The 72,089-nt window shown below is 39.6% G+C and overlaps 3 protein-coding genes across 3 annotated transcripts; 1 reads left to right on the plus strand and 2 right to left on the minus strand.

The window, feature by feature from the left end:
- Positions 1-221: 221 nt before the first annotated feature.
- Positions 222-40,948, minus strand: LOC139743115 (MAM and LDL-receptor class A domain-containing protein 2-like). The gene is made up of 46 exons (XM_071653623.1): positions 40,804-40,948; positions 39,417-39,560; positions 38,724-39,001; positions 37,911-38,136; positions 36,697-36,843; positions 36,125-36,219; positions 35,319-35,483; positions 34,146-34,269; positions 33,369-33,485; positions 31,795-31,935; positions 30,485-30,753; positions 29,981-30,203; positions 29,448-29,600; positions 28,130-28,227; positions 27,355-27,519; positions 26,688-26,805; positions 25,787-25,918; positions 24,717-24,863; positions 23,933-24,198; positions 23,187-23,397; positions 21,936-22,091; positions 21,156-21,253; positions 20,841-21,014; positions 20,403-20,490; positions 19,832-19,943; positions 19,238-19,308; positions 18,419-18,595; positions 17,403-17,656; positions 16,790-16,874; positions 16,117-16,239; positions 15,431-15,580; positions 14,830-14,927; positions 14,068-14,247; positions 13,175-13,421; positions 12,608-12,751; positions 11,750-11,940; positions 8,517-8,688; positions 7,659-7,784; positions 6,225-6,365; positions 5,721-5,863; positions 4,292-4,490; positions 3,587-3,733; positions 2,845-2,865; positions 2,144-2,255; positions 1,040-1,094; positions 222-290 (listed from the first exon to the last, which is right to left on the minus strand). The coding sequence occupies exons 1-46, from the start codon at positions 40,946-40,948 to the stop codon at positions 222-224; spliced, it is 6,897 nt and encodes a 2,298-aa protein (XP_071509724.1).
- A 10,350-nt stretch (positions 40,949-51,298) lies between these two features.
- LOC139743122 (neuropeptide Y receptor type 6-like) lies at positions 51,299-52,399 on the plus strand. Its single transcript, XM_071653634.1, has one exon. The coding sequence runs from the start codon at positions 51,299-51,301 to the stop codon at positions 52,397-52,399; it is 1,101 nt and encodes a 366-aa protein (XP_071509735.1).
- A 2,706-nt stretch (positions 52,400-55,105) lies between these two features.
- On the minus strand, positions 55,106-70,497 carry LOC139743133 (uncharacterized). The gene is made up of 13 exons (XM_071653646.1): positions 70,339-70,497; positions 67,732-67,884; positions 65,722-65,959; positions 64,295-64,602; positions 63,777-63,908; positions 62,488-63,170; positions 61,654-61,825; positions 61,075-61,191; positions 60,375-60,800; positions 57,568-59,577; positions 56,585-56,772; positions 55,957-56,248; positions 55,106-55,374 (listed from the first exon to the last, which is right to left on the minus strand). Exons 2-13 carry the CDS (start codon positions 67,853-67,855, stop codon positions 55,106-55,108), a joined length of 4,959 nt encoding a protein of 1,652 aa, XP_071509747.1. The 5' UTR covers positions 67,856-67,884; positions 70,339-70,497.
- Between the last annotated feature and the right edge of the window lie 1,592 nt (positions 70,498-72,089).

The following is a 72,089-nucleotide window of genomic DNA, read 5'->3' on the forward strand; positions in this document are numbered from 1 at the left end:
GATGTTCAAAGGGAAAAAAACATGGTCTGAGCGTGCGCAGTAGCTTGACGTGCGCTACTGCGCACGCTCAGACCATGTTTTTTTCACTTTGAACGTCCGCGCGTCTAAAATCTAAAGCTCCCTATTATTCCGGACGACAACAATTTCTCCAGTCTTTGCGTGGAGCTGATGATGAGAAAGGAAGAAAGTGTCATGTGTTCTCATATAAAAGACATCCCTCCTCAAACTTCGCTTCTGTCCACGTTGAAGGCTACCTCATTTCCACTGAACTGAATACCAGGATTTTTGTCCTGCAGTGGAAAAAAAAATTCATACGATTATATGAAAACGAGATACACCTCTTGATATGTGTGTGTATCTATTTATTATTATATCTATCTAATCTATATCTATCTATCTACAAGTATCTATTGGTATGAATGAATATAGACAAATACATTCTTTACCAGCTAGAAGACGGCAACAATACTTGAAAATATGACTATCGGAGAATATGACCATTTTTTTTTTTGGGGGGGGGGGGGGGGGGGGGGCAGACCGCATATTTCTGAACTTGCCATTTGTAAACGGAAGTGTCCACAAGTGAAACTATCGCACAGTTCTCTACTCTACATCCCCACCATACACAATGTCAAACTCTATATATATACGTAATTCAACTTGTCACTCAAAAGCTATTCACATAATTCTTAACATTATTTATTTTACCTCATATAAGTCCAAGTTCCAATTAAAAAATGGCACGCAGTGGTACTGCAAAGCCACCCCGCGTCCGTTGCAGATGTATTGCCATCAACGTGATATGATAAAATCTCGAGTGAGCTAAAACGTTTTTATTTTGTATTACCAATAAAAACAGCGTTGCACATAATTTTAGTCAACCGTTTACCCGTTTTCTGTTCATGCATTCTGTTCAAATATTACTCATTAATTTTGTTCAAGTAACTTTGTGTTACATTTTTGCATGAAAACAAGAAATGCAGAAATCAAATGAAACGAAATAAAAGATAATAAGATAATGACACATTCGCATCCTCACCGAAGCGTAAACCGGATTGTCCATACCGGCTGATGATATATCGGCATCGTATGTCCTGCGTGTAAAGACGTAGAAACATGCTGGTTGAATCAAGAGCAGTAAATGTATTCCAAGTATTTGGACACACTTAAAAATGTTATTTCGGGACCTCCACTTGTTATTCAAGCTCTGACTGCTCATCTTTGAACAAGATGTCAAACCTTTCATTTGAAATGGGTGATATTACTGTAAAATGCCCATGTGTATTAGCTTTGACGTCTTTATGTGTGCATAGTATGTGTGGGCACGTGGAATTTATAACAATTTGTGTCAAGACAATCACATTATTACTCTTCAATATGCCACTAACTTCATCAAGCACTATCGGCATTATAATATCATTTTTGGTCAAAGAACCGTTCTTACTTCCTCTCTTGTAACTGCTCTAATTGAAGTCATAACTACAGTCATTTATCATGGGTTTGAAATTTCGATGAATCAAGTAGTACTGTATTGAGACTTAACAAAAGAAAATTCGTGACCGATCAATACAAACGTCTAGCATGTCTAGAAAGTCCCTCTTTGTAACTCTGCGGTACTTTTTGCAACTTAACGTGAGAAAAAACAAAGTGAAGAGTCGCCACAAAAATGGAATTTGAGATGATGACCCGCCATCGAAAGCAGATAACAACCACCAGGCATCCTTTGAGTTCTACCTTTTTAGGCGCGTGATCACACCTCCATGTGTTGAATTTAGGGACAGACTGGTATTTCGGAACTGACATCAAATAAGCTAATAATCAAATAATTGAGGGCGATGTTAAATTGTATCCATTGCCAGAGAAATAGAAGATGATTATATGCCTTACATCCAACATCGATTTTCAAACTTGGGATTTGATAAAAATGTATTCCATCAACCACGCAGATTTTGATTTCATTTCGATTCCAATTGCGGGTTTGTAAAAAGTGCTAACGAAGAGACTATCACATGATATGTGATAGTATCACGCCATGGATGTTTGGAGAAAACCATCTCTCGGTCACGTGTTCCAAAATAAAGTAATCCCATTGGTCAAACGTACTTATGTGGGATATGATATAATCTATCGTTAGGATACTCACAAATCTGGGGTTTTCTTTGACTGCTTCCTAGAGGCGAAGATAACGGAAACTACCGCAGCCGCCAAAAAGATGGCGCCAAATACGACGCCAATGGCAATATAAATAGAAGTGCCTGAAAAAGAAAAAGAATTATGTTATGAAAGCATGGCGAAAGCTAGTGTGAAATACAACCGTGATATAAACTCCGCTGCTCTCCGTATGCTTCATTAGTTCTTTTGGTTTATATCAAAGTTACATTTTAGGCAATCTATACATATCTGTGAATGGCAACTTCGAAGCTTGCCCCACCTATTGCTCTATAATCATGGAATGCGCCAGTTGCCACTAGCGTCTAATTTACACGCATTTCACGAGGAATTGTTAATTAATTAATGAATACATAAGGTCATATTTCATTCAGCACTTTAAAAGTGTGTATGTTGAAATAGATAGCAATAGTACAGATTTGCATAATAACACAGATTAAGCACCCGATCTTATACACGGAGAGTAAGAGCTATAGTAAATAGAAAACCTTAATTTATATCTACACTTCGAACATAACTAATAATTCTCTTCGTTTATTCATAGGTAACACTGGCCAAACTACATGGTCCGAAAGAATACTAGTAAATGTGATCTGTACTATGATCAGTACCGTAGATATAGATAGCATCAAGGTATACTGACTTAATGTTCACGGACATAAAATGCGAACTTACTTGAACCAGTGTTCGGTTCAGCTGAAATGGAAAAAAAGAAGAAGAAGAAGAAGAAAAGAAGAAGAAATCAAGAAAGTAATTAGGTTTTGTATAATATGTTCTGAATAACATGTACACATCTAACGCAGATTCGAAACTATCACGTGCGTATCATATCATTGAATGATTCTATCACTGTTGACTGTCTTGATAGAATATCATCAAACGTGTAGAAATTGTCCTCATTATACAGATTGACGTCTATTCACATGTCCAGACGTAACATTTCGAATCACACAAATCATTCTATACACATTAATAGCTTACAATGTAGGCTTTTTCACGAAATATCTCTCCTGTTTTCAATATAAATGTTACGTCACAAAATTAGCGTCGGAGAGAGAAAAATAAAAAGCATGCCATTCTGAAGAGCATGAGGTACTATGTTTCTTTAACTTAAGTGCTTTGTAAGTGTATAAGCTTTGTGATTGCACAAATTCATTTAATTATTCACGAAATTCCTTCATTTACAGTCAATATATTATGTATTGTATTATGATGAGAGAGATCGGCAAGAGAAAGAAACAACACCACTGGGAGGGGAACAGAGAGACAGACAGACAGACAGACAAACAGAGGGGGGGGGGGGGTTGGGAGAGAAAGAGAGGTGAGTTTGTACTGCAGTATGCAGTGGTATTAACATAGAATAAAATATGCTTTAATAGCTGGACTCAAGGCCTACACACCGTGGCCTACAACTCACCGCAGGCAAACTCGTCCGACCCGTCGTCGCAGTCCGCCATGCCGTCGCACACCCAGCTGTCGTGGATACACACTCCGTACCGTGACTGGCAGTAGTGCGACCCCACCGGACACACTTCGACAGGTGGAAAGGTCACCGTGGGACCATCTAGTAAGGAAAAGGTGGGAAAAAGATGCGATTACTACCTTATGATTCCCTTTCTTCGCCTAAATATCTCGGGTAGTAGCCCTATTACTGCAGACGGCATGCAATCCTCAGCCTTGAGAACAGACCTATGAACACCTATAAAAAGTATCTTTAAAGGTACTTTTAAGTATCATAGTATTTCATTCATTGCAATGATTTATGAGGGTAAAATTTTACTTAGCCAATTTTTATCTACGACCATAAGGCGAGAAGTGGCTCGGTTTCAAGTAAAAACCAAAATCAAAACCGCAATACATGCCATGTCATATGCATCTTTGTTGAACTATTGCTTCCACGACCATAGCCGTAACTAACATGACTAATATAATAATTTACGTCTAAAATGAATCTATCGCCTATGTAACGCGTTTACGGGTCCTGACACTTTATAAGCAGATTTCAGAAACCTGAAGTAAATGTATGTAAAGTAATGTATTCATAATAGCAGTAATGATGTTGAACCATTGCACAATAACTTGAGCTTTAGTTCGACTACACGCACTTTCATTTTGTACTCACTACAACCCGACGTGAAGGAGACGTCGTCGATGGCGATATCGCCCTGGAATTCGTTCGTGATCAGTCCCTCAAACACGATTTTGTGTGCGTTATTGGAAGAGGTGTAGATGGTGGCGTACCGCCACTCGTCATCCGTACCGCCAATTTTCGACCACAGCAGAAACATGGCCCCGTTGTCGTCCGTAGACTGAGTGTAGACCTGTAAGACCGGGTAGAGAACATTTATCAGACAATAGAAAGAGTTGTGAAAGGCCGACAGACATTCTAATCTTTGTTTGCATACTTACAGCGACCTACCACACATGGACATTCATTGATCGTTAATCAATTCATGCACCTGTTTCTGTCAAAAGCGTCACAATAAAAATTTTAAACATGTTTTAATCTCATCATCACCTCCGACATCCAGCCTGGATAAAAGCAAGACGGCGCTTTGAGAAATCTAAAAACTTACATGTGCAGAAGATGATAACTTTCTTTGTTATAAAAAAAAAAAATGCATGTGCAGTTGCAGTGTACATTGGAGAATCATCGCTCAAGCAATTTCATTTGCGAAATTCACGTACTTCACAAGAAAGAGAAAATATTTTGCAGGTTGAATATGATTTCAAATCTAATTTATAATTTTCGCACATTGTTTCAGAGTAAACATGGGCCGCAGACAACATGTCTGCATGTTTTACCATTAGACAACGTTAAATGCGTGTCCACTAGTGTCCACTTCAGTAATTAGCAACTTTGTGACAAAAAAAAGAAAGAAAAGATAAAAAAGCCCCCTCAGCCAAATAAGACCGAGATGAGGGAAACGGTTCCTTTGTCAGTGACGATGCACGATTACACAATCGTCATTGTCCAAACATCTGAATGCACTCACTACGATGCACATAATCATTTGGCGGCGTCGATGATGGATCGAGGAAAGACATTTGTTCATAGTCCATGAATATATGGTAGTAAGTTTATAATATAAGTACATAATTCTTAACATCATAATCCTAATTGATACTGTAGCAGAGTTTCTTTCTGTTCCATAGGATTCGAAGATTTTCTTTTAATTCACAGAATCAGTTCTAGAACCCAGTAAGTTGTTACAGTGTTTCGAAATGTTGAAACCCTAACGAGCAGAGGTCGGAAGGAGAAGTTGGTGTACTTTTGAGCTGCGTTTTTAAATAGACTCATCAATAAAACGTTGTGTGAATTATATTTGTCTATATCTGTGATGATTTTTATTGAAAAAAAAAATATTAATCAGCGTTTGCCTGCAATTATTTGCCTGTTTTGGCAACCAATTCATGGCAGTGGTAGGGTGACGTATGGGGAAAAAATGACGATCAGTACATACGATTTTGTTCCGCAATTAGCTCGCCTAACTGCTTCATCGCAGTTTGGATTTCAGTGAGACGACACGTATCCCCGAAGTGACACTTACCCTCAGAACTCCATGGGCTGGTTCTTTCAGGAAATACCAGAAGCGAACCTGGCACTGGCCGTCGCCCGCCGGGAAGGCCCCCGTCGCCATCCGTGCGGAGTACCCGTCCGACTGCTCTTTCGCGCTCACGAAAGCGTACTGACCTGGAGAGAAGTAATGCAGAATGCAGGCATAAAGTTTAAATGTTTCATGTATAGTTATGATATCAAAGGAATATTTCTCTTTTTGATGGATAAATGCATGTCTTTTGGTACTTTGGGAAATTGCTGTTGAGATTTTCACTCAGTGTGGAATCTAAAACCTATATCCAATTTCCTTAATATCTTGGTGAGTTGATTCTTCAAGTTCATTGATTTGTTGTTGTTGTTGTTGTTGCTCATTTTGGATCGATGTGATTGTGTAATCGAATGATATATTGATTGACTGACTAACGCTGAAATTGCTGAAATTGCTGAGATTGAAATCCTCGGGTCTGGAACAAAGACTGCAGAACGAGACTCGTACCATTCTGGCCATTGTGATCGTTGGACGGTCCCGTGATCGTTGACGTCCCGACGGCCCAGTCAAGCTCGTCGTTGGTCAGCTGCGTCCATCCACACGACTCCGTCAGATCGCCATCGAACGTGCAGTCGTAGGCGTGATAGGCTGCGAGGGGAAAACATTGGAACCGGATGAAATAAGCAAGATTTTTATTCCTTTTGCTTGAATAATAACAAAAAAAAAACTCTCTTTTTGGGTGCTATAAAATGTGCTGTGCAACAATCTAGCACTATATGTATTATGGTGCGGCATACATAATGCTCAACTCATTGTGTGTTTTCAGTTGTGGTGACACAGCAAACAGCCATTAATTGCAGATCTGAAAAAAAAAACAATACTCAGTATCCTATGATAAAACAACATGTAGGACAAATCTAAAGTATTGCTACTGATTGACAAATTGCCCTACATCGACGTAAATAAGCACTGAATTGATCAGTGTTTTAGTAGAAGCCATGACAAAAAATCATGGGCGTACATACTCGAGCAGGATTCGAACCTATATACGACCTCCTGATCTCCGGACAGGCGTCATCTCCACTAGACCACCGAGCTTCCGCCTGACAGCAAGTGTTGGTTCTAATCCTAATCAAGTACCCGCTGCATGCTATAACGATTAGAACCAACACTTATAGCATGCAGCGGGTAGTGGATTAGGATTAGAACCAACACTTGCTGTCGGGCGGAAGCTCGGTGGTCTAGTGGAGATGACGCCTGTCCGGAGATCAGGAGGTCGTAGGTTCGAATCCTGCTCGAGTACGTACGCCCATGATTTTTTTTTTTTTGTCATGGCTACTACTAAAACACTGATCAATTCAGTGCTTATTTACGTCGATGTAGGGCAATTTGTCAATCAGTTGCAATGAAAACATCTCGACGGAAGAATTTCATGAAGTTGAATAAATCTGTATTAGTTGAGAATTTAAATGGATGCAATAGCACTGTTTATGGTTATAGTATGATCGAAATCCACAGTAGCAACCGTTTGGAAACGTCATTTCGTTTCTACATAAAAAAATGTAACCTTTCTGTAGGTGTTCATAATCTTTAAAATCACTACCGACCGAGTAAGATCTATTCACGCTTAGACGTGATCTCTGATCTCGATTGACCTTTGTAGTTATGACTTGTTGATGATCATAATAACCCAAGAATAAGGAAATCAATGTACAAAACAATAAAGATGTCCATCCTACAATGTAATGTTCACGCTTTTAAGATTAATACCCTACATTCTGCCGTATACGTTTCTCGCAGATCATAAGATTGGGAAGACAAAGCGAAACAATCAGTCAAACAAAATAAACAGCAACAAACTAGTACAGAAAACATTGCAAGACGCAAAATCAAGCGAAAACAAAAAGAGATCTGAATGGTTTTATTGGTGGTGAGACGTACGACAATCAGACTCGTCGCTGCCGTCATCGCAGTCGGGTTGGAAGTTGCAGACGTACTGCATGTCGAGACAGGTATTGTCAGACAAACAGGTGAACTCACTCGGTAGACATGACCTTGGCGTGTCCGCTGAGGCAGGCAAGGAAAAGGAGAGACATATAGAACAGCAATTGTAAGAGTGTCTGTAAAATGTCTCTATCTAAACCAGTCCAAACATCTACTTAGGTTCCGTAATCATCTGGTAATGATCAATGATTATTAGTCACAGTCATGTAGCTGTGCGTTATAGATGAAGTTGTGAAAGATACTTCTCTGAAAGTTGCCTTGCGTCAATTTCCAATCTCTAGGAAATGTCTGGAATACAAAGCGGACATGCATTTCCTCAGAGAAGAGCGATTCAATGGGGTAGGGAAAACACAAGTTCTGGCTGTTAGAGGTATTGTGAGTTATCTCATTTCTTTCAGAAGAGTTATTTTGTGATGGGGCCCAAATAAAGGAAATCGGTCCTGCAGAATATCTTGCGATATCTTGGAATGAACTAGTCTGGGCTGAGTACCTCCGATTTGCATAGTGGTGTTGGGAAGACAAACAGGTACTGTATCAAAGGAGGTGTGTGGCACCTCCTTGCTGTATATACATTCGAATTGTACGAGAACGTTGTAGAATCCGGAAAGTACTGCGTACAGTTTGATGTTGATACGGGCCTAATACATGATTTGATTTCTTCATGGTCTTCAAAGTACACTAACTGATTATTGTCAGTGTGTATTGTCAACTGGCGCAGCACGTCCCTGAGATTGTCTTGGCATTAAAGATGTTATGTACAACTAAAATATCTGCCCGACTTTAAAGATGACTCACTATCCTGACAGCCGGAGAGGACGATGTCGTCTATGGCGATATCTCCCGTGACCGTGACTCCCCGCACGGCCTCGATGACGATCACGAAGCTGTCCTGGTGGCCGATCATGATGTCGCCTGTGTTCTGCCAGGCGTCGCCCTGGTCGCCGGACAAGCTCCACAACTCGTCAGCCTGAGAGATCGGAGGAATATCCGAAATATCGAATGGTTTTCTTACCAGAATCATTGTATATTTGATGAATTTACAGTGGCTTGCACGTCGAGCGAATTTCTTGTTGTTCAATTGAAAATAATCTTTCTTGCGACTAACACTTTGAATGGATTCTTTAACACTACAGGTACAGTACATTCTATCTACAGTGAACGTATTTCTCTGCAATGTCTCGCACATTTTGAAAAAAAAACTTTGCTTTTTAATTTACGTAGAATATATTTAGCAATATCGGTTTTTCTACATCTCTATGTAGTAATCAGAACGTTAATTATAAGGCTTTCCCGTAGGATGTTTTATACAGAAGCTTTTCAAAATGCTACTGGAAATATGTCAGCCACTTGGAAAGTTATTAATAATGTTATTGGTAAGCAAAAGAATATGTCAACATTTCAAATTATGCGTGACGGTCAAACACTCTGTAACCCTAGGGATGTAGCATGTTGTTTCAATGAGTATTTTGTTGCTATAGGACCAAGTCAAGCTTCAAAAATAGATCCCACACAAACTGATTTTTCGCAGTATTTAGGTGCGTCAAATGATAATTCACTATTTTTTAAACCAACAGATTATGGTGAGATTCTTGACATTGTTCACTCATAAAAATTAAGTTATGCAACTGGTCATGATGAAATGAGTACGTATTTTTTAAAACAGATTATTGGTAGTATACTGACACCCTTAGTGTACATTTGTAATTTGTCACTCTCAACTGGCATATTTCCGAATGCATGTAAAATTGCTAAAGTTATTCCAATATATAAAAAAGATGACTCTTCTTTTGTATCAAATTATCGTCCTATTTCTATTCTTCCTAGTATATCTAAGGTAATAGAAAGGCTTGTATATAACAGATTGTATTATTTTTTGACACAATATGATATATTTAACCAAGACCAGTATGGTTTCAGGAAATTTCATTCAACAGATATGGCACTAGCCGAATTATACGATAGAGTGTCGACTGCCTTAGCTGAACAAAAACATGTCATCGGTGTTTTCATGGACCTAAGCAAGGCATTCGACACTCTTGACCACACTATCCTCATACGTAAATTGCAGTCTTATGGTGTTCGTGGCATTCCACTTGAATGGTTTAAAGACTACTTGTTAAATAGAAAGCAATATGTGTAACTATGAATCTGTTAACTCTGAAGTATTACCTATACAATGTGGAGTCCCACAAGGATCCATATTGGGACCGTTATTATTTTTAGTGTATGTAAATGATATTTCAAACTCATCTAAGTCACTGCAATATATTATGTTTGCTGATGACACCAATGTATTTTGTTCCAATTCTGATTTTCATTCGCTACTAAGAACTCTTAACACTGAATTACCGAAATTATCTATGTGGTTTAAGAGTAATAGATTATCACTTAATCTGAAAAAGACAAATTTTATGTATTTCTATAACAAGAAGCACAACAATGAAATTCAACATTTAAATATTATAGTGGATGGTGTATTATTGGAACAAAAACAGAGTATTAAATTCCTCGGAATATATATAAATGAAAATATGAAATGGAATGTTCATGTACAATATATCTCTGATAAAGTATCTCGTAATGTTGGTATACTTCAAAAGTTAAAGTATTATGTCCCTCAGAATATTTTATTTATGTTATATAATTCACTGATATTATCGCATATTTCTTATTGCAACATTGTATGGGCAACATCAAAAAGCCACATTGATAGTATATTACTTTTGCAAAAGAAAGCAATACGTATATGCACCAACTCAGGTTATCGAGACCATTCAGATCCTTTATTCGCAGAATTAAGAACACTTAAGGTAAATGACATTAACTTTTTGCAAAACTCACTCTTTATGTTTCGCTTACATAATGGTCAGTTGCCATCTTCTTTTTACTCATTATTTCAATTAAATAAGGAAATACATTCTTATCCAACAAGACAATCTGATAAGTTTCACTTGTACAATCCCAAAACAGTGATGGCTCTGAAATCTGTCAGACATACCGGACCCTATGTTTGGAATTCTCTTCCTTCTGAAATTCGAAGTTTAAAGTCCACGTATTCTTTTAGGAAGGCTGTAAAAACGATGTTGTTATCTGAATATCAGTAATTCCATTGTCATTGTTATATACACGAAATTCTTTCGTACAAATATCGACACAATTAATCTATTATGTAATAATGATTATGTAACCGACCATGACCTGTATCAACTGTCCACCTGTACCTCGTTGAAGAATTATTTTGTCATGTCTTGCTAAATCAGTGATATAGGTGATTTTATTTTGTATAAACCTTTAGTGAAAGCAGACAAGCCTCTCCCTTCCTTTTCTCCTTTCAACTATCCTATCTCTATGCAAGTCATCCCTCCATCCTATTCTCCTTCCGATGTAAATTATATATTATGTTATGCTACGGGGGCTGCACGCAAATCAAGCTACGCTTATGCTGTAGCCCCTCTGTATTATTCATTGTAGTATGTTTTGTTGTACTTTTGCTGTACATTGTACACAGGCAATGAACAAGAAAATACTTATATATATTGTGATATTTATGTTTGTACATGAATGTGTATATGTACAATGATGATACAGAAACCAATAAATCAAATCAAATCAAATCAAAATTAATAAGTCTGAAGTTACATGTAATATCATTGAATGCCTCTATTGTGTAATACATAATTTATGGTACCTCTGTAGGGGCTTGCATATCGATTGGCATTTGCTGACTGTGCTTAGCACATTGTAAGACTATGTCTGTAACGACCCGCACTTTGAATTAATTTCTCCAGTGTCTAGTCCATTGGATGGATTGCTGTCTTAAACTGTGCAATGAAAGAATTTCTCTATAGTATCTAGCACATTACTGATGAGTTGCATCTATATAGTTCCTTTAACAGTGACTTAATCCTTCTTAAAGAGTAGGTAGGAAGTATTGTGAAGGAGGCAGAGCTCGATGGATAGAAAAAAAAACATGGTGACACTGATGGGAGAAAATTCAGTGAGAAAATGAATGGCTCGCAGACCGGTACCTGCCCACTGCTGCTCTTCAGGTAGACGGACAGAGTGCCAATCGTGCTCCCTTTCATGTGATACCAGAGGGAGATGATGCACATTGCCGAGGAGTGGCTGTAGACCAAGGTCTGCATGTGAGCCCTCTGCTCCGTGTCGCTGCCAATCGCTGAGGGGTCCAGCACACTGGTGTCGATGTACATGTAGTAACCTATGATCGGTTGGTTTAAAACACGCCGTTCAACAGGTGTCAAGATCAAGGAGGCCTTTCTAGCTACATCACTGACATATGTAAAATACTCTGTCAGTTCAAAGACGCCTAACATACTACAAACCGTAGGCCTATGTCAAATCACCTCAACCATTCCGAATAACTTATACACCTACGGTAACACCTTCTACAACAACACCATTGAAGTCTCATATTGTGACGTTTACCTTTGATACGGTATTCAAAATACAATATGCAGATCAACTTCCATAATTTGGAAATTATGAAATAATGTTAGATTCGTCTGGCATTGACTTTATATCAAGACATCGAATACATTGAGTGAAATGACGTTTGGCAAAGACGCCCTGAGAACATATCCTTTAGAAGATTGCAATACTATACTGTATTACTATAATAGTGCTGATTTTACCGATGCTTACCATTGCCCGTTCTATGGCAGCAAGCTCCTTCCCATTCATCTCAAAACGATGCGTATCCTGTCGCTTAAATTGCGATATCCTTGCACTTACGGTGTATTAATTGAAATTTCATCATTTTCACTGTTTCCTTCATAAAGTTATACATGGGAAGAGTAGGAGGACTGCCGATGCCAAGCGCTATATACAAAGCGATACTAGATTTGGCTAAACTCGCCGAGGCTTACCTAGGTCGGTTCCAAGAGTGTGGTCCGAAGATGGCCCAGTGTTGAGATTCTCGGTTTGATCGCCGTTACCCTTTGTCCAGTCAAGACTGTCCTTTTCAGAGTTCGACCAGCCACACGTACCGTCCTCAAATGTACAAGATGTACCTGGATTAGAAAACAGAATATTTGGAAAATGCTTAAATGTATGTGCGCTGTGAAAATACTTAATGCTATCGATTTAGTGCTTCTTTAGTAGGCCGAAGGATGGCAATAACAATTTTATTTGATAGTCACGAAAATGATAATAAGGATAACTGTGTTCTTTACGACATATCTGTTCTTCTTTCTTCTTCTTCTTCTTCTTCTTCTTCTTCTTCTTCTCCCTCTCACTATTATAATTGTTGTCGTTATTATTATCATTGTTGTTGTTGTTGCTTTAGTTGTTGTTGTTATCATTATCGTCATTATCATCCATGTTATAATTTTCAATATCATTAACAAGAAAACTGTCATCGTCGTCGTCATCATCGTCATCATCGTCATCATCCATTTTCATCGATCAACCTGCTGGCTGCGACCCAAACTTACCGCAGACGCTTTCGTCGGACCCGTCGCTGCAGTCCTGAATGAAGTCGCAGTGCCTGGTGGCCGGGTAGCACTCCGAGGTCGTGGCGCACTTGAGCTGCACGCCGTCGTAACACATCTCCTGGGTGTAGTTGGTGCGGTCCGGTGCGCCGGGCACGCTGCCTCCCGGCACGCAGGATACGGCGAAGGAGAGATCGTCGAGCGCGATCTCCGACTTGCGTCCGTCTCCGTTGATGGCCTCGAGCACGATCTTGGTGGAACGAGTATATAGATATAGGAATAATGAATAAGAGATTCAATGGACGCAGTGCTTAATGAACAGATACATATATAATAATAGATAACTATGGAGAACTAATTTTGTTCAATCAACGTAAATGAAGAATAAGAAATAGATATTAACTTGATGAATACATCAATGAATGTCTAAGTAAAAAGAAGAAAAATTTATACGAACATAATATAGACATTTCAGTAACAACCATGCAACTATGTCAGAATTAAACACTATTAATATTTATCTTTTCTAACTCACTTTACCTCCCCTTTCCCATCTTTTCCCATTAATTATCTATATGCGCCAAAACATTTCTCCCTCTTTTCCTTCCCTTCTCCCTTCACCTACTCCTACCTCCTTCTTTACATTAGTTTACCTTCCCTCTCCCCCATGCTTCCACCTACCGCTATCCCAAAACCTTTGCTTCTTCCTCCACCCAATCCTTCTCTCCCCCTTAACCAGTGCACCACTCTCCTCCTCCTCCTCCTCCTCCTCCTCCTCATCATCATCATCATCATCATCATCATCATCCTCATCCTTATTCTCTTCCATCTCATCCTCTCCTTGATTACAAAGTAAGTTCTAATCCAACACCTCTGAAGAACGTATATGATCCTACCTCGAAGTCCTGGTCGGATTCTCTGGTAGCGATCTCGCGGAGCTGCCAGGAAGGACCCTGCTCGGACACGATGGTGTCGAGGAGCTGCAGTCCTTCCGACGGGGAGGCCGTGTACGACGTCCGCTGGTAGATGTTCAGTGTCCCGATGTCCATCCCATCCATAAAGTACCACATGCGGAACTAAGGATTACCGCAGAGTGTCGCAGAATTAGGGAGAAGGGGGAAAATTAGAAAATTCATTCAAAAACAAACTTTCACTTCACTTTTATGTGCAGATGAATACTTACAATAAAGAAGATCTGCTTCAAATCTTTGAAAATTGGGACGCTCTGAAGTGTTTGGTGTGACTATCATTTCACAGAGTGCAAGCACCAACTCATACTAACTGCTTTGAACTGTAATTTATGCATCGCTTAGTTTCATTGCTTTTTTGTAATGTTATTCACTCACACAAACCTCCAGTGAATGACTGAAATGGTCATTATTTCAACATACGTAATTTTAAGATATGAAGTATTTCGACACAATTAGAATGCGACTGACCAGTCACGCAGCCCCTTTTCGAGTGGAAGGGCTTTTAATGCATATAGAGGAAAATATTGCTGTGGGAGAATCCGCAGAAAAGAGCATGGTAGGGCTGTTCGAATAATACATTCTGTAATTATGACTGCTTTTCTGACATTTATGGACATTGTTTATCTGACATTACGATATCAGTCATTCAATGTAACCAGCATATTATATTCCTTCTCTACAGAGTACCTGGCACCCCTGACTGATTCCCTTCATGGCGGGCGAGATGAAGCGAGCGAGGGCGCCCGGAGCCCGAGGGTACCCGACCTCAGTGTAGATGTAGCCACCTGTTGCAATAAGAGGCATGATTGAACTGTCATAAGTCTCCTCATTCTTCATTCTTCTTGCTCACCTGTTGCTTTACTTCTTTGCCATGATCATATCGACATTTATCAAGATGGATGTTGACGATTTGGGGGAATCTTTAATCCTCTGGCCAAACATTGACCCCATTTAGCATGTTTAGGCATCGTTTGATTACTTGGTTTATTTGTTTTCATTCTGTAAGGATATATACGACATCACTCGATTACTAGAGAATTAGATACTGCACTGGGTTTTCAAACTACTGAAATAAACGTGAGCGTATAGATCCATCTCCTTTCACTATTGATATTAACGTGCCGATAATTATGGAGACGTAACTTTGATAACAGCAGCGATGCACACGATGCAACATATTCAGATATTCTATGCACAAGAAAACGTATGTCTACCATGTATCAAACAGATTACAAAAACGGAATCACAGACAGGGCTTATGATATAGATATGATATAAATCCACCCACCCTCGTTGGAGCGGAGGGTGTGGTCACTGTAAGGTCCCGTTCCCGTGATGGGCGTGGCGTGCGATCGAAGCGTCCAATCAAAATCGTCCGTAGAATCTTGGTGATATTCGCAGATGTCGAGTTCAAAGTTGCAGCGACCAGGGTAGTTATCTAGGGCATAATGGATCAACATGAGACAATAAAAGCGTTCTCAGATGAATTAATGACTTAGTTCGGCAAAATGAAACACTGTAAAACCATCCAAATCGTAGCTACAAATGTGTGTTTAGTTTTGATTTCTGTAAATTTTATTGAAATGCAAAGTCTTGAACGGAGCTGCTCACCCTGTTGAGATTTAGCAAATCAAATGTTTCATAGAATTGTTCTGATGCTTACGTACATATCAATTTTGCTCACCAATGCGTAACAGCACTTTTGCAATTCGCTTCGTTTATTCACGCATAGAATCTCCTAAGACCAATACACGACGTCATATTTTCACAATGCCCATCAAACACTACAGTGTTAACCAAGATCAACCACATTTCTGCCTTGGTGAGTACGGCCAGCTTTAATCAAGAAATAACTCGTAACAGTTATCATTCCCTTCTATACTTTGTTTTTTCTTTAAAGAAAATATATGTACAATCACATCTAAATTTTGGTATGAACAAAGGCTTTCAACAACTTTTGTTTGCAACACCCACCACAGTTCGCCTCGTCGGAGTTGTCACCGCAGTCATCGCCGAAGTCGCAGACACGTGCAGCGTCAATACAGTATGTGTTGCTGCAAGTGAACTGGTCGCTACTACACGGCTCTCCCGTGATGACTTTACAGCAATTAGGGAACAAGTGTGCCAAAGAAAGCAAGAAGAATAAGAAAAAAACATTATCCAAAAGTATCTTTCACATCTGTAAACTGGATTTCATCGTAACTTGGACAGTTGAAAATGTATGATAACAAAATCATAAATTATAAGCATGTGAACTAATTGCATAAAATGGTACATATCTTTAACCAGCAGATATGATTTCCAACAAAAAAAAAATGTCAGTTACAACACACACTGACGCAATTTTGTCTGGCATTGGACAATGTCTTCACCATTTAAACAAGCAAGATGTCATTTCCGAAACGCGAAGCCTTACTTTAATTCTGATACGCAAACTCTTGTTTTGCTCTGAACCGGATTGCTTTTAATCGTAGACCACTTCCTGCATTGTTCTCTATTCAATGCACACTGACATGAATAGTTTTCGCTTGATGTGGTACATGATATCCTGATAAAATATTCGTTTGTTGTTCGGTTTATCATTACTAGTACTATCATTATTATGGTGAAAAGCGAAAGAGCTCGCAGATGGGGGCTTTTGACTTACCTGGCGGCGCGCACGAATTAAACGAAATGTCATCCAAACTGATGTCACCACGGTAAGATGCTCCCCGTCTTGCCTGGATCACAGCCTGCAGAGGAATTGTGGGAACAGAAGATACACACATACGTCCAAACAGCAAACATTAGATGACACTCTGTCCCGATCGAAATAGGGTGGTTTTTTTAAACATTTTATAAGGTATACGGGTTTGTTTTTTTATTGTTAGATTTCAATTCAAATAGACACACATACGTGGACATATTCTGAAACAGCGAAAGACCACAACCGTTTGGGGGAAATAGTTATAGAAGACACCCAGGACTTATAAACGTATCTCATTGGAGAACGAGACAGGTAAGATTTTCATAAATTCATTAAGCTCCCTTGCAGGCACAATGAAAAATCGACAGCTTAAGAAGGAGTGAATATTTCAGATGGAAAATGTTATGTACGATTATGTGTAGACTAAAATAGCGCTAGGTTAAAGTGTTTGAATCAAATTTAACAATTCGCCAGTAGAGTGGGAATCTACGTTATCAAACAACTGCAGATAATCTTTTCTTAATCATCTGTTTCAACAATGACTGAAATAAGTCAAATCCATCTTATGCTTTACCCTAAAGTCAGTTCCGGTACCGATGAAGACCACTTGTCTTCTCCATCTATCCACCTTCCCGCCCGTCTTCCCCCACAAGTCTTTCCGGACACCATTGAACTCGAGGTAGACTGTCAGCGTGTCGACGTCGTTGCTGAACATGTGGTACCAAAACTCCAGCTCGCATGCCGAGCCCGTTTGGCGGATGAAACTTGTGTAGATGCGGGTTTCGTCCAGGGCGTACCCAGGTGAATTGTCCGCCGTTAGGTAGAACCCTTAACGATCCCAAGGAAATTGACAAGATTTTGGGTTGTCTTTGTTTTGTTTTGTTTTTCAATTGTAGTTATCATGGAAGACTGCGTATGATTATTTCCTTGTTCAGGACCTCAAGTTATACAACAAGACACTCGCTTGCCTTGCTCGGTTAAACAATTGATTTTTCATGGTGTGACGAAATCATGCGGCGCGGCATATCATCAGTAAAGCTTTTAACAGCACTTTCGATATTCTTAAAACTTCTATGTGGCAGAAAAAGACATAAGCATTTATATATATATATATATATATATATATATATATGGGTTTTGAACAGTAACATAGAAGAGGAAGAAGATATAACATATGTACATATATATGATATATATCTTCTTCCTCTTCTATGTTACTGTTCAAAACCCATGTGATATATATGCCATTTTTGGTTTTTATTACATGGGTTTTGAACAGTAACATAGAAGAGGAAAAAGATATATACATATGTGCATATATATACATTTATATATTATATTCAAGAGAGAGAGAGAGAGAGACAGACAGACAGACAGACAAACAGAGAAGGAGACCAGAAATCGATCGGAGAAGGCGAAAATAGGACAGAAGGACATAATAGACACACAATGAGAAGAAGAAATTCAAGTAGGAGGAGAAACATGATGACGGGGAGGACGTGGAGAAGGTCGAAGAAATAAACAAAAAACGGAAAGATGGAAGAGAAGGCACAGAAAGGGAAAGAAAGAGAAGACAGACAGATATTTTACCTGCTTCAGTACCAAGGGTGTGGTCCACGTCTGGCCGATACTCGTCGTAGGGCGAATCAGACACACCCGACCCATTGACCCGCCTAAACATGAAGACTTGATGGTCGTCTGCAGCTCGCACCGGGTCGTAAATTCGCCATCCACAGAGGTCCGTCTCGAAATCGCACATGTCCTTGACTGAAATGATTCAAAATGAATACTGCCATAACGACAGGATGCTTCATTTGTATTCATTTATGCAGTTGTTTCAGCTAGTATGAGTATATAAACATACTTTTTCTACACACAATGCACCAACAAGTTTAAAAGATGATTAGGGTGGTCTCATTTAACACGTGCATGCTCTCAGATGCTTCAGACTAGATTATATGTTCAGTGACAGTGAGTTTATATCTTCCATTGTCGCTGATTGTGCATATATTCATTTCTGCCGAGGACGGAGTCCAATGTAAAAGATGATGACTTTCAAATTTTAATTTCAATTTATTTGCAATGCAAAGGAATTAAGATACTAGTAGCTTAATTCTTACATACAAAGATATTGAGAGATGTATCCCGTGGGAGAATAGTTATTATGACTTATTTGTCTTACTATTGATAAACTTATTAGGCAAAGCACAGTGTTATTTCCGTTCCACTTCTCAAAAAATCGGTGTTGGTAACAACCATACCGGTTGTGTTACCAGCGACTCCCGGTGCTTATCTTAGAACGTGATTATTATGTAGGTAGTAAAAACGACTGAGATGGCTCCTGGAGGGGAACTTTATTTATTCTCTCTCTCTTTTTCTCTTTCTCAAATACACAAAGCGGAATCTCACCACAGCCGGCCTCGTCTGATCCATCTGAGCAATCCACTTTAAAATCACACATCAGATTCTTCCGTAAGCATCTGATTAGAGGGAAACAATAACAGTGAGTATCTTGAACGTGCCTAATATCATGATCATTACAACCGCTACTTAGCAAATAAAATTCTCATCAAAATGCAATATGGAGCTTAAACTCATGCATATCAATTACATTCGTAGTGTATTAAAATCTCGAAGCCGTTGATAAAAATAACACAAATCACGAAAGAGGAGAGTCTGATGATATAGTCAGAGATGTAAATAAACCAGGAAATAAAACTGGTGAAAACATATTTCTCACAAACGTAAAAATGTAACGAAGTCCATTCTAGAAGGTTAAGGCCCTTGCTCTAGATAAGCAAACAAAAAACAGTCAAAGGGTTAAACTTCATTGTAAAAAAAACTATATCTCTAAACTAGATCTCGCTTTGAAAAAGATCTCGTTTTCTCTACTTTTCTACTTTTCCCTCTCTACTGCATGAGACAGCCATACGTTATCAATTAATTGAAAGTTTGAAACACATCCATCTAGGGACTTATATGAATAGTGGTATGGTGTAGTACTTGTTTTCAGCAGGGCAATAGATCTGATCGTTGTTACACGCCCCCTGTGGATCCCGGGTCGTGGTTGGCATGTTGGTTGGTGCGACGGTCACCGGAGCAGCGGGAAGTTGTTCTATCACACATCCCAACCGAGAGAGAATATAAAAACGAAATGAATAAATGAACAACATTACATTCACACAATAACCATTTTCCTAACATTGCATTCACACAATAACCATTTTCCTAACATTGCATTCACACAATGACCATTCTTCTCAGGACGGCATCATCTTTAACGGATTATCGCAATTTAAATAAGAAAAGACACAGACGATGCATTTCATTTCTTTCAAGACGTCAATTTTATATCCAGTGCAATTATCTTCGACAAAAGAGGACACCGGTTGATGTTGATTCATTCATTCATTTCGTTCATTCAGTTAGGCCTATTTCCAGTTTCCAAGAGAAACATATAGATACTTTACAGAAATTGAATACATAAATTTCATTACAACGCATAATCTTTTTATAAATTGATACTTAAACAATCACCATAACTGGAGGTTAGAGTTTTAAATCCGAAACTCACCATCCGAGGGAATGCAGCCAGGAGAAAACGTAATGTCGTCGATGGCAGTATTACCGTAACTATCCCCCACAATGCTCTCAAACACAACCTGTACACAAAAACAGACAGTTTAAAGATAAATGATTTCAACCTTAATGAATCGAACTAGGCTTTTGGTGGCGTTCTATAGACGAAGCTACACAATCGTAACTGTTTCGCCAAGGCAACATTTTGAAGCAGCTAGTTAGCATTGAATACTTTCTTCAGTTATCGATTGCAAATGCTGTTATCGGCAACTGCAGTCATCTCCATTTCTAGCTGCTGACAACCACAGTGACAGGTAGCATGGAGAAATTGTAAAATCTCTTTTTCTTTCTCTTTCCTTCCTCATAGCCTCTTGTTTATATTTATGCAATACGATCTCACTGAAATTATCATCTTCGTTTCGCCATCTCATACCTGGAAGGGGCTTCCCCCGTTGTCAAGGACAACGTGTCCCCTTTGCCAAAAGTCGCCGTCGGCGGCAGTCTTCTTCCAGACCAGTTTGTCACCCTGCGAGCTGTCCTTGTAGGGACGGATGTACACGTGGAACACGTCGATGTTGAGACCATATAGCAAGTAGAAGAATGCCATCTGTGTACGAACAAAATATTGACATAAATACAACATAATTATACTAATCACAGTCACATTAAATTTGACGATTACAATCTGTATATGATATAATTGAACTGAACTGCATTCAAACTTGTGCATTTTTCTCCATAAATTTACCTTGCATTGCTGTTGGGATGACGTCACAAAGGTACGGCTGACGAGATGAGCCTTGAGTCCAAATATTTGCAGAGCAACATCAAAATACATGTAGTACCCTTTGGACAAAACAGATGCAAGGCAAAAAGAGGCAAAATGAAAACTCGTCAACAATCCAACGATTTTCTCCAATAACGAAAACAGTTTTCTGATTCACTGAAGTGAAGGCAGTAATGGTGGGAATATTCTTGCAATAATGCTGAGATACTTATTTTTTCTGTCATCATCATTATCGCCGTCATTAATCAATTATTGTCATCATTATCAATTCTAATGTCAATATAACTTCTTGCACATACATCATGCTTGACTGATGTATCTATATCAATACATCGTATTCATGTCATAATTATGTCTGATTTCTCTTTTGCTCGTTTGGTTGCATACTTGTTTTCCCTACTGGAAAGAACACAGTGTGTTCAAAGTGTGTTCACAGTGTGTTCATATAGTTGACTGTGTGAAAACGCTCGAATTTAACAGTGTGAAGAGGATTTCACACTGTGGTGTGGTTTTCACAGAGTGTTCGCATTGTAATGTTTTTGTTTCACACTGTGAATTGACGACTCATATCGTGTTCACACTGTTAAAATGCTCGAATTTAACAGTGTGAAGAGATTTCACACTGCGTTCACACTGTGGTTCTCACACTGTGGGACACTGTGTTCTTTCCAGCAGGGTTGATATGGGGATCTTTAACTGCCCAGAAAAGAAGGAGGGGGAAGAGTCAAGGATAATTCCTACCCGAATAATTCCCCGTGGTGTGGTCTCTCTTGACCCCCTTGTCGTAGCTGGTGTCCGGGCCCTGCTGCCGTGTCCAGTCCAGGTCATCCGTGGCCTGAGTCTGGGACCAGTCGCACAAGTCCGTCTCGAAATCGCATTGCCTGTAGCCCTCGGAAGCTTTGGTGGAAGATGAAATAGGTCAGGTTATCTTCTTAGAGGTAAATACGATGCCTATACTTATCATAGCTGAAGCTGTCATAAGCCGCAAAATTTTACAAAATATAATTCAGCGAAATTTTATCTCTCTGAGGAAAATGTTGTGATGCTAGGAGAGGTGGCGCTGGAGTATACAAGCCCTGTCAGGAGATTAACGATGAAATGATAGACAAAGGTTTATCCCTAAAACCAAAGTATTTCAAAAGATCTTCTTGATTACTTTCAGTGATGCGAGATGTCTACACCTCAAGGATACACTCTCACTCCTGCTCACGTGGGTTCGTCTGCTATCATTGTGTTTATAACTATAGACAGTGGGAAGCATAACTACTATGGGGAGCCAAGTGTCGCATGGTCTCTTTCGTTACGAAATCAGTCATTTTTCTATTTAATTACGAAATGACTGATTTCGTAACGAAAGAGACCATGTGACACTTGGCGCCCCATACACTAACACCTAGAAAACACCTAGCAAATGTGTCTGTATAATGTCTGTATAAACCCTCCCAAAACTAATAATGAGGACTTCTCTGCTACTTGAACGTGATGGCGTTGCCTTTGACGATGATGGGGTTAAGGAAATAATTCATTCATTCATGTGTACGGCACAGTGTGCCTGGTTGATACGTTTGCCGACTATTGGTCACCTCTTGCGAACCACGATGGGTCGGCATCATTCGCCCTTTAGTGTGGGTGAGAATATGCAAGGGGCCACTTCTCCGGATTAGCACCCGGCCTACTCTTTTGTAATGAATGGATGGAGTGACATATATTTTACATGCGTGAGTTGTGACTAACTCACACACCAAAGTGTTTTGCCTCTTACTATTTGAGGGGATGGGATGCTTACACACAACATTGCTCAGTGAGACTCTGAAATCGAACCCGGTACCGTTGGACAGTTGTATCTGGAGGCAGACGCGCTACCGACTGAGCCATATCACCGGCCTAGGGAAACCACCATGCCATGGCATTATCTTGGATCTAGGGCCCTACCCTCAACCAGCCAATTACTTGAATTAGTAAAACACAATATTTCTATCTCGAGTGTCTCACCACACGACATCGGTTCGTCCGTCCGATCGCCGCAGTCGTCAGCCAGGTCGCAGTACATCGACTGATCGACACAGCCGCCATTGGCGCAGATTAGACTCGCCGTCGAGTCGCAGTGGTCGACGACCGCGGGTAGAGCACAATTCTGATATTCGATGTCATCGACGGCAACCATGCCTTCATACAGAATGTTTTTCTGCTTGGTGATTTTGAACTTTGAGACGAAGATAGACAAGATAAGAAAGGTGTTCACAATTTACGACTGACCATGCGGACAAGATATAAATCAGCACTTATTTCCTTATGAAGGTATTAGGGAGCTTTATATTTTTGCGACGCGGACATTCAGAGGTAAAAAAAAAGAACTTTTCTACGCATGCACAATGTTGCTCATCAAAATCCATCTCGCGTCGTCTGTTCTGGGTCATTTGGGGGTCCGCTCAAAGTTTACGATGCAGAGAGCTACTTAATGCATTGATCATCAATAGGTTATGGAAGCGTCATTTTGCTTTTTATAGGCTACGTTCTCGCGTAATCTAAAACTTTCTTGAAACACGACGTAGGGAGAGAGTTGAACGGCCAACGCAATTGTTGTCTCAACGTCTGCGCTGCAAATCTAAAGCTCCCTATGCTCTGCATTGCACAAACGAATATGACGACATGTCATGATGCACAATATGTAGTTTTACAACCACGGTTGAATAATTGATCGAGAGAGAAATGGAAAAACTTGCAACACCATTTCATACCTGCCACGGTCTGGTACGCCGGCCCACACCCACAAGCGCTTGTTGCCACTCCTCCAGGGGGTGATTTCTCAGAAAGTAGAGCAGAACTTCATCACCGGAAGTGACGTCGACTAGGGAGGCTTGAAGGTCACCGGTGTTGAGGCCGGCTTTGAGGAAGTAAAAGGAGACGATGCAGCTCTCGGAGGCCAGGTTGAATGTGGGGCCGACCACCTCGGCTTTCTCGTCCTCCTCCGATCCGCCGCTCGGCGAGACGTACATGTAATATCCTGCAATGTCAGATCAGGTAGTTTTCTTTCAAATTACATGATGAGTACCATCGGTATTTGTTTCATTTTTTTCACTGTAAAATTTCTATTACTGATCGATAAGGCTATACGAAATATGGATAGAGGAACCAGCTCGTAATTCCTCCATTAGAATAGCGCTTTATAAAGACAATAATTATTAAGAATCAGTTCTGTGGCATCATTTCATCCTCTGATAGCGTTCTTAAGCAGAAAACCATCTTAAGGACTTATCAATCAATATGATTCGAGATACTTAAAATAGGCATTATATTTGATATTGACCTTGATGCAACGTTCCACAGCGTCGAACATGATGAAACTAGAGTTTCTACATTAACATGACAAATATAGTGTATTATCTTTTATCAGAATACTTAGTCGAACCATTTTTTACTCGTTGTTAATCTGATTACAGACGGTCATATCTGATGGCAATGAAACTATTGACATAGCCTTTCTTTTGTTTTTTCTGTCAGGGCAAATTATGGTTCCCTCACCATTTTCAGTGCCCAAAGTGTGGTCGGCATCAGGCGCGAATTCTCTCACCGCCTCGGTGGTGACGCCATTTGCTCGCACCCAGTCAAAGGAGTTTCCTTCGGTCTCGACCAGACGACACATGTCCGTCTCAAAATCACATGTCGAGGCTGGAGAAAGAGTTGACGTTCATCAAAGACGACGTTGGAAGATAACATGCAAAAGATGTTTTTTTAATACAGGAATAGGTTAATATAGAAACGCATAATGCGCCGATGATTATGTAACAGAACTCCCATCACATACTGTAACACGACTAGAGGTATTTTACACAAAACATTAATTCATTTATCACAAGGTAGAGTTCATATTTTCTAATACAATTTACAGGGATCGTGACGATAAAACATGCAGGAGACATACTTTAAAATATGATTCTACTACTATCGTCAGTGCCTATTGAATGATATTCGAACTACCCAAATTCATTCATGTGTTCTTTGCACATTTTCAGCTTCACCAGCAATCTGTCATCCTTTCTCGATCCTCTCCCAATCTTTAAAATTACCAAACCCAACGTATAATGAATCATCTTTCATTAAAAGTTCTGTTACGTGTCAGAAGACAACCCCTCCTCCATTGATTACTCTCTCCACAGAAGTTAGAAAATAGTGAGGAAGAAGTAGAAAAGAAGAAGTAGAAAGGAAGAAAGACAGAAGATGAGAAAGTAAGCAAGTAGGTAGGAATGATAAAATTGACTTGTTTGACTGTAACCGCTAACAAGAACTAACGAAGCATTGAAGCCTATAAACATGATAAACTAGCAGCAAGACGACTAAATTCCTTCCCAAAAACTTGGCGAGGAAGAAAAAAGTACCTTGCCTAGAGGTACAACCGATGCAGCCCGGGGAATCGAACCAAGAACATCGTGATATACAGTCAAAGTCTTATTTGCAGAACCACAACATCTCCCCAAACCACAATATAATTTCTCAGTAAACATCGAGGAGCGAAACCTACAAACCGACAAATGGTCATATTTTTGTGGGAAAAGTCATCAGTTTTATTGGTGAGTTCTGCATCATATACTCACGGCATTTCCTTTCGTCGAGCCCGTCTGGACACTGAACCTTGAAGTCACACACCTGGTCGGAGTCGATACAAGTAACGCCGTCACCGCAGCCAAACTTGTTTGGGTTCAAGCAGTGGTTCGGCAGGGGCGTGGCTAGTAAGGAATCAACACAATATGGCGGTTTCAAAATGACGTTTGAGCTTATTCGTCCATAGCTATTTGATACCAGGTCTGTTCCACTTTTCATCAGTAGAACAATTGTTATGAAAATTGCTTAATTATTTTCACACAACGTGATTCAATCAATCAGACTGAATTCGATGTAACAGATAAACGTGATGATTATGATTATACTGCGCGTTCATTTAACAAACTTCCTGCTATCATGCGATTTTAACGTTGAAAATGCCACGGTCGTAAGTGTGATTGTTGTTTGTCATGTGACTTTGAAAATGGCGTCGGAAAAAAAAATCAAACTGAAAGAGGTTTCACACTTCCTCATCTCTCGATCATTCATACTTTATATAACAACCAGTTAAGTCAGTAGACTCTCCCAATGTTTTTTTTTTAAATGTGGTATCAAAGTCCACAAGTTCGACACTTGGAGTGCCTTATAGTCCTGACGAATACAGATGAGGCAGCTCATCACCTTTAGTCAAATATCTCTCGACCAAAATCTACATGAGTCCAGTATAAGGGGTGTTGCAAGAAAGTTGCAATCAATTACAACTTGCAATTAATTGCAAGCTCCCTTCTTGCAAACGGAAACATGCGATTGAATGCAAAATGCGATTGATCTATCTATTCCAAAGTTTGCATTAGATATAGGCAATTGATTGTAACTCGACTTTCTTGCAACACCCCAAAAGATAGATACAGTTAAGTTTTTACCAGAGCGAAATATCCACCAGCAGAACCTTACCGGGCTGTGTGGGAATCACCGGGAGACTAGAGGCGTGCTCGCAGCCCGGAGTGAAGCTGATGTCATCCAGGGCGATATCACTCTTCACAGTGTAACCAATAGTTCCTTCGATGATTACCTGAGAGTTTGAGGTTTGAAAACAAAAATGCAACTTTGCTGAGATATCATGAAATCGCGTATTAACGCCTAAGAGCAATAACATTGAGAGGTGCATTCAGGCTTTTGTCGAAATTCACACGATTGCATGTACAAACGCAGTGGCGGATCGAGGCGGGGGAGCACCGGGCGCGCTCCCTTTATTTTTTTTAACTAACTTAAAAAAAAAAAAAAACAGATAGGTGGGGGGGGGGTGCGCCCCTTTAATTTTGTTAAGGCGCCTCCCCTTTACAGAATTCATGGATCCGCCCCTGCAAACGTGTGCATAATAAATGCCATCGTCGACAAAACGCAAGATTTTGTTCGTATTGTAATGATTGTTGTGTTTAGAAATAAAGGCTGTTGTGGAGGTGTATCTTACTTTGTTCATGCTACGACTCATTACTTCTCTTTTATTAATTTTAAACACATTCAAGGAGTACTTAAGATAGCCTAAAACTGGAATCGGTTCAAGTCATAGAATTTACAATTCTGACGCACTTCAGTGGGAGGACTATTACCATAAACCCACCTGGAAATCGCTAGACAGTCGGAGGTCCACCGTGTCATAGAGCCAATAATCTCCCTGGTCCAGTTCCTCGGACCAGATCTGGGTCATGGGTCCGTTAATCTCGGTCCTGGTGTAGATCTTTAGGGCCCCTATTCCATGGCCGTACATGTGGTAGTAGAACCGCATCTGGATAAATGTATAGTGATATTTTGTTATGGATTTCATCTTCGATAAAACCATCGTCTCGTTTCATGTATAGGCAGGGACAAATGATACAGGTAAGGATCAGTGGACACGTTTGCTCAATGAGCATACCAACTGATTGCTAAATTACCCTCATAGACGAAACAAATACCGACCATTAGTAATAGCCACGGGGAAAATATTCGCGTACATCTTTGAATGGATTTTGAACCCCACCAAATTTTTTTGTTTTGTTTTTGCTACTACTCAAACACTGAATAATTGATGTTTAGTAACTCGATAGAGGGTAAATTGTCAATCAGTAATGTTGCAAAAAGAAGAATCCTCAATTTGCATTGTCATAATATCATTTCAAGGTTGTCCTCTATATATCACATATCTCGACAGACCGGGCGGAGGGCTTGCAGACGAAAGCAAAAGGTGATCGTAACATAAGCAGGCCTACGTGACGAAAGATGAGTATGATTTCTGATGAGTTGGTCTAAGCGAAATAACTTTATGGTTGTATGAAGTAAGCAGTCAACAGTTATACCTGTTATATGTTATATGTTTAACAGTTATCCCATGTTATATGTGAGTGTTTAACACTCACCGAGCATCCAGTGAGAGCAGCTTTGATCGGGAAGCTCTCCAGCTTGGCCCGGTCACCGTTCCTCCGTTCGTCGCTACCCTCCGTGTAGATGTAGTGACCTGCAGTGAATAAATTCAAAAAGATCAAACAACAACAAAAATCTACCTCTCACTTCTCTCACTTTGCATTATCCAGATATCCCAGCTACCATGGAAATTATATCGAGTGATAATTTTGATACATAATCCACATCGATGGAATGAGATCACGCATGCTGGATGGAAAATGATTTTTGGATTTAAAGATTTTTTTTTTTAATATAACCCACTGCATCGTTTAAATCGCAATGGCTGATCTAAAATTATAACAAACATGTTGGAAAAAGAAATCAGTGGGAACCAAACCTGTATATCTACTGCTTTCCAGGCAACAACACTACTACCAGGCTATCCCTGATTGTCAGCAGTAACACGATGGACTTAGAACAATAATACCCAAGCTCCGAAAATTCCAATGATTATATTAATGGCTGAGTTACAGCTTTCCTTCATTTAGTAAGCCTTGGACTATTTAACATATTTGTGTGGAGATATTAATGACGTAAATCGATTATGAGCTCTCTCATTGGTCATGTAGCTTCTTTTAACGAAGAAGAAATTCGCTTTGACTGGTTTCAGCTTTCATGGTACTTTCCTTTTTATAACGAGAGCTTTTCAATATAGTAATCAATTACCATTCGCAAACAAAGTCACAAACCCTATGATACAAGGATCATTTCTGTAGAACTATTAAAACAATATTTAAGTTAATACCTGTGCTTCTTGTCAATCCTCTCCCCCATCCTAACCAACCTGATTCACATAATTTTTTTTCTACAGTAATCATTACTAGTACGCTATTTGATTTCATTTAATACAATCAGCAGTATTGCATGAATTGTGCGTATTTACTTGAATGTGTTTTAAAGGGATGGTATAAATTATAGTTTTGGTTGAGATGGGGTTTAAGGTTTCCAGCTTCTTTGCGAGATAATGACCAACTTCGAATAGAGCCTCTGATGAAATATGAAAGAGTATACAATTCTAAAAAGAGAGGTCCTAATGAAATGGAAGCACCTTTTATCAGGACCACTTTTACTTTGTTTTGATAATTATCTCAGCTAATAAAAAACCGATTTTCCTCAAATAATCTTTGAATAACATTCCTCGTCGAAATGTACACTCTTTGATATTAATATTTCATGGTTGATTTATACTTATCTCGCAAAAAAAAAATTAAAATTTGAATTCCCACCTCAACAAGACACAGACACACAAGCACACTGTCAGGGACGACGTACCACTGTTTGAGCGCGTGGTGTGGTCTTTACCAGGACCGGTGCCGTCACTTCCGGTGCCTCCGGATATCCGCCTCCAGTCAAACTCGTCGTTCGTCATCTGTGTCCACTCGCACAGGTCCGTCTCGAAATCGCACATTGCGTAGCCAAGGGCGGCTGTGAGAAAACAGATATGACAAGCATGTGTCAACATTCATCAGTCGGAGAATGGACCTCAAATAATATTCAAATAAGTGCTGGACCGATAGAAAAACATAAAAATCATCCAAATTCACTTCAGTCGTGATAATGTGTTGTCCGATAAAAGCTTAATTTAGAGAAGTGATTTTTGAAATTCTAATTCATCATTTCGGGAAAGAACCCTAGCATAAAGAATGGACATATCAGATAAGATATTCAACCGGCCATTCATGCTATTATTTAATGACATCTTCATTCCTTTATATGTCATGATCACAACAGAGCCTTATTTAAACGTTGGCACCTACTTCATGTGACGTAATAAGTTCCTATCAATGTTTTGGATGATGACCTACCACATGTCGTAGGTGACTCGTCCGTCAGGTCGCAGCAGTCCACCGTGTAGTCACACCGACGACTCGTGTCGTAGCATTCTCCCGATGCGCACTGCGACTCGCCCACTCCGCACTCGCCCACACCCACGGGCAGCGGATACTCACAGGTCTCGAACTTGAGATCGTCCACGGCGAAGCCGCTCTCGGACGGGATCTGCTGTCGGTCTTCGACGTCGATGACCATCTGGGAAAGATAATTAGAAAAAAAATCGCATTTCCAAACCATTGTAAAAAAAAAGAAAAATAATAACCGCTTATGGATCACTTTTGTTGTCGCAAGCATGATCTAAAAAATCTGAGGTGCTAAACAGCGTAAGGCCAAGTGTAAAACTTGAAGATGATAAATAAAGAATTTTCATGTTCATATCATAAGTAATTCAGTTCTTGGTTTGGACAGATATTGCGATGATTTTCGGTCCTATCAAGGGCACGATAACGTCCTAAATGCATTGGCTGTGCACTGACCTGAAAGTTGGCACTGCAGGGTGGTACATCAACCGTTGCCAACAGCCACTTGTTGTAGTCGTAAACCCGATCGTTGACCTTCAACAGCCGCTGGTCCTTCCCGTCGTCGAGAGTCTTGATACGAATCTCGAGGTCGCCGAACTCGACGCCGAACATGTTGTACCACATGGTGAACTTGCAGGTTCGAGCGGCGAGTTTGAACACGGGGCCGAGGAGGCGGGCTCGCGTGTTGAGGAGAGTGTCGGCACCGTCCACGTAGATGTAGTGGCCTTGTTAAAAAGAAAAGTAGCATCGACCTTAATACGTTAAGAAATTCGCCAAAAAGTGCAGATGAACATATCGCTCTTGGGCAACTCATCCTTTAATGGTAGGCCTATTCTGCCAAATGTGAATTGAGTTTTCCTTCTTTCTCACAATCCATCAAATGTAGAAGTAACATCTCTAACAATGATAGTTCTAATCTTCTTCGATATAACTTTTACATGACGTATACTTTGTAACGACCTATATCAGTGAAGTAATTCACACTTTGTGAGGAATATAGTGTTAGATTTTGTTGTTAGTTGGAATTTTTGATTAGGTGTAAAACAGTACAGGAAGCTGGAGATTGCAGTTAAAGTGCAGGTATTGTTATTAGTGTTAATTGAGTTGCACTTTGGGTTTTATTTTGGTGGGCAATTGAGTTGGGACTATGGAAGGATTACCTGTGGTAGATAACAGGGAAGGGAGTATAGTTTTTTGTGCATTGTGCCTTCTCTGTATCCACAGCTAAGGAACTTAATAGCACTATAAAATGTTTCGTTAGGGAATTAAGTTGGCCACCTTGGATGAGTTTTTAATTGGGTCTGTATTTAACTTGGGAAATTGTGTTCCTTTGTCCTTAGTTATTGAGGTTGGCTTTTTGGGTGTGGGAGAGAGTTGAATTTTAGATCTCGCCAAGGACAGACCTACAGTATGTAGGAGAAGGAAATTTTCTGAATTTGTAACTTTGGTTACGTAAATAAAGCTGCTGAGGTCAGATTGGAATTATACACCCAAAGTTGAAATCTCCCTATGTTTGAGTATGTGTGGCAATGTTGGTGATGACAGTCACAATGGGGCTGTGAGAAGAATAGGCCCACAGGAGTGCAATTGGGTGATGCCCTCCCCTCGCCTATCTCTACATTAGACATCTAATGTTTGATACTGGTATTGTTGATATATTTCTCTGTTACGCCTGTTTGTTTGATGGTGTGTTTCTCGTCTGATGCGGTATCAGTACATTTTATATCAAACTCGTGATTATGCATCTGTGGAGAGCGACCTCATACCATTGGCAGAGTCGAATGTGTGGTCCTTCTCGGGTCCCATGAAGCCCTCGTAAGGGGGCGGGTCGTACCACTCCCAGTCGAAGTCGTCGTCGAAGTCCTGGCTCCAGTAGCAAAGATCAGTTTCGAAGTCGCACGACGTAGCTTAAATCGAGACGAAGAGAAGGGACAGGTTATTGCGACATTTTGGTGGCGTTCCTGTAAACACACTTATAATGATCATGATATAATGAGAATTATTTTGTTGATAACAATTACGGCCCCTAAATTTAGTGTTATCAAACAGTGGTAATGTAAATAACAATAGCGTGGCAATTGAAATGAAGATTGAATGCTGTGCTTTTTTTATGACAGTTGTTATCATAGCGAGATATGTGCGAGACATGTGGGTTTTTTTTATCTTCAGGTTCATTAAGATGTAGTCGATAACAAAGATAACATTATTTATTCAGAAAGGAGCAGCTGTTTAGATACAGCCATGCAGTTATCCTGAAGAAGGTATAAAAAAGAATAAGAAAAGTATACTCAATTCAGCATAATTAAAGCGGGTTTCTCATCTAATCTTGCGCTTTATTTTCCTCTGGAAGGAGTGAGAAAATGATTGCTGGGCGGGTGGCCGTGAGATGGGTTGCTGGGGATTGAGACTTAGTAGGTCTGATTTCAAACCTTTGAAATCATTATGTATCACTGCGTTGGCTACCATTGCATAAATTCGTCACCGATGGGATGGGAACATGCAGAATTTTAAATACTGACGGGATAAGTTATGATCTTACAGACCCCTGAGGTGTCACTGTCAACCTATTCAGGTTAAAGTGCTTTCTTAATGTTCCGACAAGCAGAATCAACAATTGTGTGGTGGAACCTACCTATCGCATTGGCTTTTCAAAGATATAAGCTCAACCGGGAGCACATTGGCCTTGTAAACTTATCGCAGAGACAGTGGTAAATACATTAATTTGGTAAAGCAGCGCTAAATTCACGTCATCATAAAGGTCAAAGGTGTCATAGATGTCGTAATGCTGTTGTCATACTCTCATCGACATTGTGTAACACGAATGCCTTGTAATGAATTGACATGCCTTATAGTAACTGAATTTCGACTTTCAGTTTCCTGATTACAGGATGGTGGCGCTATTCATCGAAACTTCTGTTTTGTGGTTGGTCATCAGTAGGCCTATACAATGATGAACAGGACCAAGTTGATCGGTGAGAATTGGGTGCACGAGTTTAACCATAACTTTGGAACTGTTTAAAGCGACGAGCGCGACTGTTTCCAAAGTTAAAGAGAGCATCTAATTTTCACCGATCCATGACGCAGGCTTGCGCATCATTCGTTTTATAAAATGGGCCCATAAATTCATGAAATCCAACCTTTTTCCTCATCCTGCATCCGGTACACATACAACACTGTACAAGGCTTGGGCCATGAGTTCGGATTTTACCGGACATAATATGATGACTCAGTGTGGATCAGTAAAAGTCAATGCACGATTATTGACCAGTCGGACTGCAGATATTCTGAAGCCCATTTTGTAATATTCAGTAAAGAAATGGAGCACAGATGATCAGCTTACGGCAATATTTCTCGTCGTTCTCTGCGGGCATGCAGTCGTGTCTGAAGTCACAATACCGAGACTCGTCGATGCAGTCCTGGTTGCAAGGAAGCTGGCCATCCGGGCAGCCGGGATGAACTACGAAGTGATGATGACACAACACAATTAGGTAAACAGTAAAATAACTTTAGCTTAGGCAAGATTGACATTCATTCCCCCTTGCAACTGAACCCAAACTTCTGTTCAGCAATCCAATCAAAGGCCCAAAATGGCACCTCATACCTACGGTCACTTCAAGGCGACACAACCTTTCATAGTTTCGTTGGTGCATGAAATCGGTAAACTTATCTCGAACGAATTAATGGAGAAAGAGAGAGAGAAAAGAAATTAAAGCAAATGAATAGATCGACATATAGTTCACTATGACTTGACTGATTATGATTTGACGTAGAATAAAATAGTTAGCAATCAATTTGTCGCAACCACATGTACACTGTATATCATAGGAGGCAATCATTATCTCACAAGTTATCATTTGGCTTGTACACGAATGTCTATAATGATCATATTTTTGGTCAACAATGTCGCAAATACAACCATTTCCGGCATAAATGCGGCATAAATGCCAACATGACTACAACATTTATTAGCTTGGTGAAAATTATGTATTTCTTATGCTGTTCGATTTTATAGGAAAAAAGAATGAGAGAAAGTTAAGTCACCATTCCATCTAATTTGTAAACGTGGATGTGTTAATCACCGGGGTCCTATCCTATCTCGTCCCGTCCCTTCCCTTACCCGGTGGTGGAGTTCCAATGACTGGAAATGGGGCGGTGGCATTCACACATCTCGGCGTAAAGCTGATATCGTCCAGGGCAATATCACCGACGTTTGTAGGACCTCGAACCCCTTCGAATATCACCTAGTGTTCATCAGGAATGCCAAAGAATCAACTTAAAATCACTCTGCTAAGATATGACATCTGCTTTATCGTTTATACGTGGGAGTAGATTTGAATAATATTGAAGAAGACGATGAACGATGAGATGATAAGTCTCATCAGATTTATGTGCTTCCACCTTCATATACATGTGGATTGAGAGAATGCAACAATATTAGAAGAACACATCAGTGAAAGTTTGGGAAAAATCGGACAATTCGTTCAAAAGTTATGAATTTTTAAAGTATCTGCGCAGTCACCGCTGGAAGAGAAGACTACTACAGTGTATGATGTCATATGCGTACGATGATATAAAGAAAATAAAAGGAGAATTTCACAAAACTTCACTTTTTGAATAAAGTGCACATTTCTTTGATTTGTTACTGACATATGTTAAGGGTAATATCATTTCCCCCTGCCTTCTGAAAGAGAAAAGTCAAGTGTTCTTTTGTTATGTGAGAAAAGTGAAAATATGTTGTTTTTTGTTCTTTCTTTATATCGTTGTACACATGTGACATCACAAGCAGAAGTATTTTTCTCATCCAGCCTTGAGTGAGCAGAAACTTCAAAAATTCATAACTTTTGAACGGATTGTCCGATTTTCCTCAAACTTTCACTGATGTGTTCTACTAATATTGCTGCATTCTCTCAACCCACATGTCTATGAAGGTGAACTTGTCTTAAACTTCCTTAGCAAGAACTGTCTTGAATAATGCTATCACAATGCATCGAATCAGTTGATGCCAACAAAGATAACTAGGTCGGCCGGTCACAACCATCAGTAGTACGGCTTCATGTCATTTCATCCACGATGTTGCTTTGTTGTTGCCGTTGTTGCTGATTTGTTTTTGTTGTTATTGTTGTTGTTTCTTTGTTTGTTTGTTTGTTTTTCTCTGCGAACCCATTGAATTGTGCAGCTTAGAATATTCCGGTGACATAACTTACAAACCAACTAAAAAAAAGAAAGAAAGAAAAAAGACATCAGTGGGGACTACGGTAAAGTAAAACCTCAAACCCAAACACGGTGTTACCTGGAAGTCGTCGTCGCTGCTCAGACTGATAGTTTGATAGATCCAGAAATTGCCATGGTGCACATCGTCTGACCAGAGAAGGGTAAGCGGGCCGTTGATTTGGTTGCGCATGTACACGTTGAGGGCGCCCGTTCCCGACCCTCGCATTAGGTAATAAAAGCGCATCTAGAACGAGATAAGAGTACATGTACGTAGTTACGTTCAGACAATGATCCTTAACCTCGAGGATAAGCTGACTGCGAGGATAAACTGCTCTATGGTCTATAGTCATAAGCTCTATGATCATTGCGTCGACGAGATGACTGACTTCGTGACTAAATGGCTATTTCGTCATTTCGTCGACGAAATGACTGATGATTTCTAACGAAATCGACCATGCGACACTTGGCACCCCAGAGAGCTTATCCTCGAAGTTGGCTTTCTGAACGTGACTACTGGCAGAAATTCGTTCACGTAACATGCCGCAATACACACATTTGGCATAACACAGACATCCCCTGACGCAGAAATAGACAGCCAGACAAAAGACATATCCACATATATGCATGGACAAGGATGGAAGGCTATAATTTCTATTGCTGCAAGTTAAAGCAATTATCTCAGTATCATAGTTGTGTCCAGTTCGTAATTTGCTATTGTTGTTTGCTAAACAGGAAAGTTTGTACATAATACATATGGATAGCTATCCTAAGAACAGACAGACAAAGTTATATCTTTTTTTTTTCACGGACTAATCGTTAACAGTTCTGTCTCACTATTTTGTTTGAAGGAGTTATAAATTTCGAATCCAGCCAAATTGGACCCACCTCGCAACCCGACGAAGTGCCCTGAATGTAATAACTTCCCAGTCTATACGTATCTCCAGGCTGGGCGCCATTCATTTCGGTGTAGACGTAGTAACCTGGTTGATGTGAAGAACAAAAAATTGTCATAACATGAAAAAAAAAAACACGTTGACAAAATGTTTAGCTTCGCCGACGTATAAGCTGTAGGTAAACGAGAGGGATTTCAAGTTTCTTTTTTTTTCCGTAAAAGAGATTTTACCCCGATGAGAATAACTTCTAGAAATCTTTACCGTCTCATCAAAGCAACTTCCATTATAATAAAGATTCGATCATTTTTTTGTTGTTGTTGCTGTGATATGCATTCTCGGCTACCTTAAAAAAATAAAATGAAAAAATATATATATGTGATTATATCGAGAAATGAGAAGCTGAACTGGACAGTAACAATCTCTGAATATTTGGCTTTAGAAAAAGCAACGCTGCTGCGGAACCCCGACATCAGAGATATCGAGTAATATGCAAGGAGGGACAATGAAAGAGTTATATTGTTGACTGAGAACCAGAATAAATAGACAAATAGATTGTTCTCTTGCCTTTGTTTGATTTCGTGGTGTGGTCCTTGGATGGTCCTGTACTCCCCGTTCCCGTGGTTCCCTTGTTTCTGGTCCAGTCGAAGTTGTCATCCTGGAGCTGGACCCAGTCACACATGTCTATCTCAAAGTCGCACATGTTGTAATCAGCTGTGCAAACATAAGAAATAAGAAACATAAATCATCGCCTTATGACAGGAAGGATGGAATTTGTTATTGTTGTTCTTCTTGTTACAGTTTGATGGGGGGGGGGGGGAGGAAACAACAATAAAAGCAGTGATTTCAGGAACTGTCTCTACCCGTCCAGTCCCCCCTCTACGGAAGCTTGTAAGTGCCACCGCAAAGATGATGATCCTCGCCTTCTCGACCTTTTCGGATCGGAGAAGGAGACATCTAAGGTTTCATCTTCTCGACATCTAGGGTCCCAGAAGTCCCTACCTCCCACACCCTCCCCCGCTCGGTCGCTTCGCAGGCGGCTCCCTCGCCGAGGATCTCACCCCGTCACATAAATGTACCCCCGTATGTTATAATCATCCATAGTCCTTCGCTTTATTTTTTTTCTATGTGTTTAATTCCCTAGAAATTTGTTTTCAAATTATCTATAAACGTGACTTTTGTTCCCTGTATTTACAAAGAGTCCCTACCGTGGGAGGGAGGGGGGTCCCCTCCCAACCCTAACCCCGGCTCGGTTGCTTCGCTCCCTCGCCGAGGATCTCGCACCGTCACATAAATGTACCCCCCCCCCCGTATGTTATAATCGTTCTTCGCACTGATTTTTCCATGTGTTTAATTCCCTAGAAATTTGCTTTTAAATTCCCGATAAACGTGACTTTTGTACTCTGTATTTACAAAAAGTCCCTACCGTGGGAGAGAGGGGGGGGGGGGGGGGGGGGGGAAGTCCCCCTCCCCCTGCTCGGTCGCTTCGCTCCTTCGCCGAGGATGTCACATCATAACATAAATGTGTCCCCGTCGAGATTTTGCCCCCCCCCAAAAAAAAAAAAAGAAGATAAAATAAATAAATAAATAAATAAAAAATAAAAAAAAAATAAGAAAATAAATTAAAAAATAAAAATAAATAAAAATAAATAAAAATAAGTGTTCCGGCGCGCTTGTCCATGGGGTCCATCAAAGATAAAGAAAAGAGAGTGAGGGGGGGGGGGGGACTTCAAGACTAAGATAGGCAGACAAAATGATAGCAAAATTTGCCGCTACTTTACCACAGAGGGCCGGATCTTCGTCAGTGCCGTCGCAGCAGTTGAGGGTGAAGTCACAAGTCTCCCCGTCAGGGTAGCAATGTCCGGAGTCGCACATCTCGCTGCCCGCATCACATGTCTTCCCCGTTGCCAGGGGCAACGTGTAAGCACAATCGAAGAAACGGAGGTCGTCGACCGCATAACCGCCGATGTTGGCACCGTTTTGGGTGTCTTTGGCCTCGAGAAGCAGCTGAAAAAGTAACACAAATACTGAAAGCTACCCGATGTGTCCCAATTTCAGTATTGCATTGCAAATAGAGGCTGCTACACATAGTATGCGTTGTTTCGAGGTATGTGAATAAAGCTTCTGTAACTTTCGTTTTAATAGCTGTAATGGTAGCTTCAAGTAACCAAAGAGTTACTCCGCTTAGCAACCTGGGGTCATCGTTAAGGTGGCATGAATACAGGCAAACGGGTATCAAAGTTGATCGTTCTCAACGCCAATGAGTGCATGTATAGAACACCACACACAAAAAAAGAAAAGAAAAGAAAAGTGCATTTTTCATAATGGAAGTAATCTGAGTCACTGCATTACTTGAAATTATGATTATTTCTACTGACATAGATTACACATATTTTCTACATAAAGATAGGTTTCCTACCCTGTCTCTCCATGACAGCAGAAGGTTTACATAACAGTCTTAATGCGACGTGATATTTAATGTCAATCTTATGATCAAACTGTGGACAAATAGAATAGTGTTCTGTAACCGAAATAGACTAGTGCTCTCTAACCGAACCTACTGGATATTTTGGTTACTCTAAAAGCCCCCTTACCCTAAAACTTTCAGCGCACGCCGCCACCTCCACCTCGTAATAATTCCACCTGTCCAGTGTGTCGGGGTTCTCCGTCTTGTCTTCGGCGGTGAGGAGGTTGTAGTTGCGCCCGTCGGAGGGCGTGCTTTGGAAAACTTTCAGCGTTCCGAAGTCGGCCCCGAACACGAAGTACCAGAAACTGAAACGGCAGCCCCGGGCAGCACGGCTGTAAGCCGGGCTGCGGATGCGCGTGTAGTCGTCCTTCGTGGTATTCGACGAGTCCACATAAATGTAGTGACCTACCATAGCCAAAGAAAATAGCGTGAATGAAATATCACCCAAGTTCATAATTTCACAGTAATGATATGCATGAAAGTGATGCTAGTAATGATGATGCTTAATGTAGATAAAAGTATTATAAAGTTGGTATCATCAATGTAAACATAAACAGATCAATTATCATGATGATCATTATCTTATTTATAGCTATTGCGTGCAGTTATTACTTTCATAATCACAATCTTCATCATGATAACGTAGAGAAGCAATAGGTGTAATGCAATGTACATTAATTCATCTTCTAGAAAGAATTAAAGCAAGTCCATAAAAGTTTACAGCCAACTGGAACACCGTGATGTGCGATATACATAGCAGTCAGGTAGTTCAGACGGTAGTCTCGAAGAAGTTGTTAAACGACAATGCTATTTTCTTCACCGTTCACGCTGTTCAACGTGTGGTCTGTTGCTGGTCCAATGTACGAGTCCGGCAGCTCGTCTCGGTCTAGGAGCGTCCAATCAAACATGTCGTTGGTCAACTGGTACCAGAAACACAGACCGTCCTCGAAGCTACATACAGACGCTGCGTGAGAATACGCATATCATAAATAATCAGAGAATAAATGTAAACAACCAAGTATAATGTGTAAGTTACGAAAACAAAAGTATAGTCTTGAATGCCTGTATATATTCGGAATCATATCAATTACTTTGACCTGTCTGCAAACTGGAAACGTATTTCAAGTATTAGAATATGATGCTAGAAGTTGTCTCAAGCCTACATTTTTCGGTCCTGTCCACTTCTCATTACCATTTTGACTGGGCGTCATGCAGTCTTTATCACTGGCTTTTATACATGTAAACTTGTTCTTGAGACTTCATATGCGGGACGCACCTGTCTGTGCCTATTCTGCACCCCTCCAATATACGTCTTTGTCTCTGCTGTCTGTTATGTCGGGCAAGCTATACTCTTCTATACCCCCTGGTAGGGCGCTGAACTGTGTAAACTTCTTAGTTCTTCTTATTTCTCTTCTATTCTCAATTCAATGTAACATTTATTTGACAATAGCAACACTGTATCATGTCTATTTGTACGTGAATATGTGAATACATTATCCTGTAATCTATAGTCACATATATGTATGTATGTATGTATTGCGAGTTGATCTGGCAAGCCTGGTATCGGAAAGTTTCTATCGCCCTCTATTTCTTGCTCTTTCTGTCTCTCCTATTATCCCCCTTATCCACGAGCATCATGTAGTTGGACCCCCCTTCTCTTATTGCATTAACGTATTGTATCATCGGTTGCCAAAGGGTCAAGCTTATAGCTTATTTAGTGGCGACCGTTCTGTATGTTAATTCATAACACATGTAGTGTAATTATGTCACAGATGTATGTGTAATCGAAATTGTTGAAATTGTAGAAACTATAGTTATAATGAGTATCATATTTGTATATGTCGTCGGCCTTATGCCAAAAGGACCTTAAAGAACCTCCCCTGTTATGCCAAAAGGGCACGAATAGAGTACAAAGTCTACAGCGTTAAGAGCCTTTGGGCATAACATTGGAAGTGGTTTAAGGCCCTTTTGGCATAAAGCCGACGATATTATGTTTGATTATGTTGATAAAAACAAATCGTAAATGATGCCATACGGAGAATAAATCAAATCAAATCAAATCAAATCATATGAATTTCCTGCATTTTTGCAAATCTACATTTTCTTTGGCAAGTTGCACCTTTAGTAGGGTGAGGAAAAAAACCCACAAATGTTTTCAAAAAGTCACATGTTAATCGGATCGAAAACAAGAGCAACAGGATACTTACGGCAGGTAGCCTCGTCCCCACCATCGGGACAGTCCTCACGGAAGTCGCAGAAGTTCTCCTGCGGGATGACGGACCCATCGCTACAGGTGTAATTCTGGGAGGCAACTGTGTGAGAGAAGAACCAGGAGCAATACCGGGAAACCATGGTAACCACTGATGATGTTGGTAAATTGGTAGTAGTAATGATGGGGATGTTGGTTGCCATGAGGTTGGTGGTCGAATTGATGAGGAGTGGTGGTAATGGAGTTGGCTTTGACAGCGATAATGGTGGCAGGTGGTAACGGTGATAGGGTTGACAGTGATGATTATGATGGTGGATAATCAATGATGATGACGGTGTTTCTGATGACGATGGTCATGTATACATGGTGAAGGTGTAGTTAATTATAGTGCTGGTGATAATGATGCTGGTGGGGATAGTGAAATGGCCGTGATGGCAATGCTGACATGCATGTTGATTGCGATTATGAGGAAGTGTTTTAAGTGCCTGCGTTAGATAACAAATAGTATCATATCAAAACTGATTAGAAGTGTTTTAATGCTGTCATTAGCGACGTAATCAAAGCATTTTCTAGTAATAATATATACTACGTTCAGAAGTAAGTCACTCTTGTTGAAAATCTCAGTAAATTCGATTCTGACAAGTGAATCAACACTTCTTGAGCCATTTTACTGAGATAGCAAAGGGAAATCATACGAGTAAAATTAGCAGAATGTTTATATTACTTACTGTGTTCCACGCAATAGCGGTAAACTATCTAGTCATATTCATTTTTTTTTCTACGTACTAAGTGGCCTGGAAATAGTTTGCCTTACTTAGTAGTTGTTTTGCTGTCATTATCAATATTTAAAGTTTGCATTTGTTTAGCCTTCTTCTCTCAATATGCTTTCATTCATAACGAAAACTCATACGGGACAATGTCACCATGGGTAATCTTTCGTCTTGAAACGAATGCCTGCATCATACGTCATTTTAGCAGCCGTAAACCATTGTATTATAGTCATTATTCAAATCAGTTATTATTTCTTGTATTCTTCCATATCAATCGAATTTTATGATACTGTTCTTACCTGACTTTATTCCAGATAGTGCCACAAGGAAAATAAATACCACTTCAGCCGGAACACGACTCATCTTTGCATCTCTGGTTCAGAAAGTATTTCAAAAAGGGAGATGTAACCTTTCAACCTCAATATTTGCCTATTTCAATTCTGGCCAGAGGATGTACACATCTGACAAAATGCTGTCAGAACATTTTGTGAACAGATGCCCGACGAGACGTAGGCGCTTGAATGCTGCAATCGGCTGATTTGTAACCCAATATCAGTCAAAGTAATGCCATCAGAGGGAGGCGGCTCCGGTGGGGTTGTTTGTATTTGGTTATGTCTTGGTAAATCTTTTTGATGATAGCAAATTTGTGCCACTTCGTGTCTGCATGACTTTGTCGTTGTTGTGTTTTGCTTTTCACAGAGTACCTGACGGGATTTAAAAGATAATACTTGTCCCTGACAGATATGCTTGATCAAAGGTGACCCTCACATCAAAACAAAAACTGTTCAAACTGACCCTATTACATAACCTTAGGTGGCATCATTTTTACGTGCCCCTTGATCTTGTTATGAATTCGACAAAAAGTTTGTTGACGTGCTCTGATGTTCGGATCAACGTATCAATCAAAAACTGCATTTACGAATTGAAATTAAAAGATTAGAAATTGATAATGGTGACATGAAATTTGAGCCTCCAGTAATTAAGATTCCTCACAAATGATGTTGCTTTATGTATAAGCATCAGAAACAAAGCTTATTATAATGCTATCAAGGAGTTATACGTCTGTCATGGCCTTTCATTTCTCCCTCTCTCCCTCTCTTTCTCTCTTCATCCATATATATCGAGCTATCTTTCTGTTTATCATTCTCTATCTATCTATCTATTTATCTATATTTTTTCCTCTTCTTGATCCATTGGGAATCCTAGCCAGTTTCTTCCGACAAGAAGGTTTACTATTAAGAAGAAATCCACCCAAAAATAGATAAACTTCAAAAGACAGAAAAAAAAATATTCACTGCAGAACGACACAAAAATGAAAAAATAAAATAGGATAAGAAATAAGGAAGATATGACGTTGTGATATTTCATATTTTTCGGAAAATATTTCTTGACCATTCCTTATGAATACTCAAATGAGCGAGTTAATGATGTCATACCTCACAATATTTCATGTATGTTTTATATGAAATTCGGAAAATTGTTATTATTAGCTAATACAAATAGAGGTATATTCTTATACCTAGATATAACAGAGTCAACATTTTGTTCTTGAGGCAAGTTTTAAGGCAAGTTTTTGATTTATACGGCTGAAGTATGAGATTTTTTTGTCATTTCTGTATAATATGAAATGGATAAGAAATTGTGAGGCCATTACATCGCCAACTTGCTCATTTGAATATGCATAAGGGCTGGTCAAGAAATGTTTTCTGAAAAAATGTGAAATTGCTTTATGTCATTATATCTTCCTTGTTTCTTATCCGATTTTTGTCATTTTGTATAGTCATGTAGGGAATATTTTCCTTTTTCTTTTGAAGTTTATTCATTTTGGGATGGAATTCCTCTTTAAGTGTGACCAAAAAGCTTAAATTGGGCGACACGGGTCGACAGTATTACTTTCAAAAAGAGAACACCTACGAGATGCATAAAAGATACTTATCCTAAGTTTTATTGGGCTGATAATGAATCTCTACTAGTCACTAATACATGTAATTGTGAGAGTAATGGTGGCACAGATAGATATGATTATTGGTCAATTGTGGTCTATTTGGTGACACATGCATCGTTCTTACATCCTACTATTACTATTATCACACACCCCAAGGTAAATACGTCTAGGTAAGGAAAAACGATGAAGGTAATACATTCTTGTTCAAGACGAGAGCGAGGGCATGATATCTCATGTAAAAGACTTCTACAAGATAGTCCAGATAAAATGTCTCTTTCAATATAGGCATTTACAGTATAATCATGGACCAAGAGTAGAATGATCTTTACGCATTAAAAATAACATCAAAGTTTGCCCCATACTCCTAGGACGCAAGTCATTCTAGAATGACCCACTAATGATGTGCCCCGATTATTTGTCACCTGAAAACCATCAGGAATAGATCCTTATGTGTATTGCTGGAACTGTATGCGATCACAACGCTAATATTTGCTTTAAGGATGAAGGAAAAATCACGCCCACAAGACTACAGGGTAAAGTCAGAAGGAGGATTTTGTAAACCTTGACTCTAGAGCGCCGTAGCTTACTTAGGCAATCACATCTGACATTTTACATATAGCGTAGCATTAAGCCATCAAAGACATGACATTTGTGGGTAACAAAAGAAGACATTTAGAACCGACGTGGACAATACGATATTAAAACTCCTGGTTATCGCAGTCTCTCAAAGTCCATGTTGATTATGATCGTATCATGCTTATAACCATAAAGCCGCGTTGAACCAAACTTACTGTTCTCAAAGCAATCAACTCCTGCAGGAGAGTTGGAAAGATTAAAAAATGTAATATGTTGAAAAAGATGTTAAGAAAAACTCTGTTTTTGTTTGTACCTGCAATGTCTTTCTTTTACACAAGGCACGACACTAACCTTTGCTTTTGTTGGCCTGATTGAGGCTACCAAAACATATATTTTTTATTGAAAAGGGATGGCCCGAGACTTCTGGTGGCCCCGGCCCACCGGGCTACCACTAATGTCGAACTTTGCTTGGTTTACATAATACAACTCTACATTGATTTCCACTGTCCGTTACTCGCATCAAGGATATTCACACTCGGAATGCTGGTGTAAAGCCAGCACTCGTAATAAGCTATGCTTCTGGTCTTGTCGTTGATTCTGATTTTGATTTTGACGTACTAAATAATATCAAGGCAATGGATAAGTATCAAGTACTTGCTCCTGAACCCATGCATAACAACATAGCTTGATAATTTTGAGGTAATCGGTACTATTATAGTAACAGTGTATATCATCTTGTGAGAAAAAAACAAACAAACATAGAACAGCGAAGAAGACATCACTACATTAAAAGGAGATTGGCAAAAGATACATGGTGACTTCAGAAACAATTGTAGGCGTGCCATTTTACACCTGTCAATGTGTTGAAAAGAGGGAAAGAAAAAGACATGTAACTCTGTAAGAGTGTGATAGTCAGTCGTGTGTATAATAATGTATGTACATGTACATGTATGTGCGTGTGTGTGTTGGGTGTGTGCGCATGTGTTTAGTCAGAACATCTATCTATAGTTTGTTCTAAGATTTCGCTTGACTGAAGGCTGAATCCTTCATTAGTGAAGTACCTAGAAGGGGATGGGTATCGGTCTAGATATACAAGTCTATAACGCTTGTCGCTGGGGCTTCCTGTATAACGTGCATTTATATTGATTATTCGTCAGAGCATGATCGTACATACGGTATGTAACGGTTGGCATGAAATGCGTTCAATGGCGACAAAGGAAACAAGAAAAACGCAACACTTGACGATATGAAATGAAAGAAATTTAACTTATTGTCTTCAAATGTTGTTAGATCTTATTTGCCTCAAGATTTGCCCCTGGAAAATGATCATAGAAAGTTTATGAATAGAAATTAGAAAGAATTTGCGATATGCCCCTTGCAAATATGAGAAAGAGAAATCTTGAATGCTGTTAGGCTAGTCCGTTTCCAGCTCTCGGTGTTGCACTCAACTGTGCAAATATAGAATAAAGACAACAACGTGAGCTGGGTGTGTGCAGGGTGTACCCAGTGCGGAGTGTTGTGAGGGCCTAGGGCCTAATGCTCGTAGGCAGAGTGTGATGAGTGTGACGACGATCTAAAAAATAGCTTCTCAACTTTTTTTTTTTCAATCCGAGGCCAAATTTGAGTCGTACAAATTTTTCTTATCGAGTCCAAGTTATATAGAGTGGAAATTTTCTTCTATTTTTTTTTTTTTGGTCGGGTGGGGCGATATCGCTGCCCACTGGTTGAGAAGATTGGATTTCAAATATCTCAACTTCAACTGTCTACTGAATAAATGAGTTGGTCAAAGTACGATAGTTTTTAACATTAGAAAAATCCTAAGTCGCTTTTCGAAGTCTTTCCTACTGAATTTGTATTCCATTTTATCAACACTATCACAGTCTTGATCTTGATCTATATATATATATATATATATATATATATATATATATATATATATACATATATATATGTATATATATATACATATATGTATATATATGTATATATATGTATATATATATATATATATATATATATATATATATATATATATATATATATATATGTATATTTGTCACATTATAACAGAAAGAGCACAGGTTAGCAGACAGCATCAGAACTTTTTACTTCTTCCTTCTTATGGTATACAATCATCCAAAAAGCAATAACTTCCATAGATTTCCTGAAAGGAGTCCATTCGTGCTTGCCGTATGGAGGCAGGAAGGTAGATCACTTTAAAATCGATGCAATTTGTTGCCACGCAGATCTGGATAGAGAGACCGAAGAAACTGCAGCATGCCGAGCAGACATAATTTTCCTTTATCGCTTTTAGATTTTTTCACCCCAGTGCCTTCTTTGTCGTCAATGGACGTGAGCAATTAAGGCTTTTAGCATTCTAATACTAGTAGCGACTGGGTATAGTTCGTGCACTTCAAAGATGTTCCATCAATGTTGATACAAAATGTTATAGAAAATGTCAGACAAAGAGATACACATGGAAAAGACCGCGTAGAGAAATTTAATGTTCTTCATAGTCAAATTCCAGTGCTGTTATGTTTTCTTTCCCTTTTCCGTCTCACTCCCTCCTTCCTCATCAATCTCACCATCTGTCTGTCTCTCACTTTTTCCAGCTTTCCCTCGTTCTCTCTCTCTCTCTCTCTGTCTCTATTCACTTCACTTCCTGTTGTCGAAGATACATTAATTGGTATGACTCCGTGAGGCATTTTTGAAGTGATGATACGTTTGTGATTTGATGCAGAATAATGATGGACAGCGACCGACCGGTGATTTGTATGAAATCAAACCATACTTCATGTAGGTTTTATTTTTTCTCTCCAGAACAGTTCAAGGATTTCCAGAACCAGAAAGTCAATGATAGCATTGTAGATAATACTTCAGCTGACTTCACGTGCACTCGAAGCTTTGTGAATTGTGTATTTTGTGAAGTGGAATAATATTGCTGTCTGCAACTGTTCTCAGTAAATTTTCCATGTGATTGCTCAATTACTGCGTTGCATTAGAAATTGCAACTCACTTTGGATTGTTGATAGTGAATGGACCCACGAATCGTCAACTCCACTCGGAACAACCTTCACGATGTAAGGGAGATAAAGAAATGAACAAGTATTATTTGGTAAATGAACTATAACAACAACATCAGTCGTAACGATGATAAGGATAATGATTGTCTAATTCACCCATCAGAAAACGTCACGGCAACCTGTACGGTGTGAACAATTTCCCCTAGAAAACACTCTGCCACTGCAATTACCCAGTCATTGTCTACAGGTACCCATAAATATGCTCCGGGGTCAAAGGCGAAAAAGCCGGCAAAACATGTTCTCCAAGGACGTGCGAGTAGGCAGGACTCGAACACGCAACCTTCTATCGTCGAGTCCACAGATTGATCCACTATGCCGCCATGCTTCCATGCGTATTATCAAGAGTTATTGGTTTGCTTTGTTTGTTTTAAAAGTGGATGATATCAAATGTAAACTTGTTTTAATCGCTAATTGCTGTAAGGTATATTAAGATTTGATTCTCAATACTGCTCGGGTCGCTTAGTTACGCTTAAGTTGTGATAAACTGCTATCAAAACTCGTTTATAGTCAACACCCCTGACCATCACTCGTCAAAGATACTCACTCCCTCAAGAAATACAGCAAACAATGACAATATCATGAAATGAGGTTGTCAATCATTATTCTAATTTTCTCCCCGTTTCTTTCATCATGTGTTCTTTGATTGACATCCAATTTGGATACTTATATCGAATTGACATGTTTTCATGATCTACCTGGAGTTACTCACGTTTCGGAAAGCGTTTATTATAATTGTAGGCGTGTTATCACAGACATTCATATACTGAGAGGGCTTACGTCGTTAATTATGGACTGTAGGTATGAACTGTATGATGACAACATGACAGACATGTTCTCTATGAATAAGTAAATAATAAGTAAATAAATAAATAAATAAATAAATATATATATATATATATATATATATATGTATATATATAAATACATATAAAATAGATTATATACATTATGTTATTAAGCATATTATACAATATCATATAATGTATGTATATATGCTGATATCTTATAGTTTGTTGCATATTAGTACAAGGCCAACAGTTTCATCATTCCAGCAGTTAACTAGTTGGTGGGAAAGAAACCTTGCGAAAAAGAAATCATAAATTAATTGTAAAAGATAATGACACAACAAGGAGATGTTTTTGGTTTTTTTAAGGGGTTTGTAATGTCTCTAACCCGTGGAACGAGTGATTCATATGATGAACATTTGCACACGTCCCTTGGATGCAATGAATAATGATGACAGAAGCTGATCTTTGGTTGTGTGTGGGGAGATGGGGGTGGGGTGGGGATGGGACGCAGACAGTCATGCGCGAGAAATGTAGGCAATATAAATTCGACCCAGGTTTCAAACGTAACATCAAATTGCCCCGTAAGGTTGAACCTTTGTGCATTACGTTGACTTCAAGGACTCTAGAACATTTTCATCCACCACCTTCCTCCTCCTTGCAGAAAATCTAAGCGCCAAAGGTTGGTATATTTTTCTTTTTAAACAGATTACTGATGTTTTCAAAGTAATCCCGATTTCTATCGTGACAAAATGATTATCCATGACTATACTGCAGGCAAGATTTACAAGGCGTTATTTTATCAAAATGAGATAGTTACCACATTTTTATGTATTCTGTATTTTTATTACATATGTAATATTTTCTCAAACTTGATGATTTTATGGTAATAAACGTTACTGCTTTCAAATTAGTATTTTTCTTCGAAACTATATGAGTGGCTTTATTAACATTCGTAATGTATTGGTTGGCGATGTAAAGGTACAACTGGGTCATGTTCTCAGAAATCTAGAGCCGAAAATACTAGTAAATGAGTGATTGTTCTATGGCAAATGGGGTAAGATCTCGAAAATAATAATGTCCAATTGAAAAAAAAAAGTTCGTGCCATCACAGCCCTGCAGCATAAGTCTCTCACTACATGGTATGAGTGTGTACATTAGTTGATGTCATGAATATAGAATTGAACAAGATAATGCAATGGCTAAGAGCAAATAGATTATCGCTTAATTTGCAGAAAACAAATGTGATGTTGTTTAGTAATACCCTTGATAAATTGCCACATGATATAATTTTTGAAAATGAAGTGATAAAACAGGTTTATTCTGTTAGATTTCTTGGTGTAACTGTAGACAGTAAGCTTTCTTGGAAACAGCATATAGATTGTATATGCCGCACTATTTCCAGTAACATAGGTGTAATTAATAAAATAAAGTTTTGTTTTTCTGTTAAAAAGTTGCTAATGTTATATTCAACGTTAATTTTACCATATTTAACGTATGGAATTATAGTATGGGGAAATACACATTCAACTTACTTGGATAAATTATTATTGTTACAAAAAAAAGCACTTCGAGTAATATGTAATACCTCCAAATATTCCCATACTGACGGATTATTTGTGGAGAATAAGGTTTTAAAAGTAAGGGATTTGTATTATTATTACCTTGGTCAATTTATGTACAGTTTGTATAATAAGTCACTTCCTTCAGTTTTTGAGAATATGTTTAATAAGAATAAAAATATTCATAAATACCCCACTCGTCAAACAGATGAATATCATTTGCCCCTTACCCGAACTCTATTTACAAAATCCACGTTTATCTACAGTGGCCCAAAATTTTGGAATTCCCTTGAGAAAAATATAAAAGATTCCATTAGTTTGAAATCATTCTCTAGTAATTTAAAGAAATATTTGATTAGCTCATATGTACCCCATGATTAGTTTGACTGTTTGGAATTGTTGTTCTTTTTCTTCACCCTGTATCGAGAATGTTGACCTGCCCTTCGCTCTCTCTACTCCCCCTCTCCCCCTCCCGCCCTCTCTTTCCCTACTCTCTTCTGTGTGTGCACAATGTATGTGGATGCATACATGTGTGTGTACGTGCGTGTGTGTGCGTATGTGTATGTGGGTACGTGTGTGTGCTTGTGTGTATGTGTATGTGTATGTGTGTGTGTATGTGTATGTGTATGTGTATGTCTATGTCTATGTCTATGTCTATGTGTATGTGTATACATGTGAAAGCGTATACACTGTACTTCATGTAACCATCCGATTTGATTGAATGAAAACTGTATACTTTAATGATTAGCTTGTACGGTACATGTATCGTTGTATTGTGTTATAAAGTCATATATAATTAATGTATTGTAGTAATGTAACGTAAGTGAGGGGACTGCAATCTACAAGTTCGCTTTTTAGCAGCCCCTCAATTTCCATTTCCATGAAGTTCTTTTAAGAACCAATATGTATTATTATGTTCCAATATATGTAATCATGTCAAAGTGTATTACCTGTGTTTGATTGGAAATGAAAATAAAAAAACATGCATGTGAACATGCATGTGTGAAATGAAATGAAATGAAATGTGATAGCTGGCTGCACGTAAAAGGCGAAAACTTCTTGCTAGAATGCTTGCACTGTCGCACGTCACCAGGCGTAGTAACTCTGCTATGTAATGTACAGCTGGAGTGGAGCTTCATGATTTTTGCTTCCCAGCGAAGTGAAGATAAAAATAGAAAGATGGTAGCATGATGACTATCACATTAATGTCATTATGCTAGGATCATCTTATCTATTATAGCAAATTAAAATGGTTATAGATTACAAATTCTTGTGTTGTGATTGAACTCGTGGGTATTCTTTGAAATTCCAACGAAGTTTATTCATTTATTTCCTTATCAAAACATAATATTTACAAAAATCAAAACACAATTGCCTTGGTACCATTTATACATTTTGAATGAAGAGGGTCGTAGAAAGCACACAAGAGGCTTGTTGGAAATGATGCCCCCGCAAACAAGTTTGCCTTTTTATTTTCAATTTATCACATTCAGCTCGATAATGCGTTTGAACTAAATACATACTATCAAATTAATCTATTGGCTATTTATTGCATTGATCTCAACTCGGCAAAAGGGGAGAATACTGTGAGTTAAATAGTACGGTTGGCTCACAGTTGGCTTCCGGAGGTACAAATCGTTGTTGTCCCTAAAAGTCATTTTATGGTACTTCTTTTCCTCCTTTAGACAAATTTCACTGGCAAACCTAGCGCACAATCCACGACGTACTGTTAGGATCAGCCACTGTGTGAATCTGCGCCGGCACTGGAACGTATGTCCACCAGAACTGCTGGCATGGGTTACAACGTATCAGAGACTGTACAGGTAGGATCGCTTGCGTACGATCTTGACGTGGCCAACTACGAGTATTATGACATCATAGCACCAAGCCCAAACCAGAACCCCATCGCATGGTCCTGGAATTCGATGGCCCTGTCATTGTTTGTGGTGTGCGAACTTATCATTTCTATCTTGGGAATCTTGGGCAATCTCCTGGTGGTCGTGGTCGTTTTTCAACGCCGATCTCGAGGCCGCTCAACTGACATCCTGGTCGGAAACTTGGCGATTGCCGACTTTCTGACGTGCGTATTCCTGCTGCCGTACCCGGAAATACGCACCGTTCCCGATTCGTGGCTGGGGTCGCTCTACTGTAGGTTCGTACGGGGGCACTATCTAATGTGGACATCAGTGACAGCATCGATATACAGTCTTCTTGCTGTCACTGTCGATCGCTATTTCGCCATGGTGTATCCGATTCATTTCAAGCGATACGTGACCAGACCACTCATCAACGTCGTCGTCGTATCTGTCTGGACGGTTTCGAGTATGCTTATGGTGCCAATGCTTGTCATTAACAAAATGAACATCGATGGGGTGTGTGTGTTTATTTTCCCGTCCACTACGTTTCAAGCTGCCTTTGGCGTCTACATTTTCGCCATCCGAATCGCAGCTCCAACAACCATTATGTTATTTACGCAGCTAGCCATCGTGAGAACGCTCCATCGCCAATCGTCCCGCTTTGAGAACACCACGGCGTCGTTCCACGACGTCGCGCGCACTCGCATCCTCAAGCTTACTTTCACCATCGTATTACTGTACATCGTCTGCTGGTCGCCAAACCAATTTGCGTTCCTCGCGTACAACCTTGGGCTCACACAGGCTTCCTACGCCTACAGTCCTCTCAGCCGCGTGTTTATCGTCATTGCCTTCTGCAACTCTTGCGTCAACCCCATCCTCTACACATTACGGCATCCCCAATTCCGGGATGCAGTCAGGGCGTACTTCAAGAGATCTACCGGCAGCCGTGCACCAATCTTTGCAGAACCTAGTCTGGCCAGCAAGCAAACGCCTAACAGAAAGAAATCATCGGCATAAAGGGTCTCAGGCCCATGGTCAGTGATGGCGGCTGGACCAAGGTATCTTGAAATGTTAGAATCTTAATGGTTAGTCCGACTGTCACTGCACACAATGGCACTACGTTCAGTGGTTCTGGTTATAGTGTGTACACTAACATAGCACTTAAAAATTATTTCTTCAAAGATTTTATCTTTCCACACGCTAATTCTGCTATCGAATATTCTACTTTCAGTCATCCTTCATAAAATATAAAGGAACTTTATTTCAGAAACGCTGGAATCTCAGTAAGCACATGTAATGCAGGACTGCGCTCAGTTGATGTAAGGTGAAAAGACATATTTGACTTATACTTCATATCTCACTTAAACATCTTCACTTGATACGTACGTATTGTGTACATAAATTTCATGTCCAAAAGAAGTTCTACTATACTTACGGTGGTAATAAATGATATTATGAATATATATATATATATATATATATATATATATATATATATATATAATGCATGGGAAAAGCTACTGTTCTGTGGTGAAAAAAAAATCATAGATGAAGCTGTAGGTATTGTAGACATAGTGATATTAAAGCAAATCATTTTTTAGACCATATCTACATGACAAAGAAAAAATACTCAACTTTCTTAATGTAAAGTTATTGCGCTTTAAGCCATGTACCAATGCATTTCTTCTCAACAGATCGAAACCATAAAATGTAGGAAAGTATTCCGTCTGACACCACTACCTGTACACTGAAGATGTTCATTCACTGAATCATCAATTTGTTTATGCAATATCAATGAATGTATTAAACTGTTAATCAAAATCGTCATTCGCTCATTGCACTGGTGCTAATTATACAATGTATTGTCACGCATGTAGTAGAGTAATGTGGTCTGGTCTTGAATCCATGTTTGTGTACACTCCTAATGTATCATTGCAAGATAATAATGAGTCATGATTGTTTCGGGTGTTAAGATAATGCTCCAAACTCAGGATGTTGTGGGATGTTTCGTGAGATACCAGCTTCTTTGGGGGTCATCCTACGAATTAGACATCCACGATCCACACGGCCCACTAGCAAGACATTGGTAAAAGGTCCACGAGTCTTGCCCTCACGAGTTATACAGAAACCAGCAAGACAACAAGGCCCATGATCTAAACACTAGGGCTTTATTTGCTAGCTCGAGGGCATATTTTAACATGTCGAGCTCGTGGGCCTATCACCTAGTGACTAGCTCGTGAGCTGTATGACTCGTGACTGCATGACTTGTTGGTTGTTTTACTCGTAGGCAGGTATAACTCGTGGACTGTTCAAGTTGTGGATGTCTAGTTCGTGACGTGCACCCACTTCTTGTCATTATTCTCTATTATGAACTCAGTAAAAAAAAAGATCCCTTCTTTCATGAGTACATTTAAAACAAATGTGACAACTGCACTTCTTTTTACATAATATACATATCAATTTATTCGTATTTACAAGGATCAAGTCGTGGAAAATAAGAGACACATTTACAAACGAGCTGCTACAGTGTTGCACTTTCCTAATGATTACGTGTTTATTCATTTATCTATTTCAACTATAGCAAGAAATCTTGTGCAAGTGCTAAATTTGCTTGATATATTGGGCATGTGTCATTGTGTGCTATCAACAATCTGGAATGTCAGGGATAAAAAAGACCCGAACGATACAAGGTTTTAGATATAATAGAATTTAAATTTCTTCAAATCAAACTGCTCCAGTATTATGTATTTCAATGGCTACTTCAATGTTATTAGAAGTGAGTGCGATAAGTCAAGTGGTGATCGTAGACTTTAAACGTTTATGCTGTAGCTAAGAAACAATGCAAAAATGCGCTGTAATACTACTCTTTATCCAGGGATATTGGCTACTATGATATTTATATGATTATTTTATCGATTTGTTATTTTGTTTGAAAAAAAAATCACCAGGTATTTCATTTGTCAGTTCATTATTATTTGTTTACTTCAGAGGTAAGTGTCATTTTCTTCGCGCTTTCTCTACATTGTCATCTCAGATTCATTCTGTCAGTTGTCTGTGGGAAATACATAATTTCATTTTACGTCCACGTGAAGGCTTTTTCAAAACAAACGGTCAAGTCAATCTGAAACCAATTTCCCCATGATAACACTGCATCTAAGTGCGTACCGCAGTTCGACTGCTGATCAATTGCAGCCATGCATAAACAAAGTGTTCATGAGATCTTGTAAGGAAGATTCAGAGGTAAATTTTTGTCAGCAACTAATCGCTGCAATGGCGATAGTTCAGTCCTATATTGATGAGTACTGTTGTAGGTATCCATACGTTAATCAAATTTTACCCGTTTGTTAATGAAGTAAGCCGGCATGGTCTCTTTTGAAACTTTTCGTGTGTATCATCCCGAAATCCGCCAAACGTGATTTCTGACAGGAGATCTGTTTCATTAGGCTTGAAAATACCTTGATTGATTTCATTTTCCTGTCATGCAAAATTCTTATCAATTAGGGATTAACTAAAATGGTCCCGGAATGCCCATCATACATAACATTGCTATTATTCCCTAAGTTTTCGTAGAGTTAATGCGTGAATCACATCCAGTTCTGTTCTCCCGCCCGGCTTTAATAAAGTAGTCAGAGATTGCGTGCTGACGTCATTGGTCACGTGATCCTTACGACGTCACAAGGCTGGATTGACCGGTCCATCACGTCCTCGGGGGCTAAAATCGTCTCAGAGCTTGGTCTTCTCTTCGGCCGTAAGGGCCTTGATCTTGTCGTTGTAGTGCTTTGACATGAGTACCATCGTGATGATGAGAAGGGCACCGAGCGCGCAGCTGACGGCGATCAGGGCGATCTTGAACGTTTCCGCCTCTTCCTGAGCAGCGTCGATGCGCTCCAGCACCTCGGTGTCGAGACGGTCATCCCCGCCGTCGGGTCCCTCCGTCGGTTCGGGCTCCTCCGGCATCATCATCATGTCTTCCGTCATCGTCGACGCGTACGCTGGGAGGAAAAAAAAACCGCATAAAAAGTAAATAACTAAAATTAAGATAATCTTGGAAAAGGGTATTTTAAACAGCTTGTAGCTATAACAGCTAGGTTTACTATCAGCATTATTCATTCTTTTTATGTATTCCTTGGTAACAAACCAGGGTCCTTCCCGCTAACTAGGAACCTTACCCGGGGCGTACCCAGCATACCAACAACTGATACTGCAGCTGGATTCGGAGAATGGAAATTTACTGATTATTCATATCCATAAATTTGGAAATACAAATCATAGTTATGATGATGATCATATTGATTTGACTTGACTTTACTAGAAATCATGAAAGAAAATCTAAACATCATCCTGCCTTGATACATGGTATTAAAAAAAAAACGATGCAGAGAATGAATGATGTGAGAGGGGTAATGATGATAATTGTATTTCAAGTTGTAAAAAGCGTTGGAGACCATCACTTGGAGCTGTTACCTGGTAGTGATAGTGACCTCTGCAAACAAATGATGATGATAAAAATAACTTTACTTGTTACCATTGATAATCATTTTCGTTTGCTGCGTTATCATTTTCATCATTCTTACTAAGACTGTTACTATCACTGTATTGTTTTATTGTCCCATTATTATCCCTCTTCTCCATCTCTTCTTCCTCCTTCTCATCATCATCATCACCATCATCTCCTTCGTCATCACTGAGAGCCTTACCTGGTATGAAAGTGTAGAAGGCCTTGAAACCGAGATCCTCAGTGGCATAATCCGACTCGAACTTGAGGTGCAGATGCTGCCCGCTGGACCGGAAGACGTGAGGGATCATGGTCCCACAGAACGACTTGTCCCCGAGCTTTTCCCACCCGTTCTCAGTCTTGTCATAAATCTACGGATAGACGGAGGGAGATGGGGATATAGCCACAAACTGTGTACTAGCGAGAGTGTAACGTTACGTAACGATTAGCGGGTAATATATAGAAGTGTTGCCTTTTGTAACAGCACAATTATCAACACCTTCTCCGCGGCACATGGACCATGGGCACAGTGGAGAAATTCATGTTTCGTTCTCCTTCTCTAACTCCTCCGAGTCCCTGATTAACATACAGAAAGTAGAAACAAGCGAGTCGCATATTGAATGGCCACAGTCATTCATGATGTGGTTTCTTTTTTTTCTTTTTTTTTTTTGCCATTCATCACGCTTGTACATTTACTGGAGACTTACCGTGAGGCTGTCGTGCATACACTGCGATTGCCACTGAGTGCGGAAGCGCAGCATGTAGACCGCCACATTGTGTCCAGGGGGCGCCACGAGGTAGTGGTTGCACGCCACGTTGCTCGGGTAGTTCATCGGGAACATTGGGGAAGAGATGTGTCCGGGTCCACTAGTTATCGTCTCGTCACATGAATAGCCTGCAGAAAAAAGAATGGTTCGAAAAAGAAATCCCTTAGGTACACTTCACTATAATTATGACTAGAATTAATCATAATCAACATACACATTTACATATTACACTTCATGTTCATCTTGAACACCAACTGCAGAGGAGAACATTTCTATAGACAGCTGTTTTCGGCCTACATTAGTAATTTAGGATTTCATATTTCTGCTTGGATGCCTTAGTAGGGTAAGATTTCCGTAATAATGTATCACCTATCAAAAAGAATAGTTTGCAAGTTATATATTTCTCAACCAAAAATCACGCACTGGTAACACTATGAACTCTAATTCACACTCATAAAGTAATGATTTCATATCATTTTATTATCAGCACATAATATTTTCATGGTTTAATGGAGAGAGGAATTATTGAATAAAGTACACGATGCAGGAACTGGGCCCTTGTTGAAATGAAATAAACATGTCATTAGCAGGTTTGCCTAGGTCGTCAAGACAAGTGGAGTCCCTCAAGTATATCACAGAACATAACGTGCGTTGGGGGCTCTAAATATGGTATGCTAGAATACGAATCCCTTTCAGGACAGTGATTACGTGTTACGTTAGAAACACTAGCAAACACAATGAGGTCTTTGCACTGAGGACTGCTAAGAGCATATTTACGTACGCTTTGTTGCGCCGTGGTATATTGCGATATAAAAGAAGCATTCAAAATAATGGGAAAATGTTGCGTTAGGAAGATCTTTCATGCGAAAAAATGTCGATGGTGCTTGTACTATGAATACGTGATCGTTTAATGAGTGTATTACCTGATCCATACTCCATGACGACACCAAGGTATTGTGCCTTGGTGGAGTACTGGTCGATGAGGGCGTGCGAGCCTTCCACAGCCACTACTGATTCCTTGTGAAGCTCACTGAGACAGTGCGCTACTCCCCGTCCTTCTTTCGACTTCAGCTTCATGACAACCTTCTTCAGTTTGGCCATCAGGTATGCCTTCATCTCCATGGTAATCTCCTCACCCATGCCCTGGTCGTCCTCCATCTCGTCATCACCTTCCATCATCCCTCCTTCTTCCATCATAGCTTCCATCATCATTCCCATTTCTCCGCCCATCATCCTTTCCATCATCTCACCCATCATCTCGCCCATCATTCCTTCGCCCATCATCATCTCGGACATCATCATCATCTCATTATCCGTTTCCATGTAGCTTTCCTCCATTTCTTCGTCACCGGCCATCCCGCCAGTCATACCTTCGCCCATCATCCCTGGCTCTGACTCCTCCATGCCCTTCATGCTCTTCAACTTGTGCAAAATGTCCAGAATAGCCGGAGGCAACATTGACAAGATATATTCCTCAAGCTTTTCTCCCATTTCCTCTTTATCCATCTCGCCTTGGTAATCCTTCATCATCTTCATCTTTTTCATGATTTTACCCAACAGCATCTCCAAAGGAGGAAGGTATCCTCCGCGAGCGACCATTAGCCCAAATTTTGAGTGGATGTTGTTGCAACTGAAAGGTCCTCGTGAATCCAGAACGCGGAAGTGGAGCTTGTTGGTGGTGAGCGGAGACTGCATAATTGTCCACTTGTGATGACCATTGGACAATTTCTTTAGCATCATCAGAGCAAACAGCATCATGTGTTGCTTCTTGGTCATATTCTTCTTCATCATGGCCATCATCATGTCTTCACTCATCATGTCTCCGCCCATCATATCCCCGCCCATCATAACTCCGCCCATCATGTCTCCGCCCATCATGTCCCCGCCCATCGTCATATTCCAGCCCATTGTCATGTTCCCGCCCATCATCATCATCATCATCTTCTCAAAGTATTCCGACATGTTGCATTTTCCCATCATGAGTATGGCGCCGATCATCTTGATTTTAAGAAGGACCTTGTGCTTCTTTTCCGTCAAGTTCTTCATCATGCCCTCCTCTCCCATCATCTCATCGTCCATGTCCATTCCAACCATGTTGGTCATCATCATCGATATTGGGTCATCGTTACCCATCATGCCCCACACGTCTCCCATCATACTTCCTGCACCCATCATGACTCCTCCCATACCCATATCCATATCCATTCCCATACTCATACCCATGTCCATTCCTCCGTCCATGTCTTCGCCCATATCCCCTTCATAATCCATGTAGTCAACCATGTACATGTTTGCCAAACTCAACTCCTTCACCAGTTCCTCGAAGGCGTTCGACATGTCATCGTCGTCCATCATGTCCTCCATGCCCGGCATGGGCGTGGCCTCCATGTCGTCATCTCCCATATCTGCTTTGCAGCTGAAGTTGGACAGGACTTCTTTAACCTCATGGAGCACCCCTTTGGCGATTTCACTATGGTTACAACTCATCATGATGCCATAGAGGACCTTGGAGTGATTCATCTTCAGCTCGTACAAGTGCTCCTTGACCCAAGTGATGTTCGCTTTGAGCGCCATCTTCTTCTCCATCAACATGGCCTCATCCATCATATCTTCCATCTCCATGTCGTCACCTTCACCCATCATGTCTTCCATAGCACCCATCATCATCTTCTTCACCATCTGGAGGTGTTCCGCTTTTTCTCCGAGCTTCTCGAACGCCATCTTGTAGTGTTCGATCATGTCCCAGTCTGCGTGCGACACGAGGCACTTCTTGTAGGCGAGTTCGACCAACTGCTCGACCAGGGCAACCTTCAAAAACATCAATTGCAGTTTGTGATCGTCGATGTGCTGACCGATCCTGTGGCCGAGAACGTAGGAGGGAGACACGACGAGGCCCTTGGGTAGGTGCAAGTTGTACTTCGGAGAAAGGAGAGCTGTTGGGATACAAAATACGACGACCTAGTATGAAACAGTGAGCCCATTATACTTCTGTACCCGTTACGAAGTAAACTTAATTTCTCTCATTGATATACACATTATTTTGTTGTAGCTAGTCACGTTGGTTAAGTTCATTGACCAGTTTAAGTTTAAGTTCAAGTTGTTGTTTTTTCACCATCTTCATGTTGCATGGTCCTGACATGACGCTGTCCACCAATTTGTTATCTAAAATCTAATAACTATAGATTCCTATGAGCATTACGCTAGAATTATGTTTACAAACACTTAATTATCGTGATCATTGTGGCGGTGATATGCGGACAATTTGCGTACAGATGTATATAACGTAACCACTTACTGCAAAGAGTACCCGGCCCTTAAAGTGATTGTAAAATGAACAGTCACAGTTGATTGCACAGAAACAAAATATTTGTTACATCTTTAGTAATTGTTGAATTTTCTCACATCATAGTCGCAATGATTACCAGAGACTAAGCAAGACAAAAATGTACTGTTGTGTATAGCGTCTATTGTTTTGCTTTGACGTCTTTATTCAAATTAATGGTTCTTTTTTCTTTCATTGCAACTGATTGACAATTGATTGCTTGATATTTCCGAGGATTAAGGGCAATTTGTTAATCTGTAGCGATTATGTCTGTACGTTTCGAACTATGCATTTTTTTTTCTCAATGTGAAAATTTAAGAAAATTAATTGGTCCTGTAAGTCAGCTTTTTTCATGACTGAGACGGCTGGGCAAGGAGAGTTTTTTTTTTTGTCTCTTGATGTGCATACCTGTAATCGGGGCGTGTTGTGGGAGCTTAAAGTGGAAGTGAATCCGTGGCATCTCTCCATCTTCGCTCTTCCCCTTCACCAGAGCCTTTGCGACGTCACTCAGCGACACGTCCACGTGATGGACTTCTACTCCCTTATCGGCGAGAACACAGAGCATCTTCGTCTTCTTCATGCCGTGGTCGTTGTCGTTGTCGCCCTCCTCCTCCTCCATCATCATCCCTTCGGCTTCCATCATTGAGTCCATCATTGAATTATTCATGAGGAAGGATGGATACGGGATGTAGACGTCGAAGCCAGAGCAGAGAAAAGGTGCCTTGAGACAACTGAGGGCGCACTCTTGAGGGGAGTAGACGCTATGATTGTGATACCATGTCTCGTTTTTGATCGCTTGGTCGAAGTAGACGTTGAAGCCTTTTAGCGATCCGTCTGGAAATAACAGAAAGTAGAAGGCAGTTTCATTTAAATGTTATGCATGTTCTAATCATCCTATCATGTCTTGCCAATTGCTGATTGAAGTTAATCATATCGATTATTGGGAGTAATGGCAAAGAGTTATCAAAATGTTGCGAATGCTGGAATGACATGAATAAGACGTGAGTCTTCTTTTTTCGGTTGATCTGCTGATGGAAGAAAGTCTGATAGTACGATTAATCGATTAAAGAATGAGGGGGAGGGAGGGATGAAGAATGATGCTACTTACCACAGAAATGTTCGTCAGTTCCCAAGGTGCAATCCTTTTTCCCATCACACCGCTGGTCCTCCGGTACGCACCATCCATCTCCACACGAGAATTCTCCCATCTGACACTGCTTACTCACTGCAAAGAATTAGTCGTATGATGAACTCAATATTACCTTCTGTTATATTCATTACTTTGTTTATATAAGTTATAGTCATTCCGGATGTTTAAATGCCTTAACGTGCGCGTTGACAACTCATCATATTTTTTGTGTGCATGTATGTGTAGCTTACTAGCTTCGTTTAGTTGATCACGTTCCATTCTGACTCCGGTTTTGCCTGTATTACGCAAAATGGACGTCTTCGTTGGACCTTTAGTGCGACGTATTAGATTACTATCGAGGGAGACTGATAATATACTGATAAATTATTAAACAGTACAAACAGCAACAAATGTTTCGTTGCGCTCAGAAAATGAAAAATGTAAACACACGCTAGCGATAACAAGTAAAACACAGAAACGGCAACAATAAAAACGCGACAACAGCAGCAACAACAATAACAATGACAACACCCAGAGGCTGGAAATTAATAGGCTTACCACTCTTTGGTTTATAGTTGTTGTAGATGGGCTTGATCCAGTCCCCAAGTCCAAAGACATGTGAGTAGAGACCAGGAGACCCCTTGTAGAGGCATCCATAGGGGAGGCTGGTTACCCCTAGGACATACCACTGACCGTTCACGGATGCAACCAGGGGGCCTCCTTTGTCCCCCTAAAGGAAGACAAACCCCACGACAGGGGAAGAAAACAATTAAGTTACCATGGTGACTAAACATGCATAGAAATGCGACGGTTTCTTCAATCTCTGTCTAAATGATTGTGCTCAAGTAGGCAATTAGCAATGTAAATAATGTTTAGTGAAATTTGCCAAACAGAAAAACGTGTTCTGTCGTACAGTATTAATCGTCACTTATGCTGTCATGTCGGTCTTAACTTCTATTCTCTTCCTCATCCTTTTTTTCTTCTTCTTCTTCCTTTTTCATCTTATACTTATTATCATTGTTATTGATATCAATATATATTAATATTAATTATTATCATTGTTACTATTATTACTATTATCAATACTATTATCACCATCATCAACATCATCATTATCATCACCATCATCATTGCTATCAACATCATCGTCATCATTGATTTTGTTACTGCTGACAGAATTTAGCCCTGATGATGTCAATCGGATTCGACGAACACATTTCGAGAAATACATTGGATGATGTTGTACGAAGTTTGTGCATCGTAACGTGCTTCTTATGATATCATTAAAGTTAGTACAAATACTTGCATTTGAAATTGAGACAAATCAAAACGTTAGTAGATGATGTGCTACACATTGAATTAGAAAAACAAAACAAACAAACGAAAGTTTACCATGCATTGTCCCTGCATCATGGTCTCCATAATCTCTTCCTTGTCCATACCTTCCTCCATCATCATCCGTACCATTTCTCCCATGGCCTCATTCTCCATCATCATGTCATCCTGATTTTCCTCATCTCCTGTCTCCTCCTGTTCTCCACCCATCATGTCTCCCATTCCCATTTCCTCCATCATGTCTCCCATCCCCATTTCCTGCATCATTTCTCCCAGTCTGTCCATGCCTTCCATGTCTTCCATGCCTCCCATTTCTTCCATGCCCTCCCTCATCATCTTGTAGAGCGACCACGCCCCTCCGCGGCGCTTTCCGTGACGCTCCTCCACGCCGTCCTTCTTATCGACGACCTTCTGGAGATGCGACAGGAGCTCCTGGAGATTCAGGGATGTCATCTTCTCCATCACCTCCTCCTTGATTTCTTCAAGGTCGTCCTCTCCCGGACGCTCTCCTCGCTTCATCATCTCTATCACCTTCATCATCATCATCTTCTTTTTCAGGAACGACAGAAGCCCTCCCTCCTTCATGAAGTCGCCCATCTTCTTTTCCATACCTCCAGCGCAGATGAGGCTGTCGGGCAGATCTCCGTTGAACGACATCTTGCAGGAGTCAGCGTCCCGGAGAGGGATTTTGTACTTGTGGAGGACTCCCGGTTTGATGGCGCCCTCCATTTCCTCTGGTTCTGTATTGTTTGAATCAGATTTGTTTAGGAAGAAGAAATTGCACAATTGTGTCAATCTGACCACCAAACTAATTTTGACGTGGACTTTGACATTATTCTACGTGTGGACATATCACTAATGAATATCTCAATCTGTGATTTTTTTTTGTTACTACGATTGATAATTTTTCAGTAGTACTGTGAATACTTCGTACCATAAATGGAGAACGATTTTATTGCTAAAAGTTTCCTACGCAAAGACATTACAAATATAGGGTTGTATGGTTAGAAAGTTAATTAATTATCTGTTTCATATGACAGATATGAACATCTTTACCTTTGTATGAATACATTACATTGCATATGAACATATGAATGTATTTATTATGCCTATGTAAATAGATAGATAGATAGATAGATAGATAGATAGATAGGTAGGTAGGTAGAGAGATAGACAGACAAACAGAAGGGGAAAAGAGGATGGTTCAATTTTTCCACAATGTTCATGGTACAAGAGTACATTGGTACACTGTACTCAGATTTCAAATTGGCAGTTGCTGCATCAATATGTTTGAATATCATAAAGTTATATATCACATTACAGCTCCTTATGTAACACCAGCTAACCTGAAGGTGCCATGCAGGCCATGCCGCATCCGTTGCTGCAACACATCTTCTCTCCCATACAGTCGTCGTCCTCCTCGCACTCGCGATCGCATTCATCGAGGATACTGCCCTCTACGGCTGGGCAGCTCGGTTCTGTTTCCGATGGGGAAAAGAAAGAAAGAATGAATGAAGAAAGTGTTCGTCTCTGAGGAGTAAAAAGAGTGCACGTTATTACCCCCTCTCTCTGTTCCTCTCCTTGTAAAGGTCTCAAGTTACTTCGATGAGCAATTTTGACGCAGAATGTTTGTTTTACAATACCCTATCTGTATTCTATCCACTGTCAATATTGCGTTTATACTGCTATTATGTCGAGATTAAGATATAAGATTTTATTGCTCCACATCACAGCGTGTATATCGAAAGCACCAAGTTCTTGCAAATTGAATCTGTGTATGATATACTACGGGTTTGGAACAGTCGATAATGATCTTCTTCGGAATTTATAATCCGACCGAGAGAGATCACTACAGCCGTCTCACCTTTCATCGCCATCATCGGGTCGCCAAACGATGCGACCACGGCCTTCATGCCGGGCTCAAAGTGCGAATGCATCGACGACATGGGAAGACAGGCCACATTGACGTAGTCGGTGAGCTCGAATGCACCGTCCACGCGGACCAGTGCGACGTCGTACTTCCACTTCCTGGCGTCGAAGTACGGGTGTACGTGGATGCTGGATACGTTTCGGTACTGTTTATTCGGACTGGGCGTGGCCATGTCTTCTCCGAAGAGTAACGACGTCGTGCCGACGACCACCTTGTACTTTTCGACTTCCTTTAGAAAGGGGCTGCCAGGGAAAACAAGATTGAGGAATGATGGGAAAAAGGCAAAAGGTGTTTATCAGTGATTTGATATAATTCGGTTGTCAGGAGCTTGGTATAGAATATGCAATTGAAATACTTTCTTTTTATTTCTATTCATTTCCACATTCAGAAATGTAACTTACTGCTTAGACACAGATCTCCAAGTGTTCAACTAATAGGTAGCAGACTCATGACTAAACAGAGCAGTCATACCAGAATTAGTCTTTATTGGAGTTTAAGGCCTATAAGTGATTAATTCTGGGAGGTGCGAAATGACTAGTAAAAATAAGTCATCTAGAAGTAAAAAAGATAATGACATTGCACTGGTTTTCCTTGTATAAATCTTGATATCAAAGCATGTAAGCTGAAAGAATGAAATTCACACACGATTCTCATTTACCTAAATGGTTTCGGATTTGATTAAAGTCAGTTCAGTTAGGTTCCATTTCTGTTACTACGCTCGTGCAACAGAATGTTAATTGCTACTTAAAGCGACTTGTGGAAAGTCTTCTTGGCGATTTGCTTCGTAAAATAAGACGGCCAAAATGTGTTGTATTAGACTCGCCAAGGCACATTTGGTTCGATAAGGAAGTCTAGTAGGCAACCTGTTAACTCGACAAGGTACCTTGAGTAGGACAAGAAGGAAAGCGAGGAAGCCACTTGTCGGGGCGATCTGTAGTCAACAATTTGGCGTAGAAAGTATATGCTTTAACCTTAAACAGGTCAGTTTCAGACGAACAAGAGTAATGTGATTTTAATCAACATCGGATATTAGAGAGGAGAGTAAGGAACATTTAACCTATTGGAAGAAAAAACACTTAAAAGATATATTAGTTACGATCACCATGTGCCGTTCCCCCTCATAAGATTATTTCGTAAAAGCATGTACGATGTAAGACTTTAAAATCCCATAAATTTTTTGACCCGATTTTTGATCCAATTTTGATGAAATCTTCACATTTGTATTTGTTTACAATCTGATTTTAATCTGTTCATTTGCGTCAACATGAACACGGGATGTGGAATATCGTGTAGGCCCATATCTTTTGTTCGTTTCTGACTTGGCAGGTATTATAATACTATTTACCAACGTGGCGACTTACATGCAGCTTGCGGCGGTCAGTACCCATTCCTCGTGGATTAGGACACCGCTGCACACTTTGTACATGCCGTGGAAGATGGCGGCCTGCCACGGAAACTCGCCTTCTGCTGCGCCGTAGTCCATATCGGCCATCATCCCATCCATGCCGCCCTCTCGCTCCATTCCTTCCCCGTCACCCTCCATCATAGCGCCCATCGTTGGCTCCGTGTAGGCCGGCCGATGCCCACAGGTGGAGTGATCTGAGCAAGATGTGAAGACAGAGCCAAATTTCATCAAACAAATAGCGCACATTACAGAGGGCGATAATAAGAATTATCCCAATCCGATAGTGACTTTTGAATGGTGGTCAGCACACAGGGGAAGGCGAGTGTGTTGTGAACTGTTCAAAAGTTACAGAGAGTTTGAAATTCTATAAACGCCTGACCAATAATGTGCGTTATTTGTTTTATAAGATGATGACATGATTACTTGTAAACATATTCATGATTACTTGTAAACATATTTGTGATACACTTGCAATACAGCTGAGCGTAGACTAGAGGCTGGTAGAATTGGTCTTTAGAATAGAGTAATGACTGGTGGAAAATGATAACTGATTCTGTAGGCAAAATAAAACACTGTTTCCTGATAGCTCTCAACCAGTCTGTTGATTAAAGGATACACTTTACCATGTTATAGAATAATCTAATTGTAGACACACAATATTTTCCATCACGACCATCACGCGTTTTTGATGCTTTGCTATATTTCGCAGTTGACTAAGAGCAATGATCTGCCTAAAATAAACTGATAAGTCAAATGTCTATTGCTCTAGTTTCTCATCAAGCGACAGTCATATTCCTACCCGGTTCGCTCAAATCAAATATCTACATCTGTGTTTACATGTCAGTTTTAATGTCATTTCATTAATTACTGTGTCACCGCTAATAATACCTTGATTCGAGGCTGGAGGTTTCCCTACCGGCAAATAAAAAGGTTCACCGTTATCGTTTAACATTAACTGTTTGTGTTAATTGTCCTTTTTATGACCTGTCATGTGATTTAAGACTGTGAAAAATACTGCATACAAAAAAAAAACAGATTATCGTTAAACATGCAAGAAATGCAAAAATTACTTTGAATGATCATACGAAATACGTCTAAATGATTTACAGTTCTATTCACCTACATGTGTCATACCAGCAAGGTGGTCACTCCCATTTCATATTGTAATAGCACCCACTAATCTTACAACAAAGAATATCACATTGTGATAGAAAATGATATTGCTCTTCAGATGAACATGCGCACACACACACGCACACACACACACGCACACATGCACTACACATATATGCACGTCTGTGACAAGATACACTCATGCCACGCACGCATCGATATAGATGATTTTACATCAATATTCTTTCCATCAATATTGACTAACATGGTTAGATCTTTCTTTGTTTTCACATGAGGGTCAAAGTTCACCGTGAGTTAATTTTCCCTATTTGCCAAAACTTGAGTGAGAGCAGAAATTTTCCATGCTAACTGTCTCGGTTGTGTTAGCATAAGAGAGGCGTGAACTTGTTGACTTTACGTAGTTTCCTTTCACGCTTCATTTGCAGTGGCTAAGTGGGAAAAAAAGGGATCGCAATGTGCTTTGTTTGCCCATTTTTCCCAATGTCGGGGAAAAAGAAGGCAAGGTTCAAATCGTGCCTTTCGTTTCCATTGAATTTCTTTTAGAACTTCTCCTCATTTTTGTTCTCTCTTATTTGTGCTCTGTTTGTTTTTCGGGGGGTGGCCGAAGATTGGCCGTATTTGATACAGCACAAATGAATTGAATATATGATCTAAAAGTGATTATTATCTAGGTAGAATGTAATATGATTATGTAACGCTGAAATGCAGAAATCAACTGAGAACAAAATTGCGTGTGAGTGCAGTTGTACTTACATTTTTTTCCCGCGCCAATTTCATGCATTTCTCAAAGTTGTGTTAGAAGGAGATGTTAAGAGTCACGTGACTAACTTACTCTGATACATAAACATGAATTTGCTCAAGAAGCCGTCATCCAGCGCTGAGCTTGCTCTGGCCAATGAGAGAAAGGCTACCATGACTGTGAACATGGCCACGTGCCTCCAAGAAAGACCCGACATGATTGGTCAACGAGCAGTCCACCTCCCGCCTGTATGAAAAAACAACAACAAAAAACGAAATGCTCATTACCATTTTACATCCTGAGTAACGACAATATTAATATTGGAAAAAGGTTAGGATATGCCTTTCCATTATTTCCGTTTCGCTGTTTGCAAGTCCTAACTGAATTCTGCGTTTCATTCAGTTGATTACATAAATTAGCCTATTTCACGAAAAAGATACATTCTCTTCCATGTGACGGTCCCTCTACAATGGAAATGATAATTCTCCGCCAACTCTTTGCAAAGATCCTTAGATTTCCTCGTGCTTTTTGGACAGCTATTACCGGTAGGAATGCCATTGAACTAAAGAATGCTTGCACCTTGATATGAAAGAATCGCTATCACAGTGGTTACGTTTGTTTATCAGAGTAGAACTCAGTTCTGCACCAGTCTCAGAAAGCTTACCGCCTTCAAGGCATAGCTCTTGAATTTTCTCATCAATGGATTCATTTATCTTTAGCTCAGTTCCATTCATTTTCATATATCAATATTTCTCAAAGAAGTGTTTGACGTTAGTAAAAGAAATAGAGATACAAAATGAATACAACAATGTCTTTGACTTGCACATTACAAAATAAAGGACATACTGAACACAAATGTTAATGGTCATTTTTGTGGTGTAAAAGTCTCTCAAAGAAGTAACAGAATTAAAAAAGCTAGCTTGTAGAACTGTAGGTCCTAAAATTCATGGGTGTGAAAATTACGGAGAGTGGATATGAATGTCAAATTCACTCAAATTATTCCAAACTAGAATAAAATCGTGCCAAAAATTAATTCATAAATAAAATATCTCTTAATATTCTCCTTCAATTTGCTTCAACTTGTTTGTTGCTTTAGCAATCTATCGTTTTTTGTTATCAATTATTACTTGAGGTATTGTCTTTAGTTTTGATTTAAAGGATTTAAAGGAAAACACTAACACAAACTCTACCCTCATTAACCCGGGATCTGCTTTCAACAGCACGTGAGCCGTGGTACACAGAACTGACCCGACAGAATAAAAAACTTCATCACCATCACTCATATACTGTTAAACGAGTATTTTACAAAAGAAAATTGAATAAATGTAAAAAATGGGTGACCTCTATCCGAAGTTTATCGATAAAACGTGCTCATCCATTTTGCTGTTGCACCTAATCGGAATGAATGAATAAAATAACACACTCAAAAAAGGACGTGTCGTCTGTAAAGTTAAAATACGTATAAGATCAATTCTTCATTCTTTGTTCATGTCAATATATCAACTAACAACAGACTTAATTTTTGATTATGATTATAATAATAATTAAGAGAATTTCATCGTCTATGTACTAGATTTCTAAAGATAATGTGATACATAACTAACTACAACTGCGTAATTTACATTACACTAAATACTAAACATGAATGTAGTCAGGTTTGTTGTTTTACGATTTTTTATTATGTGAGTTTAAGGTCAAATTAAATATTTTCCTATATTCTTTGATTTGATTTGATTTCATTAATTTCTGCTTAATTCCATTACATCAGATATGATTGTCTACAAGTCATTTATGACAAACAGTATATCGACACATAGTTTTTGTACAAAACAAAACAAGTACAGACAGCATAGGGAACTTAAACAGCCGAGGCTTATTCTATTCAGATTAAAAAAAAAAAGACCTTGAATTTGAATCTGAATTTTTAATGCTCATAGAACATCAAGCTCTTGTAGGGAAATGAATCTATGCTTTTTAAGAAGTTCTATCCTCTCTCCAAAGGAGCCTTCCACAACAGTTTTCTTGATTACACGTCAATGATCAGGTATATTTTGATTTAGGGCCTACATGCTATCGACAAGTTGAGGAGCACGAAAAAAAAAATCCGTTTATGGTGAAGATGAGATTGGAAGTGCAAAAGCAGGTACATTTATTTTATTCTTTTATCGCTTTACTTTGATTTATATCGAAACGTAAAGAACAAAATGGATTTAATAGCATAGTTCAGTTTGTTGTTATGTGGAAAGTTCGGTATCATTTTTCTTGACTTGACAAAAAAATCAAAAGAAAAGTTTACAAACATCTCCTGTATGAGAATCAATTTTCACTAACCTGGTGCTTTTCAGTTTCTTTAGGTTTCGGATCCATCGTTGAAAAGGTTAAAAATAAGAAGAATGTCGTCACAGTTTGATTTTAATTACTGGCACTTAAGAACAACTTAAAAGCATGATAGCCTGTTAGCCAATCAAAAACAGAAAAAAGGGTAATGGAGACAACAACTTGGATATTGCTTGACTATAAAGCAGTTACCACAACTTACAGAATATTGAGGCACAGCAAAAGATTTTAAGAAAATCAATAACTGATCCCTCCAACACATGACGTTCAGTATCTCACTCTGAGAAATTCAAATGGAAAAAATAACAGAATTTTTAACATTGGACCAAGACGAGATATAGATATGTGCTTCATTGCATTTACCTGCTGAAACCGAATATGATTCCGCCAAGGAGCAGCAAATAGTCCGACGTTATCACACTGATTTTTTTCTTTCCCGAACTAATTGGAAGCCCCTCTGACGTTCTTCCTGGCGTGCCAACGACATCAAAAGAAATGACAGAATCCTGACACAATTCTTCCAATTATCTGAGAGTCCAATTGTGCACGGTTTAATGAGACATGTCAGACGAACAGACGGATGGTTCCAATTGGTCAATCACGTCATCATTGTATTCTTATGCAAATACGCTTTCGGTCTGTCCACACCACCGTACCTCCCTTTTTACTGTCTCCTCTTTGATATTCTCACGCTGCGCATTCTACAGAGTAAATACGGGAGGACAAAAACCATCTTGCAGAAAGAAAATGAATAAGAAAAGAGAAAAAAGTAAGAAAGAAAAAACATCCCGCGACGGAACGGCCAGGCACTCTAAATAATAAAGGACTTGTATTTGTACATGGAGATATGATTTTTTGGGCGATGTCCCATTGTTGTTTGCGTAGTAAGCACAGGTACCTCGTTCGGTCCTTGATCTACTTTCGTTGACCTCAGCCAATAGAACGAGAAACACGTATTTCCAGGTAGAATTTATAGAGCATAGCACCCATTTTGGTAGGACCCGCATGACATTATGTAAGTGCTGGTAAAATAAGTGTTCCCTATTTCCCATACCACACGGATATGTCGAACAGATATTGAACATTTTTGTATGAAAGAAAAATAATATATTCTTCTCACAAACTTTTAAATTGTATTAAAGCACTGGTTGATAGTGTGGCTTTTTTATGAAGAAAACACTGAGTTGCGTGGTTCTACATGCTGCCAGTCTCCCGTTATGAGAGAATACTACGAAGATATGAAAAAATGATGAGGAAAACATACATTTTAACGCTTCAAATAGTGAAAAACCTGTGAGTTACAGATTTTCTGTATTCAGTTTCCCCTACACAATTGCCATATAGCTAGGCGTGTTATATTACGAAACATTTCTTATTACATCAGAAGGCAAAATTCGACAAAATCTAAATTTGCGGCACCACAACTTCTGAATTGTGAACCTTTAGCTTGAGATATGAATCTCATGTCTTGACAGCTATAACGCATGTCACTGGTGATTGTCTCATCTCACGTGACCTCCACTTTTTTATTTATTTCTCATCATCAAAGATGTTATCATTATCAAAAGGAAATTTCCTTATATGCCATAATCATATAGGCTGCAACAACTCGCAGATTCAACTAGCTCTTGGATTGAGTCAATTAGGAAACAAAATGTCTGCCTAGGCATGATGGTAATATTTACAATAGAGAAAAAGAAATGAAATCTTGACCAATTAGATTTAAATGCCAGATTTCTAGAGTGCTTAGTAAACAAAATCCACATGATTCACAGCTCCATGCGATTTCATTCTAGTCGGGGTCCTGTCGTGACTGTATCAGCGTTAGATTGGTCATTATTCGCGTGGAAATACAAATGTATACATTGATCTTACCCACATTGGCAATCTATATATGACAATTTACACTCTTTGAACGAGTAAATGAGGGTGTTTTTTTCTCTCCTTCCAAAGCTCGGTCTGTCCTTCTTTGAGTTACAATGCATATGTCCGTGTTTCTATTAATAATTCATTACGATTTCTTGTTTTTGTTGATGTTTTGTTCCTTGGTTTTGTTGTTGTTAGTAAACTGGATACGAAAATAAGTTGCCGGTCCTGGCTTTGTTCAAGACGTC

The sequence above is a fragment of the Diadema antillarum genome, unplaced genomic scaffold (assembly GCF_040938485.1).
Source record: "Diadema antillarum isolate AM-2024a unplaced genomic scaffold, OU_Dant_1.0 scf00000033, whole genome shotgun sequence".
NCBI classification, from domain to species: Eukaryota; Metazoa; Echinodermata; class Echinoidea; order Diadematoida; family Diadematidae; genus Diadema; species Diadema antillarum.

Excerpts from the sequence above, each read along its gene's own strand:
- LOC139743115 (XM_071653623.1), bottom strand. The coding sequence starts at position 40,948 with ATGGTTTCCCGGTATTGCTCCTGGTTCTTCTCTCACACAGTTGCCTCC. Across the intron at positions 27,520-28,129 it reads CTGCTCTCACTGGATGCTCG|ATGCGGTTCTACTACCACAT; the intron begins GTGAGTGTTAAA and ends ACATTTATCCAG. Across the intron at positions 12,752-13,174 it reads GTCCGACGAAAGCGTCTGCG|GTACATCTTGTACATTTGAG; the intron begins GTAAGTTTGGGT and ends TTTCTAATCCAG.
- LOC139743122 (XM_071653634.1), top strand. The coding sequence starts at position 51,299 with ATGTCCACCAGAACTGCTGGCATGGGTTACAACGTATCAGAGACTGTA.
- LOC139743133 (XM_071653646.1), bottom strand. The coding sequence starts at position 67,855 with ATGTCGGGTCTTTCTTGGAGGCACGTGGCCATGTTCACAGTCATGGTA. Across the intron at positions 64,603-65,721 it reads CTGACCGCCGCAAGCTGCAT|CCCCTTTCTAAAGGAAGTCG; the intron begins GTAAGTCGCCAC and ends TTTCCCTGGCAG. Across the intron at positions 56,249-56,584 it reads GTATGCACGACAGCCTCACG|ATTTATGACAAGACTGAGAA; the intron begins GTAAGTCTCCAG and ends GTCTATCCGTAG.